Source organism: Grampus griseus, assembly GCF_964374135.1.
Source record: "Grampus griseus genome assembly, chromosome: 10".
In the NCBI taxonomy this organism is placed as follows: Eukaryota; Metazoa; Chordata; class Mammalia; order Artiodactyla; family Delphinidae; genus Grampus; species Grampus griseus.
The window spans coordinates 10,623,655-10,695,743 of record NC_139004.1 but is presented as its reverse complement, the minus strand read 5'-3'; the positions used below and the strand labels follow the sequence as shown (position 1 = coordinate 10,695,743).

At 44.6% G+C, this 72,089-nt stretch overlaps 1 protein-coding gene and 1 pseudogene across 2 annotated transcripts; one reads left to right on the top strand and one right to left on the bottom strand.

Moving 5' to 3' along the window:
• The first annotated feature begins 29,501 nt into the window (after window positions 1–29,501).
• LOC309829093 (RNA-binding protein 7-like) lies at window positions 29,502–30,317 on the top strand (annotated as a pseudogene). Its single transcript has one exon. The product of its transcript is annotated as an RNA-binding protein 7-like (transcript).
• Window positions 30,318–35,088: 4,771 nt separating this feature from the next.
• On the bottom strand, window positions 35,089–52,922 carry CD83 (CD83 molecule). The gene is made up of 5 exons (XM_082664364.1): window positions 52,810–52,922; window positions 52,602–52,717; window positions 40,241–40,451; window positions 38,011–38,117; window positions 35,089–36,628 (listed from the first exon to the last, which is right to left on the bottom strand). The coding sequence occupies exons 1-5, from the start codon at window positions 52,844–52,846 to the stop codon at window positions 36,500–36,502; spliced, it is 600 nt and encodes a 199-aa protein (XP_082520490.1). The 5' UTR covers window positions 52,847–52,922; the 3' UTR covers window positions 35,089–36,499.
• Window positions 52,923–72,089: the final 19,167 nt, after the last annotated feature.

Here is a 72,089-nt window from a genome sequence, read left to right as displayed (position 1 = left end):
TTAATCTGAACGTGAAGCTGTGTTGGGCAGAAGAGAGGGGGAAGAGGAAGTGAGGAGACAGTGTGGAACTAAGCTTATCCCAACAGACATAAGGATGAGGGGTTTCTGGAATTAGTCTATGTTTTTAGACCTTGTATCATTCACAAAGTAACAGAAACTCCAACAAGTATTGGCTTTTAAAAAAAGAAGAGGCAAGGGGAGTTTGTTTTTCTCACACAGGAAGTCTGGAGACAGGCAGTCCAAAGCTGGTGTAGCAGCTCAATCATGTTCTTTCTATCGTTCCCCTTTGCCATCTCCAACTTACAGCCTCACAGTCACAATATGGCTGCTGAGACTCCGGGCATCACATTTGGGTTTAAGAGAGAAAGAGTAAGGAAGTGGTGGTGCCAGGGCATCAGTTTCTCTTTCCTAGAAACCCCCTAGTAGATGGACTTGGGCTTCTCTATGGTCCCAAACTGCTTCATATGACCATTTTCACGTGGACTAAACAAGGTAGGAATTATGAGTCTGCTTGGTGAGTTCTAAGGAGTTCCTGAAATGAAAGAAGTTCTTCTGACTCTGACAGAGCAAGGGGAGATTCAGGGAGCAGACACTGGGGGCAGCCAGGACCCTGCTGGGTTCTACTGTAACTGCCTCATCCCCCCATCAAGCGCATTAGCCCTGCAGAAATAGAATAAACTTAAAAGTTCCCATGCCTTGCCCAACTCTACAGCTTTCTAGTAGATGGAGAACATCATCTTTCAGAGAAGTCAGCGAGGAAGAAACATTTTCTCCAGGAAGTGAAGCCAGCCATCTTGCCCTGCAGACTTGTTGTTCTTTTCTGTCTGGCGTGAGGTCACTGGGGCTCCACTGCCAGGAGGGACTAGGAAGCAAAGGGCAGGCATCCTCCTCCAGAGAGCACTCCTGGAATGCCACTGACGAGGACACTGGCATTCACTTCAGTGAGCCCAGGACGGGTCTGTGCCATCCAAGACTGGTGGCGGGAGATGGAAAGCTGAGTGTTCTGTCCCCTGGGGAGCTGGACCCTGTCTCCAAGCCAAGGGAACATCCTATGCTAGCATCCTGTGGGCTCCTTTGGTCTGTGAAAGGGCAGCGTTTGCCTTGGGAGGTGATCACTGTACCTCAGGGCCCCTGAAGACCACTGATATTGTCAGCAGGGATGAAGGTGGCCATGAGTTTCCTTTTGCCTTTGGAAGACACCTGCTGTGCCTTCTCACGGGTGAGAAAGAAAAAGAGAAATATTTCTCTCCAGTCCTAGATCTTCGATATTTAATCACCTCCTAGGCTCCAGGGAGTGTTCTGGCCCTGCGGTGGATGGAAAGGTAATTTAATCCTCTACTGCAAAATGGGGCAGCTCATGCCAGAGAACTTGCTGGAAGCTGCCACACCATGAAAGCAGAAGAGCAGGTGCTCCAGACTTCCGGAATGCGTGGGAGTTAGGGCTTCACTCTCATGCCCAACTCTTCCACAGGGCAGCTGCTCTTGGGTGTGGGTTTTTTCTTTTAATAAATTTATTTGTTTGTTTACTTATTTATTTTTGGCTGTGTTGGGTCTTTGTTGCCGCGTGCGGGCTTTCTCTAGTTGCGGCGAGCAGGGACTACTCTTTGTTGCAGTGCGTGGGCTTCTCATTGCGGTGGCTTCTCTTGTTGCAGAGCACAGGCTCTAGGCACGCGGGCTTCAGTAGTTGTGGCACGCGGCTCAGTCGTTGTGGCTCACGGGCTTAGTTGTTCCGTGGCACGTGGGATCTTCCCAGACCAGGGTTTGAACCCGTGTCCCCTGCACTGGCAGGCAGATTCTCAACCACTGCACCACCAGGGGAGTCCCCTGGGTATGGTTTTGAACTCACAACTTCTGGCTACCTGATCATTATGTGTAGCACCCATTGGCAGAAATAATCCGTGTTGAGAAACTGATTGTCAATAACAACGAGGATATATTCAATGCTGATTCTGTGCCGGGCACTTACTTTGCTTCACATTTTGTATGCATTAAGTACTTGTTTTTCTTCATCAGCATCCTATAGGGAGGTACTATTTTAACCTCCGTTTTAAGAATGAGAAAACTGAAGTCTGAAGAGGCAAAGTAACTGGCTCTCGTTACAGAGCTATGAAGTGACAGAAACCATGTACGCGTCCAAGTTCTCAGAGCACAAGCTTTTGTGCTTCATTGCCACGGGTACTGCCTCCCCCGAGGACGCTGTACACATACCATCACCCACCTGGAGCGTAAGACGCTGAGCCTGAGGGCCAGCAACACCCACCATTCAGCTGCCTATGTTTATTAATATAAGTACAACGTCCTTTTCAAATAAAAGTACAGAAAGAATACTTTTGCTTAGCATTTCCTGAAGCCAACAGAAAGGCTCAATTAAAAAGAACAATGAAATGCACTGTGTGAATTTACATCCGATGGAATCTGAACAATTTGCAGTAGATGACCAGAGTGGGCACGTGGATAATCCAAAGCGTCACACACAATCCTTGCCTCATGTAAGGTGTTCTGCTCTGGAATGTCTCCTTAATCACGTCTTTTACTAACAAGTCCAAGTCTTTGTTTAAATCCTTCTACTAAGTGCTTCCAAACACTGACTCAATAGCAACTGGTTTCTCCAGGAATCTTCACTTCTCTCCAACACGCTTTTCCAAGTGTCACCGTCAACATCTGACAGCTCCGTCTCTGGGCATCCTGAGTTCTCTGGGCTGGCCCTTCTTTCTCTGGGCTGGCCCTTCTTTCTCTGGGCCGTGTTCCTTAGGACATTGTGGCAATGCAGGGCACCGTGGGTGTGGAAGCTTCTCTGTTAGAACTGGAGCTGTAGGGATCCTCCATTGGGAAGATCTGTGAATGCCATTGCCATGACACTTCCTGGGTAGCACCACTGAATGTCCCTTTGACAGCCATAGCTGACACACTGACTATTTAATCATTGAACGCATTGTCATGTGGGCCTCAAGGGCATCTTGGCCAGAGCTCTCCTTGGACCTCTGCCTGGGTGTCTCAGACCAACTCAGATGAATACAGACACACCCCACCCTTCCCTTCTGTGGCCCAGGAGTGTTATCAACCAACGGGCAATTAATAGAGACTTTGTCTGTCTGGCAGACTGAGTCTGTCTCTGTCTACAGTTTCTGAAATTCATCCCTTAAAGTAGATTTCCTGCTTCAGCCACAGCACCTTTGCAGTCGCATTTCTGTTGGTCTTGCTGTCTCTGTTCCGATTGATACTGTGCACGTCCAAGCAAGGTTCAATTCGAAGATGGTGCTGCCTGCACTGGGTCAGTGTCCAAATGCTAATCCCCCACTGAAGATCGACTGCTTCTGTAGAGAAGGGATGTGTATAGACCTCCATGGCTTCAGGTGAACAAAAAGGTGTCCTCTTTGGCTAAGTGCTGCCTGTAAGCTTCACTCTCCTCCATTGCCCAGTATTCATCCTCTGTGATGGTTTCCTACATCTTTCTTTAGGGATGGTGGACTCTAGCCCTCTGCTACCGTGCTACTTAACCACGCCCCCAGAGGGAGGATCCAGACCCCGAGGTCTAGGGTAGCAGTTTCCCGTGGCTGCGACAAAAAATTACCACAAACTCAGTGGCTTAAAACAACATAAATTTATTATTTTATATTTCTATAAGTCTCAATTCTAAAAGGGGTTGGCAGAGCTCCCTTCTGGAGGCTCTAGGGGCAAATCTGTTTTGCCTTTTCTAGCTTCCAAAAGCCACCTGCATTCCTTGACTCCTGGCCGATTTCCTCCACCTTCAAAGCAAGCAGGACAGCATCTTCAAATATCTCTTTCTCTCTCTCTCACCCTGGCACTCATGCCTCCCTCTAATAAGGACCACTGTGATTACATTGGACCCACCAGGATAACCCAGGGTAATCTCCCCAAGGTATGATCCTTAATTACATCTGCGAAGTCCTTTTGACATGGAAGGAAACATATTCACAGGTTCCAGGATTAGGATGTGGACATTTTTTGGCAGGGGGAGGAGGGCATTATTCTGCCTGCTGCGCTAGGAAAGAAGGCAAGATGATGAAACAAAAAAGAAACACCTAGTAGAAAGGGATAGATTAATTAACAGCAGAGTCTTAGGCCATCAAGACTTTTCATGGACTTGAAAAATCAACTTATGCCCTCATTTGCAGAAGAGGAAACAGAGGCCCAGAGAAGGGAAATGCTTACCACATACATACAGCTGTTTCATGGTCTGATGGGGCCTGGAATCCAGTATTTGACTCCCAGTTCAGTGCTCTCCACAAAAGAGTTGAGCCTTTCTAGCCGGTTTCTTCCATTCCACATTTTCTCCTCCCTCTTTTTAAAAGACATGTGTTGCCAGATGTAGCCTCTAGATTTTCTGGCTGCTTCCAGGGCAGCAGGCTTCTCTTGAAGCCAAGTGCCCCTTCCTGCAGGCCTTTCTGCCACGTGCTCTATAACGTGTACTGTGCAGTCACATTCTTTGAAGATCCTTTTCTTTCATCTCGGCTCAAAATAGCACCTGCCGTAGGGTTAGCCTCAGAAACTTCAGAGTGAGGACCCAAAGGAATGGGTAAATTTATCACTTGGTAAAATGACCTACATTCTGCTTAATTGTTTTTGGCCTGACCATTACCCCAGGCATCAGAGTCAAAAGGAAGAAAAGAGATGGCTAGATCTCTGTGTATATAGCTTTGATGGCTCTGGTTGATCTTGAAAATTAATAATTGTCAGGAAGAAATTTAAAGATAAAAGATTCTTAGCATAGAGCTAATTTGACAAAAGACCCACTTCTGCTGATGTTTCAGGAAGAAGAGATTATCAAAATGATGACTTGTGCATTTCTCAGAGGTAGATCATCTGATCTGGTTCCACTTCTCTTTTATTACATTCTGTTGGATCAGGTTTTATTTTATTATGAAAAGACTAAATTGGATGCCGTATATTTTTTTTATCATGAGCATTTTTATATGAGCAGAAGGCATCAGTTTCTAATGTACAAAATGCTTCATATTATTGGATGTAATTGAAAAACCAAAGGTTTTTGTGAAAGCTAAAAGGAAGATGTTGTCAAAAGCTAAAATTTAAGATGTTTCTGAGGTCACCGTCAAATACATATTATCTTCCTAATTTTTTAACACTTCGGTTGTAAATTCTCTTGGCGAGCTTCAAAAACACACTCACCTCCCTCTGATTTGATCATTCAGTACATCTGGTAGCTGCCGAGTTTCATTTCCTAATGTTTCCAATGGAGATGTACATGGCATGGCTTGTTTAATATAATGTGTTGCTTATACTCCAACATTCATGGTATTATCTGCCTAAATGTGTAAAGAGGGGCTAGGTGGATAACTGTGTTTTGTTTTGTTTTTTTAATGTTTAAGTCGACGTGGAAGCTATTTGGTAAAGCAATTTCCCTATCCCAGTTACAGGGACCAAAGAAATGAAACTTTGCTAATCTGACCACACCACGATTTACCCACAGACAGTCCGGGTCCCCCGAAATGAAGTGAAATTTCATTCGTTTCAGAGTAAACGTGTCCAAAACTGAACTCCTCATCATTCCCCTAAATTTGATTCTTCTCCCACCGCTTCCCAGCTCAGCAGTTGACACCACCATCTTCCTCATTGTGTGATCCCCATAGCCAATCACCAACCCGTCAGTTTTGTTTGTTTGTTTGTTTTGCGGTACACGGGCCTCTCACAGCTGTGGCCTCTCCCGTTGCGGAGCACAGGCTCCCGACGCGCAGGCTCAGCGGTCACGGCTCACGGGCCCAGCCTTTCCGCGGCATGTGGGATCTTCCCGGACTGGAGCACGAACCTGCATCCCCTGCATTGGCAGGCAGACTCTCAACCACTGCACCACCAGGGAAGCCCAGCACCTGTTCTTTTAAAAGCAGTTTAAAATTTCTCTCTTCCTAGGTCTGAAACTGTCTGCCCTAGGAAACAGAGGAGAGCACATCCTGCATCACATGGTAGTTTTTGCAAGATGAGTCTTAGAATGGTGTGGCCAATAGGCCAAGACTCAATGTCTATCCGCAGTGTGGTCCATAGGTCTGGGCTGGTCCATGAGCTAACTGTCACCCATCTGCAATAAGTGTGGAAGGTGAGATCAAGCACTTAGAAACTTTTATGTGCAATTTGACATTGCCACAGCATCCAAGTACCTGATTTTGTATTTTATAAAAGTATCAGTCCATGGTATATTGGAAATAAAAAGCATTGGCCCTTCACCACAAATAGTGAGAGAAACCCCAGTTGAGTTCTTAGCTGGATCAAATGCAGAGTGGCTCAGTCTGTCTACAGAACAGACGGTGAACTTGAGGATTGTCCACATCACGTGTCTTTCTAGAAACTCTATAAGCCTAAGGGGATGATTCCTGATGGGTGGGAATCATAAGCCCTCATATATGTTACAACAGAAAAAATATCTGTTTATGGAATAATGGACATTACCCTGAAGGGATGCAGAATGGTGCGGTTTCAGAACCAATTTATCTCCCATCTTTGCAGCACACAAATGTAGCTGCTTTGCAAGGAAAGACCTCATTCACTGGTATAAAAAGGCAGCTGTGCCAGAGAAGGGAGTAATAGGGGCAGCCTGTACCGAGTCAGAATATACCTCATTGACACTAAAGCTGATTGACAAGCATGCAGACTTCTGAGTCCAGAGGAGAACGAAATGGAAACAAGATAGACAAATGGTACCAGGAGGTGTGAGAAACTGTAGGTGTGACACAGATGTGTGATCTCTGTGCAAGAGAAGAGTGGGGTCTTTCGAGGCTGCCAGTTGTCAACGCAGTTGACATAAATTTGCTCATGTTAATGGAAATGTACTGGTGTGATTTACCAAAGCCATTTACAGCTGTTGAGTTAGAGTGAAATAGAAAGCAACTGTGGGAAGAAAAACACGAGGTTTTGCACTTGCATGTGTGAATGAATGCATATATATTTTTTTAATATAAATTTATTTAGTTATTTATTTTTGGCTGCGTTGGGTCTTTGTCTTTGCATATATATATTTTTAATATAAATTTATTTATTTTTGGCTGCATTGGGTCTTTATCTTTGCATGCGGGCTTTCTCTAGTTGCAGTGAGCGGGAGCTTCTCTTCGTTGCAGTGCATGGGCTTCTCATTGCCGTGGCTTCTCTTGTTGCGGAGCATGGGCTCTAGGCGCGCGGGCTCAGTAGTTATGGTGCATAGGCTTAGTTGCTCCGCAGCATGTGGGATTTTCCTGGACCAGGTTCGAACCCGTGTCCCCTGCACTGGCAGGCAGATTCTTAACCACTGCGCCACCAGGGAAGTCCTGAATGCGTATTTTAAAACTGCTATCTACATAGAGTTTTCCCCTTAGCGTGGCAATTTTTCTCTTTAAGTTATTCTTTCAGATCTTACAAAACTACAGTGAATTCTGTGGTTCTAGCAAGCCTTCTCAGGCTCTCTGCTTTCTCCATTTTGAGGCTGTAGGTCTTGTGCTAACAGGCTTTTATTTCTTACAAATCCACTGTTTAGGAAATTATGTTCTTTGTCCTTCCTCTTAATGTTGGAATTAGACATTCTCATCTGTGTTGAGATATTCCGGAATGTCAAAACATTGCTCTCAGCCATGAAACAGCAATGCCAAGGGTGTGGAAAGTTTCTACAGAAAGTGGGTCAAATGTAAAGAACGTCAAAAGCCAACCTCGAAGTGTATGAGGTGAAGCTCACGACGTCTCTGTGCAAAGTCAGCCAAAGTTGGACGGTGGGAGGAAAACGCCTTGGGAGCTGGCATATCTCCTGGCGTGGGGAAGGCAACTGGATGGCCTTCTACTCGGGAGCTTCTCCAAGGAGCTGGGCAGCAGAGGCCGGCTGTCTCTGAAGGCTGTGTGTGGCAGTCCAGACCTAAGGACAAGGGCTATCAGAAGGGTTCTGAAAAAGAGAAAAGAGGGAATTTGAACAAGAAGAGAAGGTGGAGGAGAAGGAATGCATTGTGGAGAACTCTTTAAAGTATAAAGATAAGTTGTGTTTTATATAAAGATGAAGTGTGTATCCTGGGCTGGCATCTTACATGAAATTAAGGTAGGCCAGAGAAAGCGTGAGGAAAAGAGCGCTGGTAACTAAAGACTTCCCCTGCTTACGAGGCTAAGGGTTTTTTTCTGCCCGGGATCCAGGAGTGGAATGGCTATGATGCCATAGAAAACAGTGTCTCATGGGGGCTTCCCTGGTGGTGCAGTTGTTGAGAATCTGCCTGCAAATGCGGGGGACGCGGGTTCTTGCCCTGGTCTGGGAGGATCCCACATGCCGCGGAGCAACTAGGCCCGTGAGCCACAACTACTGAGCCTGCGCGTCTGGAGCCTGTGCTCCGCAACAAGAGAGGTCGCGATAGTGAGAGGCCTGCGCACCGTGATGAAGAGTGGCCCCTGCTCGCCACAACTGGAGAAAGCCCTCGCACAGAAACGAAGACCCAACACAGACAAAAATAAATAGATAAATAAATTTAATTTTTAAAAAAAGAAAAAGAAAACTGTCTTCACCAGTGTTTTGCCCACCCGAGATTATCCAGGCTGCAGGTTTCCCTTGCAGCCTTTGGCTGACCCTCTCACTGTCTATAAACATCACTGCCAAAGATGAGTGTGGAAAATAGGAGGCCATGGGGAAGGGACACAGAGCGGCAATTTTTCGTAGCGTCTTGTACAGACAGAGTTGAAGCGTCTCTGTGACTGAGGTGGGTGTAACTCTTGCTTCCCCAGGTCACACCCACCTCCCCTCACATCAAGTCTGTAGTTTCACAATGACAATGATTTTTAACTCTGGAGTCCTGTGTAGATCGGCCACTGGGATTCTTTGGCCTCAGGCTCCTCTCTTTCTTTCTTTTTTTTCTGGGCCCTAACCAGCTCGTCCACTCATGGCAAAGATTCTCTGAAGTTTTCTGCCAATTTTTGTCATGACCTCTGAGACAACTCTGCTCCTTCCTTAGGGTCCACTCCCTGCTCCAGGTCCTTCCTTCATGTGGCCTTTTAGTCTTGCCCTTGGTGGATGTTTACTCAGCTGGACCCTCTGAGTCTTGTCATTATTCTTCAGGCCAAGGCATGTGGTCACTCCTTTAGACACTTCAGAGTCACACTTTATGAAAAGCCATTCCTACTGGCGTATTCTCCATTTATTCTAGAAGCACTTATTAAGCACCCACTGTGTGTCAGGACTTTAGCCAGGGATCAAGCTCTGGTTTCTTCCCTGCGTCATGTTTTTCAGTTTATTAATATGCTAACGCTCTAATGCCATAACCTAAACAGAGCTTAAGCCCTTGTGGCTCCAATGAAAGCAGAAAAACCATAAAGGTGAGGTTACCAGTTTATTAATTTGCTAGGGCTGCCATAACAAAATACCACAGACTAGGTGCTTTAAACAACAGAAATTAATTTTCTCACAGTTCTGGAGGCTTGAAGTCCAAGTCCAAAGTGCTGACAGGGTTGGTTTCTCCTGAGGTCTGTCTCCTTGGCTTATAGACAACAACTTTCTTGCTGTGTCCTCACATGGTCTTTTTTCTGTGCACAGCATCCCTGGGGTCTTTTCGTCTTTTTATGAGGGCACCAGTCGTATTGGATCAGGGAGCCACTCTTATGACCTCATTTAATTACTTTTAATTACCCTCTTAAAGGCCCTATCTCCAAACAAAGCCATACTGGGGGTTAGGGCTTCAACGCATGAATTTGAGGAGGGACCCAATTGAGTCCATAACACAAGTAAAAATTCTTTACCCTGCAAGTTGTAGAAACTCAATTCAAACTCAACTCTCCTGTGAAGTTGTCCCGGAAGGGAGTGTCCACCGTTCATTCAGGAGCTCAACAGGGACCCAGGTCCAATAGCAACCATTGAAATTATGTTCATTTATCTGCATAGATCCAAAGACAATTATTTTCAAGTCCACAAACTGTTTTAAGATACTACAGTCTATTCTGCCCAAGTCAATTAATATCTGTGAGAAATACCAACAGAGAACATTAAACCAGGCTATATTATTGCAGGAAGTGCAAGGATGTTTCCATTTTCATCATCACCAGAAATGACATCACTTTCTTAGTTAACTTATTTGGAATACAGTTAATGAAGAGGCACCCGGCATTTTCAACCCCTTGAGTTAGAAGCTTTTAAGTTTGTTAAAATGAATCAGAAACTAGAATGCTTCCACCTTGTTTTCTGCATCTCAGGGCACTTAGGCCCACACTGGAAGAGAATTTTGAAAATTCAGATGTTCAAGAAAATATAAGTAATCAGTCCTCTTAGAATCAGCTTGTCCCTGCCAACGGTATAATTACTCATAGCAAAGGCTGACACTGCAAGGGACCCCAGAAAAGGCAGCTTCTGCTCCTTGTTACTGTGTAGTGTTTTTGTTCTTGTTTTGGTTTTTTGCTTCCCTATTATTTCCTTGATTGATCACAGCCTCTAACAGTTCTCTCTCCTCTTCTCTCTAGAATTTTCCATCGTTCTTTTTCCAAGCTTCAGGCCTCTCTCCTTCCCTCCCTCACGCAACGGTCTTTGCATCTAGTTCTTGCCTCCAGCAGAGAATCCTCCTTCCTCTCCTTCATGAACTCACCCACCCTTCCCCATGGAGACATTGAGAGACAGATTCCTTCCAGAGACCCTGGGTTGATGTTTTAAACTTGCCTTTGAGAAGTCACTTCTTTCCACGTGTAGCCACTTCAGGCAAGAAGCAACAGCACCGTTTCTAGTCTAGATCTGGGGTCTCAAGCAGAAAGCTTTCCAGCAAATAGAGCAGGAGCCCTGGGCATTCTCTTTGAAGAAAGCAGAATTCTTTTATCTCAGAGCAGCGTCCAATTTCACGAGCACACCGAAGGTTTGATTGAAGCAGTTCAAACCTTGGCCAGTGCCTTTCATAACTGTGTCTTCCCTCACAAGGGCTGCACTTTTGGGATGGATCAGATTAACCAAAAAAAAAAAAAAAAGTAGACAAGGTGCACGCTGGTATCCTATGCTGCTCAGTTTTATGTTTCTGAACCACGAGATTGGTTTTTGTTGATGTCGGGTCTTTGTGGGCCTGGATGCTGAGACACTTCCTACCCACAGGGGCAGAATTCCTGGAGTCCCACTGTAGAATTAAATTAACTCTGCTGTTCATAAAAGCCAACAGCCCAATTCATCCTCGAACCCCAAAACTTCTGCAGGACCTAAGATGTGGACTTGTGCAACAAGAGTCAGGACTTGGTAGGCAAGAGCTACGTGATCAGACAAATTAAAGTTTCTCCAACAATGATTGTTAGGCTATTCTGACAAGGAGGCTTTTAATCAATTCTGACAGTTAAAGAAACTCAGCAATCCTAGAGTCATCCTCCTCAGAAAGAAGCACTGTGAACTGAGTGGGATACTTGGCCATATTGCCATCAACAGAGTGAGGGATATTTTTTTTTTAAAGTAAACAAGAATGACTTTGTACAATTTGCATATCAAGCAAATACATAATAACCTAGCCGTGGAACTGTGTTTGGTGTGAGGCAAATGCATAGCGGCTTCTAAACAGAGGTTTCCAATAATTCCTCAAGACCAGACGTGACCTGATGAACAAATATGGCAAATAATCCCAATACTACAGCGGATCACAGAGCAAGGGGCCAGAAGCAATCCACTAGAAGTTATGTTCAGCCCAGCCCGCCACCCAAGGAGTAGGATATCTTTAGGACTGAGCTCTTTTAGGGACTTGCAAGGTTCACTCATGGCTGTCTTCCTGTGGATTGGGTATGATATAAACACAGACTTTTTTTTGCTAGGGAGAAAAGGGTTTGGGGAACAGCCTCCTAAATTCTTGCCAACTAGAAAGGATGAAGAATTCCTGCATGTACTGACCAGAATGGCAGCAGAAAGCATCAGGAGGAAAAATAACTCTAAGAAGATAGAATCAAAAAGAATGTTAAGATGCTCGTGAATGGAAAACACATGACATGAGGAAGAAATGCCCCCAGCTCCTAGCACGGTGTCTGGTACAAAATACTTACTCCAGGTATATTACCAAAGAAGCAAAAATTGAAACGAATGAATGGAAAAAGTTTAATCCACTGAATATATCAGGAATAGCCTCTTTCCATAGAAGGCAAATCTGGAGCTTCAAAAGGAGGCATGATAAACATTTCATATGTTTTGTACACTATCGCGTTACCATTATCTAAAATGGTGCCTGGCGCACAATGTGTTCTCCCAAAACAGCCGATGAATAAATGGGTACCGAAATCCACGCATATGGAGGGAAAAGATCAAGTGTGTGAGTGGAGACTCTGGGCATATGCTACAGGCTGCCTTGACTGATGGAGGATGTTACTGATGACTTCCTAAGATGCCCCTACGAGTGACGGATTTAACCTCTCCAGACATGTGCTGAAGACTGAGTACACCAAATGCATGGCTTCTTTAACTTACCTTGCTAATAATTTCATTTTTCAGAAAGCAGTGGAAGTTGTGTCCCTTAGAATTGTGTCCCTGACCAAAAGAGAACAAGTCAAGATTGAGTGTGAAAGAGATAAGAGCCTTAAGAAAAAGTGGCCATATCATCAAAATTTTAAGGGTATTGGTAGCCATTCACTTTAGATATACACTCCTAAAAATGCAGACACGGTGATTCAAAATGTCATATGGACAAATAAACAAGATTTATCTGGAAACCTATAAATAAAAAGAGCCATGAATGAGGAATATGTATACTAGATATTAGAACATATTCGAAAACATTAGCAACTGAAAAATACAATACTGTGTCGGAATAGACAGACAAACCAATGGAACAAAATAGGGACTCTAGAAATAAACAGAAACACGCCTATGGATGACATCTCAAACGAGTGAGGAGAAAGTGGATCCTTTGATCAGTGGTGTTGGATCAACACAGAAGCCATCCTGAAAAAAATAGAGTTGGATCCATACTTTACACCCGACACCTGGATAAATTCCAAACGTAAAAGATTAAGACCCTAAAGCAGTAGAAGAGAGCATAAGGAAATTATTTAGTAACTTTAGAATGGGAAAGACTTTTCCAACTGGGAAATAACGTTCAGAAGCCATAAAAAAAGACAATAAATTCTACCATGGAAAAATAAAATACAAGTTCTCCATGCAATAAATAGTACAAACAAAGTCAATAAGACAAACAATAAACAAACATTGACTTCATCTATTACGGACAAAGGCTTAACTTCCCTAATGTGTATGTTCAGATTAATGTCTTAAAAGATCATCAACTCATTCAAAAATGGGCAAATGAAAAAAAATGTTTTTAAATGGACAAAGGATAGAAAAGTAGGTAAAGAATAGAACAGTAAATATAAAAAGGCTCTTAAACATACAAAATATGTTCAACATCACTCATTTTAAAAATATAAATTAAAACTGCACTGAGATACTATTTTTTTTTTTTTTTGGGCCACTCAGATTGGCAAAGATCCAAAAGTCCAATAACATACTGGGTTGGTGAAGTTTGAAATAAAGGGAAAAAATTTATCACTGAAGTGGGAATAAATTGGAGGGCTATGAAGGTCAACATGGCAATATCTATTAAAATGACAACTGTGCCTACATTTTGACCCAGCAATTCCATTCCCAGGCCTTTATCCTACAGTTTATACCCACATATATGCAAAGTAATACGTGTACAAGATTATTTGTTGCAACATTGTTAAGAGCAAAAGATAGGAAACTACTGAAATGTCCATTAAAAAGGGACCCAGGCAAGGCAATATTATTCAACAGTAAAAAAGAATAAAAGATCTCCAAAATGTACCGATAGGTAAAAAAAATCAAAGTATGAGACAATGTATAAAAATGAGGGGAAAGAATATATATTTGTTTTTTGTTTTTGCCGTACGCAGGCCTCTCACTGCTGTGGCCTCTTCCGTTGCGGAGCACAGGCTCCGGACACGCAGGCTCAGTGGTCATGGCTCACGGGCCCAGCCACTCCACGGCATGTGGGATCTTCCTGGACCGGGACACGAACCCGTGTCCCCTGCATCGGCAGGCAGACTCTCAACCACTGCGCCACCAGGAAAGCCCCAAGAATATATATTTATATATTTTTTCAAGTACACAAAAATCTCTGGATGGATACCCAAGGAGTTGGGTCACTAAACCCAGTTTATATTCAAGGGGAGAGGAATTTGACTCTATCTTTTGATGGGAGAAGTGGCAAAGAATTTGCAGACATATTTAAAAACCACACTAAGTCTTTCTAATCCTAGAATTCTGAATCATGTGAATGAACTACTTATTCAAATATTAACTCAATCAATCTTTTTTTTAAAGACAGTGACTACCTATGGGTTTCCAGGTTACAGCAGCTTGTTTCCATGAAAAGAAAAGAAAAAGTCAACTTTCTTCAGAATTGTTTTTTGCAACATAGGCTTCATTTCAGCCTTGCAAAAGGTCCTAGGAGAGATTCTTTCTGGTTTCTGGTGGGGGTCCTAGCCAAACCAGGGCGAAAGAGAGAGAAAAAGTATGTTACGTCTTTGCAGCTAGCTGTGTGATAGTTGTTATGGCTCTCTTTATATTCCTTTGTTATTTCTAATATTTCCTCAATGAGCAGAAATTACTTTTGTAACCAGAAAAAAATGTTATTCAAAAATCTATATGTCCTTTAAAATTCACATATTAGTTAAAATTCACATATTTCAGACACTCTGCTTTCCAATGAAGGCCAGTTGCTAGAACAATACTGCATCTGGTGACGGAGTGCTAAGCTGAAGGACGCTCCTTGGAAAGTCCAAACGAGAACCATACCAATATGGTCTCCATTTTGAAAAAGGGAGCTAGGGTGAATGAGTACAAATGTTTTTTTTGAGGAGAGAAAGGAGAGGAGAGAAAGCTGAAGTGAGCGTGGCTGGAGAGGCTGCAGGTGGCAGAAAGGAGCCACGAAGAGACCATCAAAGCAGGACCACTGGGCTTCCCTGGTAGCGCAGTGGTTGAGAGTCCGCCTGCCGATGCAGGGGACACGGGTTTGTGCCCCGGTCCGGGAAGATCCCACATGCCACGGAGCAGCTGGACCCGTGAGCCATGGTCGCTGAGCCTGCACGTCCGGAGCCTGTGCTCCGCAACAGGAGAGGCCACAACAGTGAGAGGCCCGTGTACTGCAAAAAAAAAAAAAAAAGGAGGAACACTGGGAGCCTTAGATAGTAAGCACTGGTTGTATTCAGTGTGTTAGAGATCTTTAAGTAGAATTTAATGATGTTTGGCCATGGAGTGTATGATGTACAATTCTTCTCAATTTCCTTATGAAAGTGTTCATAATTTGGTGTAATTTGTATATATATTTTTTCAGACCTCCAGAAGGAATTTAGCCAAAGAGGAGCCTATGAAAAATCTTCAGCTAGAGAAGGGCATCCCCAGCAGAGTCTGGGGACGGGAAATGGGATGGTCTGGGCTGGAAGTGTAAGGAGGTCAGCTGGCTGGAGCACGAAGTGAGGTGCAGGGAGGCGTAAGAGATGAGGCTAGAAGGACAAGAAGCAGGAGACACCGTGGAGGCGCCTCGGTCCTGTAGGGCATGTGAAATTTATCTCGGAGATTATGCAGAACGATTGAAGAGCTTTAGGTGGGAGTGTCTTAGAAGTGTATCTTAGATCTTGTGGCTGCAGCTGGAGGACAGGTTGGAGTGGTCAAGATTAGAAACAGGGAGACAGATTAGAGTTTTATTTTACAACAAACCTCCTCCAGGTGATGGATGAGGATGGCAGAATAAGGATCATGGTGGTAGGGTGACAGAAACACACAGGTATGAGAACTCTTCAGAGGACAGAATCAGCAAGATACAGTGACTGACGCGATTGAGGCCAGGAGAGAGAAGGGTATCAGAGATGTTCCTTAGGCTTCTTTGAATGGATGTCGTTGACCAAAAATAGAAAAACGAGGAATTTTATATGCCTTGTTTTTCTTTTTGTTTTCTGTTCCTTTTCAGTGGTAGGAAAACTATGAGTTGGGTTTTGAACCTATTGCATTTGCAATATCTATGGGACAACCAAGTAATGATGTCCAGTAGGTGATTGGATACCTGAGTATACAGTTCGGGGAGCAATCTGGGCTGGAGGCATAGAAAACATTAGGAAACAAGTGAGAGAGGAGGGCTGGATTGGGCCTGGGGTATCAGCACAGTAAGGAAGGTGAAGCATGAAGCCCTTGGAAAGGGATGTCTGGAGATAGAGATGCGACTCTAGGGTTTATAGCTTGCATGACTGGGTGGATGATAACCTGATTGTTTAAGTAAAGCACTTTTAGTTGCAGAAGCAGAGACTCACTCAACTAATCTCAAGAAAATTGGAGTTTATTGGAAAAGTCAGGTGGACTGGAAATCAGACCTGGAGACCTCAGGAAGTGAGGCAGGTCTGGGGGGGGTGGTCTCTGTCTCTCTCCACCCCTATTTTTTATTGCACATCCTCTTCAATGCCTCAATACCTACCGGATTTATTACCTTTTTTTCTAGAATTAACTAGTCCAAGACTGAAAAGGCCTATAAACATCTTGAAACTGTAAGCAAAATGCTGTATATACGTTAATTTATATATTTCACAGGGGAGAGAGTCCATAGCTTTCCTAAAGTTCTCAGAATGATCTAAGATACAAAAGAAGCTTCCAATCCTTGTCATCACCTCTCTCTCCAGAGAGAGGCAAGTTTTGGCTTTCCTCAGCCCCAACTCAACCTCAGGCTATTTTTCTTCACTGCTAGATTTATTGAAAGTATAAAATTCCTTTCATTTTCCTTAGGTCAGATTTTACAATTAGAGAATATGATTGGTCCAGCTTTTTGCATGAGGCCAAAGGTGACAGGATTGCTGCACTTGAGTCAGGATGAGCCAGCAAGGGGCAATGACCACAGGGTAGAAAGCAAGGCTGCTTAGGTAGGAGGTTAAGTAAAGGAGTTTTCCTTAGAAGTGATGTGGTCTAGACAGGAAGGATGCTAAGGGCATGGTCTGGGCAGCATGACCACTAGCCATTAAAGGGGAATAGACTCTGTATCTGGCATATTGACTTAGGTGATCAATAGCAAACTGATTAAAATTACCCAGAAAGATTGGATTAATGGATTGATACATTAAGCTGGAAAGGGATCACCAACAGAATTCTAGAGAAATTGTTCCTCACCTTATCTTTCAACACTTTTTGTCAATAAAAACATAGCAAACATGAATATCAAATTCCAGAAAGCTGAGGATAACATATAACATATTGGAAAACAGACCTCAGTCTCAAAAAGATCTTGGCAAGCTGGAAAAATAGGCCAAATCAAAGACAATTCGATATGGTAGGAATGAATATAAAATATTATATTTAGAATTATTAAAATCAAATACACAACTACAACATCTGGAAGAAGGGGCCTTACTACATGTTCACATATAGCTTCAAATAACCTCAAACCAAACTGAGCCACCGTATAAATTGATTCTTTTAAAAGAAAAAAAAAAAGAAAGAAAGAAAGAACGACTTTGTATTAATAAAGGTTTAAATGCCCAGGTCCAAGGGTGGTGGTGGTCTGTTCCTTATTGGTCAGGTGGGATCAACATCTAGGGTCTGCTTGCTAAGACACATTTTTACTTTAAATTTGTATTAAGACTTTACCTCTTTAGAACACTTATAGGCTCTCAGCAAAATTGAGGGAAGGTACAGATATTTCCCATAAACCTGCATGTACACAGCCCCTGTTACCAACATCGCCCACCACAGTGGTCCATGTGTTACAACCCATGATCCCCCGTCGACACATCATAAGTACCCGAAGTCCGCAGTTTAATTAAGCCTTCCTCTTGGTGGTGTACTGTCTATGGGTTTCCGAGGCCACAGTCTGAAAGGTACAGAAAATACAACATACTCCGCCCCTGAGGATGGCCTGCTTGGCTTTCACTTGGATTTCCTCCCAAAGTATTTTCTCTTATATTACTCACCCAGGCTCTATTCACACTGGTCCACAGGCAAATGACCCCCTTCCTCCTGCACCGGCCCAGTTCTAACATCTGACCTCCAGTTACCGTGGGGAGCTCAGTGACCCCTGGACAGTCCCGCCGTACTCCATACTTTGAAACAGACTCTTAAAAGTTCCAGTGCGGGGCTTCCCTGGTGGCGCAGTGGTTGACAGTCCGTCTGCCGACGCAGGGGACACGGGTTCAAGCCCTGGTCCGGGAAGATCCCACATGCCGCGGAGCGGCTGGGCCCATGAGCCATGGCCGCTGAGCCTGCGCGTCCAGAGCCTGTGCTCCGCAACGGGAGAGGCCACAGCAGTGAGAGGCCCGCGTACTGCAAAAAAAAGAGAAAAAAAAGTTCCAGTGCGCATCCATGACGGTTGACCATTTAGTCTTCATGGTGTCAACAGCAGCAGGAACGGAGGCTCAGAGTCAAGTCTTAAAGGAAGTGACGAGCGCTGTCAGCGTTCACACTCCACAGAAGGACCCTAAGGGCACATCCAGCCCCTGTCCTTTTCCACTTCCTCTATGAGCTATGCCAACATCAAGTTCCAGAGATCAATTTTTGAATAGTCTATTTTGTTTCCTTAGAATTCCCCCTTTTCATCACTCAAGCTGTCAGCCCGCACCTCCTCTATCCACCAGGCCCCCATATCTCACCCTCTGGTCTTCCCTGTTCCCACCCCTCTTCCCCCCTCACAAAGAGTCAACTCGTAACTCATTCTGGCATCAGCCCTCATTCGAGTCTATGATACTTTGAGATACAGATAAGTTTTGGTTACAGTTTGGAAAGGACCGGGGTTTGTGGCCTCGATGGTATGGCTGGCCAGACAAGCTTGTCACATAAATCTGTGTAATCCACACGTCATCAGTGATATCAACTTGCTTCCAAACCCAGCTGTGAATGTCCAAAGATTGCTACATTTCTTTCCACATGGGATGAAATCTAGTCACGTCAGAAGTTGGGTAAACTATGCGTGTGGGAGCCATGTAACCAAAAAACAAAACAAAACCAGACAAAATCCTCCAGGGTCAGCAGCTTGTCAAGAGGGGACTCAGACATAAGAAGAAATGACAGCAGTGTCCACTCGGAACTTCCAGGTGTAGACCGTGCAGGGGAGGCAGAGGCAGAAGTGAGGCCAAGTCACTTGGGGGGCAGCACTTAGATGGAACCAGCGCAGCCTCAGGGGGCACCAAGATGGAAAAGCCCAAGTGTGACAGCCAAATGCCCATGCCAGGTACGCGAGACCCTGCGGAGTGCCCACCCTCCCCCCAATGGTAAGGAGATGAGGCAGGAGCGTCTGGTCTGAAGCAGAACCAGTCCCAGGGCTCTATGGGGCCCATGGGACAGGACGCTGGTCTCCACGGGCAGCATGTCTAAACCCTGCAAAGGTACTATGCCTCTCCTCCAGCCTACCAGCAAAGCCAAGTGTACATTTTCAGGCTAGCTAACGATCTATCAGAATGCCAAACCAAACTTCATTTTCTGTTTGAAAGATTTTTCCATTTCTGGCCCCAATGAAAGAGTTGGCAATTGCACCCAGAATTCTTCTCACACATGGTCATAACAATTAACCAAAGGCAACCGTACGCCTTGGGGTATCAGAGCCCCCATGCAACGTGCAAATGCGTCCCAAGGCAGGCCGAGGAGTCAGCGGAGGGGCACATCTGCTCCTTTTCCCTTCCAGAATCATGGCAGCCCTACACCCTGGTCCACGCTTGCCAGGAAAGCAGTGCCCGGGTGACGGGCTGTTGCCAGCAGTGACCGCACGTGACTCCCAGGGCAGCAATCCAGGGCCATCCCCTGCACACCCTGCAACAGTTACATACGTTGAGTCCTAATGCATCTCAGACTTCTGTGGCTTGTGGGTACTTAAATCAAAATCACGGCCCACTCTTGGAAAGCACAATGAAAACTTGGTCCTTTTTAAGGGCTCTATTTAATTGGTCCAATAACATCTATTCCTGAACCTTACACCGTCACCCGCCAAGTCACAGAGGGGACACAGGTTACTCCCTCTGCCTGGGGTGATGTCACTCACGTCTCTCTAGGCCCTTCGGTTCCTCCTGAGCATGAAACCCTGGTTGCTTCCTTTCACAAACTCTCTTATCCAACGTACTATCCACAATATCATTGTCAAGTAATCAAAAACTCTACTAAGATGAGGAATCATTAAAAAAAAAAAAAAAAGTACTGCACAAGCTTTAACTTAAAAACAAATGTATGTTAATTTGCCAGATTCTCCTGGAGCCGATGTGTCTGATTTCCCTCCAACCACAGTCAGCTAGGAAAGAAAGAGGAATCCAACATGCCCACAAATCTGAATTCCTTGACGAATCCTAAGATAGTCCTGTCTCAGAAGTCACCTGAGAGATTAGCTCATTCAACTCCTTTAATGGAATTGAAAGTGAGATAACATATTTTTATCATTTTACAGATAAGTAAAATGAAGTCAGACCAAGGATGTTAGCCAATCTGAGAAAGCCATACCTTAAGTGCCTCCGAAAAGGGATATCAACGATAAATAACGATCTGCTCTCTAGAACCCTAGAAAGATTCCCGCAGTGGAGGCTCTGAGTGTCCTTGAAGATGCGAGGAAGACAGGAAAGTGAAAACAAGAGGACTGATTGTTTCCAGTCGTGAAAGAGGCAAGATCTCCCAGGCTACTTCATTAGCTGGTCCAGCCAGGCAATTGGTCCCCATCCCCAACTACTAGGAGGTACAGGGGTCTTATGTGGGAGTGAAATGTACATGAGAGGCTCTGGAATCAAGACCATCAGGTATGTGGGAGGACAGGGGGCTGGTACCCTACTGACATCAGGGCTCTAAGTGAAAGTCCACATGCAGGACCCTAAGACCGCACTGCCACCTGGCCTCTCATTCCGAGAAGGTTGGCAGCCATACAGTTACCCTAAGACAGGAAGCTGGAGCGTGACAAGAGGGAGGGTGTGTGCAAAGGCCCAGGGGTTGAGCCAGGGTTGCAAGTGTTCGGGTGGGAAGAACAGTGAGCCATGAGCCCAGGGAGGTGGGCAGAGGCAAAATAGGAACCTTGAACCTTACCTTCTAGGCTAGGAGGGGTTGTTGCAGAGGGTTCTAAACAATAAAATGACATGATCACATCAACATTCTAACAGGATCCTTCTGGCAGCAGGATGGGATCTAAACGGTTAAGGAGGTAAAGCTGGGCCTGTGTGTTTGGGTATAGGCACTGATGTCGACTCCTGAAAGAGAGCATACAGGAGGAGGAGGGGCAGGTTTGAGATGGGAAAGAACACACTGGAAAAAGTAAAACTGAAAACCAGAGTCAGGCAGCCTCTCGCCGGCCTCTTATTCCACATGGCAAGACTCCAAGCCCACAATGTTGCCCCTTAAACTTGCCAGTTAATAGACCGAGGAAAGACCTGAGATATTGAATGTAAAGGAATACTGCAAGTTGAACGGAGCTGTTGCTATGATATTTTCAACCACTGTTCCACCTCTTGCCAGGAAATGTCATTTAATTTGGGGTTAGATGGATTTGCCAGGAAATACACCAGTGTGCAGTAGAGCTGTGGAATAGAGGTCAATTTTACAATTATGAAATAGCTTGCTTTTCCAGAAGCACCGGGCTGTATCTTTAAAAGGCAGCTACTGAAGTGATACCCACACAGACTGTGGCTACTGGGGATACCAGTGATGATGATGTCGGGGGCCGGGGGGGCGGGGAGAAGGGCTCTGAGTACCCAGCTGAGCAATGAACTGGGCATAAAAATTAAACTTGAGCAGCCTCCAGGAGCCTCGGTGTATCCTCCCGCGGCCTGGACACTTCTCGGGGCATCCATGGTATATACAGACTTGACACTATCCCCAAGAGAGCCAATCCTCCTTTACTCCTGCTTAGCACTCAGGATAACTTTAGCTGGGACCAAGTCAATGACGAAATCCAAATGCCATTCTGGGCTCAGACAGTCACCATGTAGAGGAAGAGATCAGCAACTCATTTTCAATTCGGAGGCTGAATATAAACGCCAGCTAGTATCTTCAGCTATTCTCAAAAACAGCCCTGCCTCTGATTCGGGCCATGTCTGAAGGGGGCTGAGACCAGGGAGAGGCAATGCCCCTGGCTTGCCAAACTTAAAGGGACACCAGGAAAAACTCAGTAATCAAGATAAATAATAACTTCATGCAATAGTTAAAAATTAAAATTAATGTTAAAAAATCCGTGATGAACATCACATCAAAAGTTTTTAAAGTGCCACGTCGAGTCGTATGGGAATCTGAAACAAAGGGAAAAACCAGTGATGTCAACTATTTGTTTATTTAAAATTTTGATATGTTGCTCCCAGTGGATTTTTTGCATTAATTTTGATTTTTTTTAATGTATGACATGAACACATTGTGAGTACTGACTTTTTGGTCACCTCCTTAAAGCTGGCACCAGAGGCAAGCACCTTGCATGCCTTGATCTCAGGCTGGCCATGTGGACAAGAATTTGGAGTTTTACACATTCTCTCTCACAGCTTCAGAAACCTCTCACCCCCAGCCCTGTACAGACACACACACACACACACACACACACACACACACACACACACAATGGCATGGAGAAATTAAAAGCTACTCTTTGGAAATGTAAGCAGACATCCTGTTCATCTGCAGAGGTGACAGAGGACATTTTTAAAGAACTTTTCCCATTTATCTTTTTTTTGCAGTACGCGGGCCTCTCACTGCTGCGGCCTCTCCCGTTGCGGCGCACAGGCTCCGGACGCGCAGGCTCAGCGGCCATGGCTCACGGGCCCAGCCGCTCCGCGGCATGTGGGATCCTCCCGGACCGGGGCACGAACCCGTGTCCCCTGCATCGGCAGGCGGACTCTCAACCACTGCGCCACCAGGGAAGCCCCCATTTATCTTTTTAAGAGTATCACTGTTCACCTGTAAATGCACACCTGAGATGGGCGTTGGTAACAGAGCTGTACCTCGGGTTGTGCTCACACACAGAAAGGAGGAAAATCAGTTTCAATCCCCAAAAGACAGGCTGGCTGGTGCAGGAGGTCATCCAATGCTAGCCCGGCCTGATGGGCTTGGAACAAGATTCTTGTCCTCACTGCTTCGCTGCACATCCAGCGGCGGGCAAGGAAGCCTGGAGACTCTCACTCTCACTGGGGAAGAGAAAGACGTGGCTTGTACAAGCCACAGGATAAATCCTTTAAACGGCGGAGGGGGAGAGGCCAGCACACGCGTGTGCAATGTGGAGAAGCAGACTTACGTTTGCACCTAATGCTCTAGAGAAATTGGCCAAGACTAGCTCAACCGACTGAAAATATTACTGCCGTAATTCTGTCAAGGTCACTTATCAGGCTGGGATTTCTACTTCCCAGGGGCTTGCTGCACAGATCGGCCTTACCAAAGGGCCATAGCGCATGGCTCCGTCTCAGGGGACCCTCCCAGGCCTGGCTGCCATTTTGCTTGTCCCTTGCCCAGCCTGGGGATCTGATTCCAGGCATCCGAGGTCCACAGCAGGTACCGGCTGAGCCTGGAGCCTGTGCCAGTGGTCATGGCAGCCCTGAGCCCTTCCAGATGTCTGCGGACTGGGGCCATGTCTGTCACCTCAGAGATTATTACGAATATGTTATTAGAAACGGCATGAATGGTAACAAGATCCAAGGCACAGAGGGGTGGTTGACCGAAGGCAGCCAGGCTTCTCCTATAGAAGACGTGGGAGGACTGCATCCCTGTCCCTAGGAGCGTACACATTTCTCCCCCATGGGAGGAATAGGGTTTGGTGGAAAGAGCTGGAGCGTAGAAGTCAAATAAATCTGCAGACCCAAGTCCGAATCCTGGCTCCACTCCTGAGCTACGGTATCTGGGGACACTATTTAACCTCTCTGAGGTTCAGTTATCTAATCTATAACGTGGGAAAAGCTAATGGATGGAAAGTGCCTGGCGCAGATCTCAGGCTCCTCATGCATGTCCGGTCCCCGTTCCCAGCAGAGAGGCGCCACATACGATCTCTTTTCTCTCCGTCTCTTAACTGGTGCTTTCTTACGCCCAGAATCTCAAGGCTACCTTCACTCCCTGTCTTCATGTTCGAGGCTCAGACTGGCCCTCTCTTTACCAAGGATTTGGTATCAGGGATAATGGGGCTGGATTTTCAGGAGGAAGAAATAGCCAGATGAACGCATCACCTGCCCAGCGGCCTGATGCTCTAGGCAGGGAGGCAGGGAGGAGAGAGAGAACGAAGCCACATCCCTTCCTCTCCTCTTCTCCTGGGCTCCTATCTAGTCCCGAGGATCTGAGAAAGCAAGCCTAGCCGTCCACAGCCAGTCAGTTGGCTGTGATCCTGAGCTAAGTTGCGGGGAAGGTGGAGACAGAGACGCAGGCTCTGAGGCTGAAGGAGAAGGCTGGACATTTGAAAGGGACAATATGAGCCCGAGGCATGTAACGCTGACACCAGCTGGGGTGATCAGGAGGGAGACCCAGAGCCAAAGCAGAAAACGCAGAAAATTTTTATTTAAACCAGAAATTCAGGACTTATTTGTTGGCTGCGAGAAAGGTGATTCGAAATTATGAATGCCCTCCCAAATCTAAGATATATGACTGCCAGCCTCAGTAGTCCTCCTGGGAGAGATTATTGGGAGACTTTAAATCTGATGGGTCAGGCAGGACCTTTCTGGGATGAAGAGTCTCAGAGAGGAAAAAGAGTCTGCTCCAGCCTCGGATGCCCAGGTGGACAGGGATGCCTCCTGCAGTGACAGCTGAAATGTGTCAAAGAAAAAATGATTTCTGACACTTGCTAGCGACGGTAAGCCTACTACAGTGGGGGGTTGTGGTAGCGGACAGAGACCAGGCTTAACTCTGACTCTAACAAGGACAGTGGGGATTCATAGTGAAGGAGCAGAGTGAGGGTCAGTGGATGGAAAACTCTAAGGAGAGACATCGTGGCTATGGGAATTCTCTTTTTTTTTTTTTTTTGCGGTACGCGGGCCTCTCACTGCTGCAGTCTCTCCCATTGCGGAGCACAGGCTCCGGACGCACAGGCTCAGCGGCCATGGCTCACGGGCCCAGCCGCTCCGCAGCATGTGGGATCCTCCCGGACTGGGACACGAACCCGTGTCCCCTGCATCGGCAGGCAGACCCCCGACCACTGTGCCACCAGGGAAGCCCGGGTATGGGAATTCTTGTGAGAATGACTCGACAGAATTCTTGCTGATACCAGCGTGATATCAAGGGTAGTCAGACACCAAAGGTGGGGAGTTTTCACTAAACTGGCTTTATAGGATTCTTGCTCAAACTGGTTTCTACAAGGACGGAGAAGGAAGCCCAAGGTCATGCCTAGTCCAGTCGAGGGCTCCCAGGAGGTTGATTAAAGTTTGGTCAAAGGAGAGAGTCATTGACAAGTGCCTGGGCCCGGCTAGGGGTTTTGGCTAATGGTAGGGGGGCAAGATATTTCTGAATGCAGCATTGGGAGGTAGAAAGTGCCCCAATTCTAGGAACTGAAAGAAATTGCAATTAGCTAACTTCTTATTTAGGGAGATTTTATTGACGAGAGAGGCCTTTCCCATGTTCATGGGCCCAACAGCCGCAGGAACAGCAACAAAGCAAGTCTCCTGAGACCTAAGCCACAGGTATGGGAAATGCAGTTGCAGAACCAGTCCACCAGGTGGCAGAGTGAGAGCGGCATGGCCAACCCAAGAGGAAAACATGATGGTGGCCAAGCGCAATAGTGGGCCACTCAGGACCCACAGGGTCTGGGTCTGTGTTTATTACCAGCCATATCTGGTGGGGGAACTCAACGTTAAAATATTTATATTTTGATCAAGGCTGTCACTCATGCCTTTGGTTGTGTGGAGCCTGGGGAAATAAGAAGTTACACTCAAAACTTGTTCACATTTGTTAAAAAAAACAAAATACAAAAGAAAAGATGATGATGAACCGTTTGGCAAGGTTGTTTCTTTTTGGGTAAATAGGAGTTGACCCATTTAACTGGGGCTCAAAGATCACTATCAAAGAAGGTGAGGTTGTTGACTGCTCGGCCCAGCCTGATAGGAACAACTTCTGCTTCCTTTCTTGACACTTCTTGGATCCCAGCCTGAGGAAAGGACTCCGCTGACAGCTGGAGCCGCCTCCAGGGGTTTCCCAGCTCCAGTTCCCTGGATGTGGGCCCTGCTCAGAGAGCACAGGCAGACAAGGAAGCAGCTCCACTGCCCACAGCAGTGTACTGTGGGTACTCTGTCACCCCCCAGCTCTGAGGGACCCTAGCCAAGGAGGAAAGGAGAATCTTGGGGGCAGGGCCACCCTGAGGCTACAGGGAGAAGGAAGCAACTTCTCCTCAAACCACAGTCCAATGTCAGACTCCGTTAAGCAGGATCTTTCAACTGGGTCATCTCCCCCAGCCTCTCCCTCTGCCCCGTCTCCAGCTTGCCTATCCCACCTTATCCACTCTCCACGGGAAGGAAAGCTATTTATTGAGCAGAAGCAAACGCTACTGATAATACTGTACATACTATAGAGCAGGCTTTGAAACAGATATTAACTCATTTAATTCTGACAACAAACGTTTGAGAATATCATTACACCCACTTAGCGGATGAGTAAATTAAGGCACTGAGAGGTCAAGTGACTTCTTTAATACCGTAGAGATAGTAAATGACAGAGCCTGGATTTCCATTCACATCTGTCTGACTCCAAAGCCTGACATGATTGTATTGTTTTATATGTGTTGCCCATCCCAGGACTGTTTGTATTTTTTAAAGGGAGCCTGCAAAGGGCAAGACGAAAGACGAATACAACAGATGATCTCTTGCCCCAAATGTCTGCAGCTTCACCCACGACAGATTAATTTTCCCAGTGTTTGGATCTTATTTTTCCTTTTTCTTATTTGTAGGTTATTTTTGCCTTTTGCTATCCTTGATCGGGCTTCAAATTGCCTTCCTTGTTTTTCTTTCTATGTCATTACAGGGATGAAGAAATGGGATGTGTTAAATGAATTTTCACAATTATAATTCAACATGTTCCAACAGGACTGACACGCCAAAACATCTAAGTGGCTAAGAACCATCAGCGGGTGCCAGGCCAGAGGACTAAGTGATGTCACTGCTCACCCTATCCTCATCTCCATCGTCACAGCCCAATCTCTCCAGAAAACTTTCCTTCGCTTATTACAATGGTGGGATGTGTCTTTAAATAAACGACCATTTTAATGATCCTGCATTTGCAACTTCCAATATTTAGACTATTGTATTAATTTCCTAAGGCTGTTGTAACAAAGCACCTCAAACGGGTGGCTTAAAAGAACAAAATTTATTCTCTCATAATTCTAGAGGCCAAAAGTTTGAAGTCAAGGTGTCAGCAGGGCTGTGCTCCCTGCCAAGGCTCTAGGAAGGACTCCTTCCTTGCCTCTTCTAGCTTTGGTGGTCGCCAGCAATCCTGGTCATTTGGCTTGTACGCACATCACGCCAATCACCGCCTCTATCCTCATGCGCCACGCTTTTCTGTGGCTGCATCCAGATTGCCCTTGTCTCAGAGACACAGCCTTCAGAGTCAGGGCCCACTCTAATCCAGTATGACCTCATCTTAACTTGTTACATCTACAAAGACCCGATTTCCAAATGAAGTCACATGCACGGGTACCGGGGTTAGGATTTCCAGACATCTTTTCAGGGAGAATGAAAGGATGCCATTTGCAGCAACAGGGATGGACCTAGAAATGATCATACTAAGTGAAGTCAGTCAGAAGGAGAAAGACAAACAGCGTATCATATCACTTATACGTGGAATCTAAAATATGACACAAATGAACTTATTTACAAAACAGAAACAGACTCACAGACATAGAGAACAGACTTGTGATTGCCAAGGGAGTGGTGGGGGGGGGGAGGGATGGAGTGGGAGTTTGGGATGAGCAGATGCAAACTAGTATATGTAGGATGGATAAACAACAAGGTCCTACTGTGTAGCACAGGGAACTATATTCAATATCCTGTGATAAACCATAATGGAAAAGAATATGAAAAAGAACATATATATATATAACTGAATCACTTTTGCTGTACAGCAGAAATTAACACAACATTGTAAATCAACTATACTTCAATAAAATTAGTTTTGTTAAAAAAAAGGTATCTTTTCAGGGGGCACAATTCAACCCACACCTACTTTTTCCCAAATGCAAGGCAGATAATAATCGATCATAGGATTTTCTGCTGAGTACCCATCACGGTCCTTCTCCAAGCAGCTGTCCTGACTACATTTCCAAGCAATCAGAGCCAGCATTTCAGGTGGGCCTGACTTGCCCTCATGAGTCCCACTGAAGGGATGCGTCTGTAATAATGGCAATGAGTTTGTCGGGGAGATCGTGCCGGAGCCCCTCAAGCCCGGTGCAGGTGGCTGCCTTATGCAGGAGGTGGGTCCTGCTGAGGGGTCGCCCTGGACAGCCCTGTTGCCAGACCATCTCCTTCTTGGTCAAGCAGGTACCATGAGACGTGACCATAGCCTTAAATTCACAGAGGAAAGGTCCCACTGCTTTTTCTGAGTCCACAATCCACGTGCACTGTAGCATGGCCTGGTTCCAACTTCACTCCAGGCACACATTTCTCCTCCCTCCACCCCCTGCAAATTGGAAACAGTGATACACAGCCATCTCGCAGGGCTGTGGGGCAATTTAATTAATGTTTATAAAGCACTCTGAGGTCTTCAGATGAAAACTGCTGTGTAAGTGCAAAATTATTATTAGTTCTCAGCCCCCTGTCCCTTGACTTCTGACATGGGCTTTTGTTGTTCCTGAATGGGAGCTGTTTATGGTCTGTCCAGCTGGCTCTTTCGGGCACATAGGCAAGTACATACACATTTGCAGAATTTTTTTCCCTTTGAGAAAAGCATTCCAACTCTGTGGGATGTCTTGAAGCTTTTCAAGGTCTGAATGTCTCCCTACTTGTCTCTACTGAGTACTGTAATCTACAAGAGTGGATTGTAAACAGGCTACTTTGGAAAAGAGTTAGAGGGAAAAACGGTCAATTTGAAGAAATGGCCCCTCTTATAATGAAGACTAAAATAATATCTCCTTCTCATGCAGAATCTAAATGAATCACTAAGTGAGCTCTGTCTCCCTTGCCCAGAGGGATTCTGTACGGGTTTATGCATTGAAAGGAGGAAAGAATAGAAGATTTGCTTTCAGTGCCCAAGTTTTGCTTCCTTCCTTCACTCTAACTTCTCAGGAACCATGGAAACCAATACACCCCACCTAGATGATGTTTTTCTGCTAGTCTTTGTTGCCTAACTGTGCACTTGCCTGAGATCCCTTGGGGAGAATGAAATAAAGACGTGGAATCGAAAAAAAAGATATGTCTGCAAGTGAAATGCCTTGTCTCTGAAGGACAGAATGGGGCTCGAGTGTAATTCATCAAGCTCTGGGGCAACAAACAATGTCATAAGGCACCATTTTCCTTTTCTCTAAAACGTATTCATACTCATCCCGTGATACCCACACACAATCCATTAGGATCCCTTCAAGGTATCTTTTGGATTATCTTAACGCTTGGTTAGCAGGGTCTGTTAGTCAACTGCTGGAAGATTTTATTTTTAAAAATCACTAAGGAGCAATTAGTTAACATGTAATCAGTTGGACAAAAGTACAGGACCAATGAAAGATGCAAACGTGCTTTCCCTTTCGTTTTCCGGCCTGGGTAGGGCCCGGCCCAATGGCCATCCCCGCTTTCCTGGGACAAGCGGGACGGTCCATCCCGGCACCCAACAGGCTGGGCCAGTAATAAAAGTGAAAATTCCAAAAGATAAGGATGGTAAACCAAAGCAGTTTGCGTTTGTGAATTTCAAACGTGAAGTTATCTGTTCCTTATGCCATGAATCTGCTTAACGGAATCAAACTTTTTGGAAGGCCCATCAAACTTCAGTTTAGATCAGGAAGCAGCCATGCCTCACAGGAGGTCAGTTTGTCATATTCCCAGCATCATGTTGGAAGTTCAAGCCCTACTTCCACATCTCCTAGCAGGTACGAAAGGACAGTGGATAACATGACTCCATCAACACCGATAATTCAAAGATCTTTTTCTTCAGAAAATTTTCAGAGACAAGCAGTGATGAACAGTGCTTTGAGACAGATGTCCTATGGAGGGAAATTTGGTTCTCCACATCTGGATCAATCAGGATTTTCCCCATCAGCTCAGTCACATAATCATACTTTTAACCAATCTTCAACCTCCCAGTGGGGCCAAGATACACCATTATCACAGCGAAAAGTCGGACAGAATTCTCGTCCTTACGTAGTGGATAGACATAGCCATGAACAGTATTACACTGACCATGGGTCCGACCATCATTACAGAGGAAGCAGAGATGATTTCTTCTATGAAGAGAGAAATCACTTCATGGCTGGAGCCATGACTATGATAACAGAAGAGACAGTGGTAGCGATGGAAATTGGCACTCATCTCAACACTAAGAAGTGTTAAAAGGATGTTTTCATAGGGTCATTCTAGGCCCTTTTGTTAAGTTGTTTCTGGGAATGTTTTCTTAAAAAAACTCTATAGAACAGCTTTACAAGTTGCCACATTTCTTTATAAAATTTTTAAAACCTAATTGCAGTCCAATACAGAAATGAGAAAAATTGTGGTTCTAGTTTTATTACATAAATAACATTTCACCTCAGAGTTTTAAGAAGAGGAAAGGGTTTTATGCTAAAGAAAGTGCCACAATTCCTAATCATTTTAGACAATTGAGGAAGGGATGTATTTTACGGATTACTTGTATTATGAAGCAAATATTTTAATTATCTTATCTTTTTGTATTGCAAGAAATTTCTTGTTAGGGAACCAGATTTTTGGTGTATATAATGGAAAACATTCAAGTTGATAGTCTGAAATAACTCAGTATTTTTTTAATAAATGAGAAAATGTAAATTCAGTAATTCAATTTACTAACGTTTGAGAAAACCTTTTGGTCAAGTTTGGGGATTAATCATATTATTTAACTCCTTAGAGAACTTAAGTGTAAGTTCTATGACATGATCTTGAGTTTTACGGTAAGTAAGCATACAAGTATACATCTGCACACGCTATTTCATTATAAAATTTTAGAATTCGCTCATTAAATCATGTTCGATGTATGACTGAAGTCACTCAGGAAGTTAAATATCTCTAAATGTATTTTTTTTACAGTAAAAATACAGTGTTAATGTAAATCTTTTTCTGGAAGAACAAAAATGTAAATGCATAGTGAGATAAAAATAGTAAAATATTTTACTGAAAGTATTCTTTTTTTGGGAAAAAAGGTTCACGAAACCTTTAGGTGCTGCCTCCATCCTCAAATTTCTAAAATTTTAACATTTTCAAAGTCCAAGGACACATTTTATTATGGAGATTGTACAGGTTTCTTTTTTGTTTTTGTTTGAACATTTGAAAGAATTTAGTCTAAAACACTTTGATTTAAACATTTTAAAGTCTTGGGGCTTCCCTGGTGGCACAGTGGTTAAGAATCCACCTGCCAGTGCAGGGGACACAGGTTCGAGCCCTGGTCCGGGAAGATCCCACATGCCGCGGAGCAACTAGTCCCGTGAGCCACAACTACTGAGCCTGCGCGTCTAGAGCCTGTGCTCCGCAACAAGAGAGGCCGCGAGAGCGAGAGGCCCACGCACCGCGATGAAGAGTGGCCCCCGTTTGCCACAACTAGAGAAAGCCCTCGCACAGAAACAAAGACCCAACACAGCAAAAATAAATAAATTAATTAATAAACTCCTACCCCCAACATCTTCTAAAAAAAAAAAAATTTAAAATCTTGTTTAACAAAACTTTTATGTATCAATATGCCGTTTCCCTTTCATTGTAGAACTTGTTTATAAAAATTCATTCCTTGAAAAATTTGGATCCTTTTCAATATTAACTACAACATTTGTACTATGTTGCTTTTTAATATATTGAAAACAAAACAAAAATGAACAAAAAAGATGCAAACGTTTGCTATATCACTGTAAACACAGGAAAACGAAACCAAAAGAGCACAGATGTTTCCTCAGTCAGCCAATCGCTGATCAAATGTGATATCAAGTTATCTACAGGAAAAACAAGGAATATTCTGCTGGGACAGGGAAGTTGAGGCAGGACTGGGAGTAAGGATGTATAAAACCAGGTTTAATCATGTAACGTCTATGACTGTCCTCTTATAATTATTCAGAGCCCTCTCAGCTATTGTGACAGCTGTGACACATGGGAACCTTTTCTGTGGTCTAAGATGATTATGTTCTGTAAGTTATGTAGGGGTCAAGATGGAAGGGGTTGTTTCTTTCTTTCCATTCCATTATTTAAAGAAAGGAAAGGAGAACTAAGTAAAAACAAAATCAGATACATAGATAGATGATACATAGATAGATAGATAGATAGATATGGAGATAAGGGGAGAGAGATATCAGCTAGGATCATAAGAAAACCCAAGACTGAAAATTGAGAAGACAACATGTAGAAACCAGCTTGTTTCCATCCCTCCTTTTCTCTTCCATTGATGCTCTGCTTCTTTGGGCTTCCATCAGCCTCTTGGATGGCCTTCCTGCTTCCTGTCTCCTCCAGCTCTTTCATTTCATCCTTCACTTTATTTTCCTGGTTATTGTCCTAGAAATGGATCTAATTCTATGGCTCCGCAACTCAGAATCCTTCCATACTGCCCCGCTGTGCAAATTCTCTACAGTAACTTGTCCATCTTCCATCATCGCCTCCTTCCTGCTTGGTCGGGGCTGTGGGTGCCCTACGCCTACAGAAACTCTCATACAATCCTCTGTTCAAGTGCGCTCTCTACCGTTTTACCTTAGAGATCGTGCCTCTGCCGTTCCCACCACCCCTGACCATTACTACCACTCAAAATCCTGCTTATCTCTCAAGTCCAAGTTCAAATGGAATTAGTTCTATAAATCCTTCTAAGGTGCTCCTAGATGAATGGGAACACTAGTCCTTTTTCTGTGTTCCCACTATCTTTGAATAATTCCCTAATGCTAAGTAAAACAAGTAGCTGTGCATATGGCTCTGAGCTCATTTCTCCTTCCACTAGATTATAAGCTCCTTGAAAGGAAGGACCGTACCTTGCTTTTTTTGAGTATTACACAGAGTGCCAGAGTGAATGCTCAGCAAATAACCTTAGGCTTAATTTCATCCATTCAACCCACACACAGAGATTACAAAAAGGCAGGTGGTAGAATTTTAATTTCTTATGCAATTTAAAGTTGAAAATTAGAAAAGAAACCCATCTGGTCTTGAAGAGATAACAAATAGCAATAATAGTCTGTGATCAAAGAACTGATTAATTGTATCTTCCCAACCAGTTAGATCAAATCTGGGTCTCAGGCAATCAGCTGAAAAACGATGAGAGACACTCGTTGTTGAATTAATCAAATAGCTCCTAAGATTTTTAGGCCTTTGGGTATTTCACATAGGAAAGATGGAGAATTAAACGATTTACCAGGTAATGCAGCCAAATAAAGCTGCCAGTGAGGAAAGAGTCTGGGAACCAGACTGAATTTTTCTGAGACTCCCAATCCTACTGTGCTGTGGGGTTGAACATGAGTCTCAAGGACTCTCTGTGTCCAGAGGCTGCTGTGCGATCTCTTCTCCTGCAACCCCAGCAAACTATCAGGCTCTGTTGGGTTCTGTGAGGCTCAGTATTTTCTATGATGAAATCTGCTAAGAATTACTATGAAAACAAAACCCACAGGCCTTCTTTTGGGAGAACGTGGAGCTAATATTCATGTCCCTGTTTGTGTCTTGGGACATCCCAAGGTGAAATTATTATAACCGTAGATCTAATTCCATAGACAAAGCAGAGCTCTGAAAACAAAGCTCTCCCTGCCAACAGAGACAAAGAATAAATATGGTCCATAATCATCTACCTCCTCTGAAATACCTTGAAAGGCTTCAATGACGGCAGTGGAAAAGCAGCTCACTGTCCTTGATGAATTCTGCCCTTCCCACCCTGACCCTTCTCTCTCTCTCTCACCTGTTTCTCTTACACACACACACACACACACACACACACACACACACACGCACATGCACACACACACACCTTTTCTTATACCAAAGACTAAGTATGAATGTTGAGTCTACCTGATTTCAAATTTCCATCATTTTTTTCAGTTTAAATCAATCCAAACTGATGAAGGGCACCCCCCTCCCTGGCCTCTCAGGTACTATAATTCTAATGACCATGAAGCACTTGGTTTCATCTTGTATTAATCCTCTGAAAGCAACATGACTCTCCCACCAAGTCAATTCTGTTTTTAACAAAAGCACTTTGTCAAATATTCACTGTCCTTGCCACTTTCTCTGCTGCCTTTTTCTCTTTTTTTGTTCTCAGGTTAATCTTGTTCTAATGTTACTATTTGCCAGATACTGGGCTAGGCTCTTAGACATATTATCTCATTTAATCCTCACACAAGCCTAAGAAGCAGATACTATTTTTATTCTTATTCTGAAGTACCGCCAGCTGCGGCTTAGAGAGGTGAATCCCCTGTCCAAGGTGGTAAAACTTCTAAGTGGTGAAGCTGGGCGTCAAACCAGCTAAAAAGTCTTGAGTTCTTCGTTACCGTGCCAATGGTCTCGCCAGCATTTTTGGTAAAGCATTTGAGGATGGAGTTGATTCCACTGAAAGGGAATCTATAGCTTTTACAGACATATTACGGGCATTCATCTTCACAAAGAGTCATTTTCCAAAGTGGATTCACCTATAATGCTTTTATAACTATTACAACCACCAACCACTTGCACTAGATTGTTCTTACCATTGGGGGAGGGGAGGTAATGGAACTATTTGAGAATTTTGAGTGAAACCCCGTGAATCCCAGGTACAGAGTCCCTGACTCTACACATCCTTCTGAAGTAGAAACCGTCCTCCTTTCCATCCCTCCCACCTATGGTCACGCATGTGGTCAAGCTGATCAGGTACTGCCTGGTGGCAAGGCAACTCGAGGATGGATTTGGGAGCATCTTTGGGAAGAAGGGGACGCCGTTTCACAGACGTCTACCTGCCATAAATGCCCCCCCACACACACTCAGAGGAAGGACTCAGCCATGCTTTCAATTCTCGAATTTCATCTTGGGTCTGGTTCTCAAACTAGTTCACAGACATACCAGCACTCATCTCAACGTCTTACGAGTAGTTTTAAATATAAAAGAGGAAAACACTCCCTCTTCACATGCATACATTTAATATCATGAAAGCTCTGACAAAGAGGCAAAAACACCAAACTTGGCATCCCTTTTACTCCCTAATATTAGCATGGGCAATATTCTCTTCGGAAAATAAGTAGGGAAAGGGCCAAGTCTGATAAGAGAAACCCGACAATTGCCAGAATGTCAATGGGACATCTGAGAACTCCCTTCTCCCCGTGGCCTGGTGGCCCCTGAGTGTCCGCATCTTGGAGTACTTTTGGCCGGTGCTTCAAGAACAGACCACTGAACTGGCCTCACTTCCCCAAAGGAATTCATACAGAAGACTATGGGAAAGTGTCCTTTGTAGCCTTCTTTGTTTGGAACGATGGAAAACATAAAAAATGAAAAGCATTTTCTCATGCCCAGAACACCACTGCAGTAATAAGGATAACGACCTAAAGGAGTTTGGAATTTTGATAGTGCTTTATACTCTTTCAAAGAATTTTCACATACATTTTTTTCAATCAACTCATACATCAACCTTCTGGTTTACAACTGAGAAAGTAGAAACCATAAGGATCTTGTCCAAGATCAGACAGCTAAGTAGTGGGACAACTGGGGCCAGCATCCAGTTTGCACAATTGGTCCAGCATTTTCATCAGGTCCCTAAATAGCTCTCCCTCCTATTGTCACAGTTTCCCACTTCTTCTCACCCTCCATATACAGGTTGCTTGTCAGTTAACAACGATATCTAACTGAAGATACAGATTTCAAAAGGAGAAGCAGCACAAATCCTTCTTTGACAAGTATACACAGATATAAAAATAATTGTGACATTCTTCTCTATTGCTTCTTTATGGATGCCTTTCCCATATAAAAAGGCCCTGTTGGGGACAGTTCATCGACCTGTTATTTCTGCGTACACATCATACTCCTTGGTAATAGCAGGGCCTTCATGCCGGGAAACTATTTGCTAAATATTTCCCTCTGTCTCTCAGCTTACCCTGTCACTTTCTCCCAGACATAAAACATCTGGGCTTAGACAAGAAAACACAGCAAATTCAGAGATGTTTTCCAGATGTGGAAGAGGACAGCTGCCCTCAAGGGTCTACACAGGGCCAACTCCAGGCATTCATATATCCCAAGGTCCTTTTCCAACTGCATCTCACCATAGCTTTTCTAAGACTGAAAAAAAAAAACAAACCTGTCCAAGAGGTTGACCAGATAGCTGAATAAAACGCTAAGAAGGTCATAAAGAAGCAGCACTGAAAAGCACCCTGTAGGCGGCCCCGTGCTTTGCGGTCATGTCACAATTTTCAAGGCCCCGCTCACAAAAAGTGGGGTGGGATCCACTTTTGGATGTTTCAGTCAAGCGAAGGGCTTCACAGGAAGGATGGTGTGTTCAGTGTGGGGCCCAGGCTTCTCCTGTTCGGTGTGATGTGGATGCACACCACGGAGCCTTCAACCTTGGAAAAACAGTCTGCAGAAACCCTGCTCACACCAGTTCTGTCTTGTGAAGAGTCACTGGCTCCAAATGCTTATCTGGGGAGGTAACTGGGAGAAAAGCATGTTCCACGGCAGGTTTAAGAAAGTCTGGAAAAATACTCTGCTGTCGTGCAAACTTCTGAAAAATAAAATCAAAGAGATACGTTGAGAAGTGAATAATTGGAAAAATGCTTCAGCTGTCACCTGGATTTAAACTCCATTCATTAGGAGCTGACTGGACAGCTCATGTGGGAGCCCTCGTGATGCGGGCTACGTCGCTCACTCTACAGTGGGCTTGTGCTATTTCGCCGGTATCTCCAAACCTCAACCAGGAGTTACAGACTGGGGCCATTTCCAGACCCTAACACTAGGATTTCCTGCATGGAAAATCAGTGCCCAAAGAAACAGGCACTTGCCAACAAAAAACTAGAGTCACTCATTTTAAAAATTTACTGCCAGGTAACGCTAATTATCTTCTTATATGCAAATAACTCTAAAGACCAAGCTGTAAGTTCCCTGGGGGAAGGACATAGTTCTTATGCGTTTTTACATGCCCCCCAGTGCCTAGCATAATGCCTTATACACAGTAGGCGCTCAGTGGAGTCTTCTGATGGACTGACGTTTAAAATAGCAACCAGAGAGATGAGTGTTCGGCCAGCGTCAAGCAAGTGAACAGATGGGGCCAATGAGTGACTAGAACCAGCGCTGGAATAGCTCCTGGGTGACTGATGTCCTGGTCCCCAAATGGCCAGCACTTCCTGATATGCTGAGACATATGGGACAGATCACTTCCTAGTGGGTCAGGCCCAGAGCTGGCCCTGCTCCCCTACGACCACTGTCAACCCAGGTGACCAGCCACGCACAAACAGGCTTGGGGGGCAGGGAGGAGTCTAAGCTGGAGTCTGCAACCAGTAGGTCAAGGGCATGTCAAGGATGCCCAAGTACTGGCCAGCAGTCCTCTACCCCAGGCCACACCCTGTGTACCTCTGGCTTCTCAGGATTCATTCTTAAAAAGTGATATCTAAAATAGCAACCAGAAGTACCAAAAAAAAAAAAAAAAAAAAAGTGGTGGAAGTACCAAACTATAAGAGGGAATCTCTAAGAGAAAAGAGCTCAAGGGCCAACCAAGGAGATGGATCCAACACCAGGGTGGCCGGGCTTGCTCACCTGCCTACAGAAAGAACAGCAGTCGCCCGGATGGTGGATGGGCAGGGTCCAACTCTCTCCCACCGTATCTACAAGGCCCGCTGGTCCCTTAGGAGGATCCTTTGGCATTTCACAAACTTCCACCGCTATCTTACTTCATTTTCTCTTCACAAGCATCTGTGTGGAGCCGCCAGACGGAAAACAAGCTGGGAGCTTCCCAGAGAGATTCTCACAGTCTGGGGGCCTCTGTAAGGCCAGGGTTCTGTGAATAGGTCTCTTGCCATTATGAAATGACTCACACTGTCTACAAAACGCATTCGATTGGTAACCCAGGTGATCTTTTAATAATGAGAGATGTTTAAGAAAGATACTTACGCAAGTGAAAATGATGAGTGTCACGTAGAAAATGACCAGAGCCAACAGCAGGACAACCTCAGCTCTGTATTTCTTAAAAGTCTCTTCTTTGCGTCCCTTAGAGCATCCTTTAAAAAGAAACACGTAAAATATGAAGCCGTTGAACAGGGTCTTCTACCAGGATGCAAAAGCTAAGAATGCTTTGTTCTGGCTTACTAAAGTCCTACTGGTCTCCCCTTCTTACCCTCACGTCTGTACCATGGGAAGGACATCGGAAATGACGGTGGTGGCCACAGCCGGCGCTCACACTCACCCTGTGCCTGGCTCCATGCAAAGGGGCTGACATCCAGCATCTCACTGAACCTTCAGGGGCAGGTCGGAGTACCCCAGTTTACAGAAGAAGGAGCCAAGGCTCAGAGAGACTGAGGGATTAAGGCAGGTGGCAGAGCTGCCCTGCTATTACGGAACATGTCGATGTGCCTTTGTAGACCTGTTAAAACCCCTCCACCAAGGCTGACAGCCAACGGGGGCTACAGACCAGCTCCCTGGGGGCTGCTAGAGGCTGTGGCCTCAGCCCCGGGAAGGGGGCAAGTGCAGGAGGAGGGAGGCCTTCAGCCCAGAAGGGGACAAGGCCGGGACAGCTTCTCCCCACTCAAGCACGACATCCAATGTGCAGCAAGCTTGCTCAGGGAGCTGGCTTGAGGACTGGGGCAGGAGAAGATGGAGTGAGGGTGACAGGAGGGGCTTCCGCCCTCAGGGCCACGATGGGCCTCCAGACAGCTGTCGACCCCTGAAACTGGATTCAGGATTTTATGCAATGGTCTGGGGATGGATTCTCACAGAGGCCTGGGACCCCAGAAGAGAAGGGCTGAGAGCCACTGATGGTTCTAACATTTAACGAGCATTCAGTACGCCCACCTCAGGCACCAGACTGAGCATTTCAGCGCAACATCTCATTCAACCTTCACCACAAGCCTGTTTTGTAGATAATATCAATATTATATTATCCCCATTTTAAAGATGAGAAAACCAAGGCTCAGAGGTTTCCCCAAGGTAAGATGCTAATGAGCAGCTGAGCTAATATTTGAACCAAATCCAAGTGGCTCTAGTCTGACCACTCAACTTGTAGGCAGCACTGCCTTCGCAGAGGACGGAAAAGCAAGCCAGCTTTTCCCTATTCCTTTCCTCTCTGCTCCCCGCAGGACACGCCTGCCCTCTCTGCCCTTCCTGCCAGGCTGCTCCCATTTCTCATTCATGCGAACAATACTCACTGAGGGAGCGTACCACGGCAGGTACGGCAGATGCCATGAAGACAAACGAAGCAGCGTAAAGGGCTAGAGGTTGAGAAGGGTATAGGGGGTGTGTGTGTGTTCGTATGTCTGTGTGTGTTTGTGTGTGTGTGTGTATAAGACAGTGAACCAAATCCAAACGCTGACCCCTAAGCAGTGATTGCGTTCTTGCGAGTGTGGGAACATTATCTCGAGTCAGATTCCTTTCCGCTTCTCCGTGGCAGGAGAAAGTAGCCGTTGTACAAAGTCAGGGCCTCTGTAACAACATGTTCGTCATTTCAAGCCTCAGCCACTAACAAGAGTTGGGCCAAAGTCAAACGCAAGGCGTATTTTAAGCTACATAAAGAAAAGTTATGGAAAAAAGTCCAAGGAGATAATCCTTGTCTTTATACTTGATTCCTGGTCTTACTGCATAGAGCAAAAATGTGCCTTCTGTCACGGGAACGCTATTTTCTTGCTGTACCCTTTTTCTTTGGCTTGAGTTGAGATATTGGGACATTCAATTGCTGTAAAGTGGGAGAGGAATGCTGTTCTCATGTGAAAAAGGTGGGAACATGAAGCAGCTCCCTTAGGCCAGGTTAGAAAGCCCCCAATGAGTAGAATATTACACAGTTATCTGATCTATTCGGGAGACTACCCAGTTTCTCTGTCTTCCAAAAATTAGACTTGGAAACTTCCTATTGGCTCCGAAGGACTCTTACATGAGTAAGAGTTGTTTGACTTAGTCGCCTGACTACCTTTGGCATCCACCCCAGTCAGGCTGGGGTAGGTCTGTCCTTATTAAAAAGAAAGTAGAGAAAGTTATGACATCCTTGCAGTAGGATTTAGCTTTCAGCACAGATATTATCCAAAGCTTCTGAATTACAGGGTAAACTTGGATTGAGGGGATCAAGTTTAGGACCTACATACAGAAAGTGCCCTGCATACTGTAAGGAGAAAACAGATGCCGCAGATCACCTCACCTGTCACTTTCAAGATCATGGTGCCACTGAGGTTTCTCTGCCCTTCTGGATCCACCAGAGTGCACCTGTAGGTCCCCGAGTTGCAGCTGGTAGTGTTTTGGATCCTCAGGGAATACAGCCTTTCCCTGGGGGCCTCTGAAGAGGCCCTCTGCTGATAGTACTGCAGGTCTTCCTGGGGCACCTCCATCCTCTCTGCACTGCCATTTGTGAGCTGTAAGAAAGAATCATATACAGACTCAGAGACATAGAGGACAGACTTGTGGTTCCCAAGGGGGAGGTGGGTGGGTGAGGGATGGATTGGGAGTTCGTGATGAGCAGATGCAAACTAGTATATATAGGATGGATAAACAACAAGGTCCTACTATATAGAGCAGGGAACTATATTTAATATCCTGTGATAAACCATAATGGAAAAAATATGAAAAAGAATATATATATATGTATAACTGAATCACTTTTGCTGTACAGTAGAAATTAACACAACATCGTAAATCAACTATACTTCAATAAAATAAATTTAAAAAACAAGAATCAAACCACGTCATGCTCTACTGCCAGAACCTATAAGCACTGGGCCTCCACGTCAAGGTTATACCTCTTGTTTTCATAAACTCCATCCTCAGCTAATTGTTTTAAAACAAGATACTGTGTGTGTGTGTGATGCCTGGGGGAGGAGGAGAGAATCTAGGAGAATTCTTTAAGGCTCCATCTTTTTTAGAATAAGATCAGGACTGCATTTTACGATTCTCTGTATCCCTACGTGAAGGAGAGAGTGTCCCTATGGACGATAACCGTGTGTCACTGACGACTGTGTAATGACGCGTATGAATCACACTGAATCACACTCTCTTGCTGGTTGTTCTCTATTCAATGTTCTCTTGTTTTCGTCAGATACCAACTCACCCACTGACTGATTCTTATTTTTGTAGCCCGGCCTTTTATTTGGAAACGTTTCTAAATCTGTTAAGGTCATTGCCAAACAACTCAACAGAAAACACAGAGATGCAGATGAGCAATGCCTCTCATGAAGTCACCCTGTTCTTCAGAGACTGCGTACCTGTGGGGTCATCTGTGACGCTGCAGGATGTACCACGCTCACGCCTCCGCTAAGGCAGGAAGACAGCTGACAGCAGCGCCACGTGGAGATTTTATGTGTCAGGTCACTTGGTAGTAATATCAAGATATACATGGAAGGGCAATTACGGCTTAAATCATTGTACCCAGGATGGACCAGCCCAGCTGGGGTAGATGGCAAATTTAGCCAAACTAACTGGCTGGTTTTCTTTCCCTGAACAGTCTTTGCAATTAAACTGGTGGGGTCTTTCCATCATCTCCTACTTCCACGATTAAGCACACATCACGTTCACCATCAATTCCCTTCTTCCCCAGATATATTTTTAATTTGTCTAGTTAACTTGCTCATTGATCCTCCACTGAAATGTTTTAAAGCTTCTAAAACTCATTTACATAAACAGTAAAGCCAATCACCGTTTTCAGTGTGCAAGGGCAGCCCCGAGCCCTTTGCTGGGTGGCTGGGGAACAGCAGGGAGCCTGGGATTCAGTGGCATTCCTTCCCTGTCCCCAGCGTAGTGGCCGCACCAAAGGGACCCCTTAGGAAAAGACACCGCAGTCAGACACTGCTGCTGTCTTTGCCTGCACCTGCCGCTGTTTAATCTCCTGTACTGGGAGCACCCTACAACTCCTCTCCCACTTTTCAAAAGGCAATCAGCACAGGGAAATAAATAACCAAGGAATGGGGGGAACACCCAGTGAGGCAGAGGCAGCCCAGGACAGAAGACATACATGCACATACACACACACCCCCTCCTTGGTTTCTGCTTCATGTATTAAGTCGGGGAATGCACCTTGAGGTCCACGGAAAGCTCAGATTCCAGCTTCCACGGCTCGGGCTCCTATGGGCATTCCTGTGGAGTGGCCTGCAGAGACATCTGGTGGCTGATTTATCGCTCCTGCAAGAAACCCTGCTTCATTCACTCCTAGCACTGGGCTGAGACTAATAGCTTTTCTCAGGCGAGGTCTACGAACGTAAATCCCATTTCCTGACAGTCCTTGTGCTGAAAGGTTCCTTCCAAAATAATCAAGACTGGGGCATTTAGTGTTCAAAAACAGAGCAAGAAAACAAGCAAACAAAAAAAGGAGGTGTGGTCAAGGAACCTCAGGCGTCCAACTGATTTTAGAACACGTCTGAGTTAGACCAGTTTTCCCCTTTTCCAGTCTGATTAAACCAAAAATTGCAGCCTTATCACGTGACTGCACCTCTCCCCTCCTCTGCTGCCTGGCAGAAGTGCTCCCTCTGACCAGAGCGTTTGATGGGTCAGGTGCCCAGGACCATCCCGGGCCAACCGCTTCCAAGACTCCCTCCCCCACCTCCCCCTCCAAGGCCACTTTGAACTAATTAACTCAGCTTAATCTCTGCAGTCCCCACGATGCTGTCTCAATCTGCTTTTCTTTTCTAAATTAACCTCCAAATGTGTTCAACTCAGATGTCATTCCAATGGATTTCACTGGAATTGAGTTTTGTAGAAATTCCTGCATCCCAAAAGATGGAAACTTGTCTGCAACAATCATTCTGGGATTTTCTACCTCAGATTTTCTCCTTAGGGCGGTCTTCTCTCCTATCCAGTGACCCCTCCCTCAACTCAAAAAGACCTATCTGAAAGTCAAGATCAAAACAAAACAAAACAAAACAAAAAACAAAACACTGAGAACCCCTCTGGAGCTGGTGGAAATATAAACTATTGTGTTTTATTTATATAAAGATGGCCCCTTTATCACGCTGGCTGCTGGGAACTGCTGAAGCAAGTACGTGGCGGTGATCAGAACTGACTGGCAGGGGCCTTCTGCCTATTTGCAGAAGAGAATTCATTTTAAAAATCAGCAGTAACAACAAAAAGTAGTTTATGTGATGGTCAGATTTCCACGGGTCTCTGAAAAAAACCTCCAGAGAGGTTATTTTACAATGGCAAAGCCAAGGCAGGGTGAAATCATAAGAATGAAAGTAAGAGGTAGGGGAAAGTCAAAACGAAGAACCCCAAAGCAGCCTGCAGAATTCTGATTTACTGAACCGCCACAGCCATCAGCGGGATCGTGGCAAAATATCTCAGCTCTCACGGGGTCATCTTCCAATGGCCCCTTCCTGAAAGACCCAGAGAACTGAGAGAAGTACTGGCTTAACCTGGGACCTCTGGCCAAAGTGATGAACAGCTCTCTGTGCCCGATAACTACCTGTAACAAAAGGAACCTTCTGTAACTTCACACAGTGCGCATGGAAATAGTTCAGAACCTTCCTTCTAGCTTCAAGCTGCAGGTATGTACATAGCCCATTCCCCCTTCCTCCTGCCTACAGCCGCAAAAATAGTTGTAGTTTCCATGTTAACGTCACACGCTCAAGGTGCGAGTGCAGCGCTCGCAGTACCAAGAGACTTTATGCAAAAGTTCAACTCATTGTCTTCAGCACCGCGGCCAAGCAGCCATCAGCCTGCAGTATCGGGGGAGTGAGCCGTGGCCCAAGCAGCACTGTTCAAGAACCGAAGGAATGTCAGGGGGAGGAACATGGAATAACAGCAAATGGGCCATCCTCAACTTCGCCTGGTTTTATGAATTCTCATAAACATTTGAGCTGGCTCAAAATAAACCACTGGCAAGAATGACTCTCAACATTCCAAATCTAAAAGTGTTTCATTGCCTCTCTGCAAAAGCATTTTAGGAAATAGTCATTTATAACAAAAGGAACCTGCAGATTGATTCACGGCCGAGTGTAACTCACAGGAACTATTTGACGCACACTTTGCGACGCTCATATTGCAGAGGGCTACACCACAGCACACTGTGGGCAAATTAATTCCTCAAAACACGCATCCAAATTATGTTTTGAAAGTCCACATTCCATGCATTAACTCTTATGCTGACAAATTTTATCTTTCTGGTTGAATTAGAAAAGGCAAAATATAAGACATCTCATTTTCAGTAAAGCCTACGGACTTTTGTCTCAAGGCCTCCAATTTGACTAAATAATTTAAATACCATATTCCTTCTCTAAGATGGAGATCTGACCTTAAGGAAACCACAAGCCCTAAATTAAGATAAATTCTCTTTAATTTGCCGAATACTAAACCAAGCAAATACAAGTAGTAATTTTAAATGCATGTGAATTGTTTTTTTTAATGGTGGATAAATTTGAACTAGAAAGAAATCAAATAAATATCTAAATATGGCTGAAATTGAACCTATATTTTAGTCAAATCCCTACTGTGAAAAGGGATTTTTTTAGAAGTTTACATAATTTTATCCACATATATGCTAACTTCCTAGATTACCATCTTTGGATATAAGAAGACAACAGCTCCATTCCTATTGCAAAGAATTTTGATTCCACAGCCTTGAAATCCAAATTTATCATGCGTGAGATCTGTTAGGAATGTGATAAGAAAGTAAAAGAAAAGGGAAGAGATTTTTTTGAGGAGAAAAATGTGTGCATATATGTATGCATATAAATATTTAATCTAACAATTTAATTAAACATATTTAAAGGAATGGATGTTAGTATTTAAAGGTGGTATGAAATTAATCTGATATATTCCAATCACATCGAACATCTTTTTTTTATTGCATTTCCCATGCACTAACATTCATGTACCTTGGTTTCCAACTCAAAGTGCCAATATAATCCCCCTTCATCATAAAAACTGCTCTTCATAACATGCAAAATAGTTTGGCTCAGAGGTTGATGTCATAATGGGGGTAGAATGTATAAGCATTAACATCGTATTTTTCTAAGTGTAGTTTTATTGGAAAAATGATTTTCCACTTTGAAGTTTACTAGGTCTAACAGACAGAGCTGGATTTATGGCTGTTAACAAAGTTATGAGTATGACAGAGGCAACGTAATTAAGAGCACAGGCTTTGGTGTTGGACAGACGTGGAAACAAACCCCAGCCCCACCATGGCTAGCTCTGCTCTTGGCGAAGGGCCTGGAGCTCTCAGGCTTCGTTTGCTCCCCTGAGATGGGGGAGGGTAACTACACCTCCCAAAGTTGGTGTGAATATACCTATGATGGGGTAGGTGGGTACCGTAGCATAGTGTCAATCACACAGAAAGCGCTAAAAATGTTACCACTAAGTTCCAAACAGTTCCCTGCATGTAGGAAATATTCAAGAAGTATTTATTTAATGAATGAGTGAATTTTAGACACAATGAGGAAGACACAAGGGCACTAGCTCTGGAATCAGAAGACCTGGAGTCAAGCATCAGGTAGCTGGGTGGCTTTACCTCTGACTTGGATTTGCTCGTCTGTAACTACCTTACTTCCCTCATGGGGTTATTTTAAGCATCAAATGAGAAAACACGTAATAGTGCTTCATAATCGGTAATGTTGGTAACAGGAATTGTTGTTGTATCCAGTAGCTTTCTACTCCGCCCACCCATTCAGTCATTCCTTCCAGCTGATACTTCCAGTCTCCTCTGGCAAAGCTGTTCTAGAAGTCCCAATCTCTGCTCTAGGGAGAAAGTTTTTCTGCCCACAAGGTCTCCAAAATAACCACAACATTCGGAATTTCTAAGCCACCATCATAACGTGGAAAATACCCTTTGGAACTGGGCTTTGAAGGCAACGTTGGGCCACTCACTGTTCATGCCAATCGTCCTTCTTCCATTAGTTTCTTGGGGGTCCTGCTGGACCGGGAGGGGCAGCCTTACGGGCTCTGAGTTCACGTCCTTCGGAGGGCACTACACCTGGTTCTAGAAAAGGCACACTTGACTCTGGCCTGACCTCCGTGACCAGAGGGAATGGTTCTGATGGATCCGTGACCCAATCAAAGCCACTTAAGTATAATCTGACATTGTTGAGATGGAAGAGACACAGTCTTTTGCTTTGCACTTGATCTCGGGAGGACAGACAAGTCTCCAGTTACCGGCTACTATCTCACTGCCACGTGGAGGCTGATAATAAAACCAACACGAAGGAAGGAAAAGTTGAGAGACAGAAAGTCACCAAACCCTGAGGATATTCACGAACCTCCAAATTTAGCCTTACTGCAAACTGAGTGGCTTGAGACAACAGAAACTTATTCTCTTACAGTTCTGGAGGCCAAAGGTCGGATATCAAGGTGCTGGCAGGGCCGTGCTCTCTCTAGGGGAGAATCTGTTTCATGCCTTGCTCCTGGCTTCTGGTGTTGCTGGAGACTGGCATTCCTTGGCCTGTAGACACATCACTTCAGTCTCTGCCTTCACCTTCACGTGCTGTTCTCCCTGTGCATCTGTCTCTGTGTTTCTGTTTTCTTATAAGGACCCCCGTCATTGGATTCAGGGCCACCCTAATCAAGTATGGCCTCACTTTAACTTGGTTACATCTGCAAAGATCCTATTTCCAAATAAGGTCGCACTCACAAATACCAGGGGTTAGAACTGAGACATAACTTTTTTGTGGGACACTATTTAACCCACGACATCAGGCATAACTGAAGTAGGAACTATATTTTGATTTTTAAAAATTATTTATTTCAACCACATGAGCCAATATATTCCCTTTTCTTTAAGCTAGTTTTGATTGGATTACAAGCCTTCACAACAGAAAGATTCCTAATTGATAGGAGCACCTTGCCCCACTCCAGAAATAAATGTGGCACACGCGGGGCTGTCTCCACGTGGCTCCAACCTCAAGGCCAGTCCTGCTTTGTCACTCAGGCTCACATGCCTCCCACTGCTCGGTGAAAGAGACACCAGGGTGTGACTGGACTCAGGTCCTTTGTTCTCCAGAACTGACCCAGTGAGTCAGGTCCTAGGTGAACATGAATTGTCTACGGCAATGAGCATCTATCTTTTCCCATAGGTTTTCCCCATCTGGACCAATAATCCTAGACAACTACCAGTTCTTCTGGAATCTATCTTCTCTTGGACAATTGGGACAAGAACGTGCAGTAGACTAGCTGGTGCTTCACAAGAAGAGCAAGTGATAGTCACAAGCCTTGGGCTCTTACTTCTATACCTACCTAACTACATGACACACACAGAAATTTTACCCAAGTACACCCCAGTGCAAAAACAAAAATTAAAAATATGCTTCAGGTGTAAAGAGTCTTAGGGAAGTACTTTAGTTCGGCTCTGGTTTGAGCTAGCACTGTTGGTAGAAAATCTGAGGTTATCCCAAGAGTAGCCAGGAAGGACTTATGGAAACAGTTTCAGGTGGAGGAATCCTCTTTTTAGGTAATGTATCTCTTTTTAGTCCTGCCCTTCATAAAACCTTCCCTGATGTCACTGAGACCTTCTTCTAACTTCCTCTTCTTTGTGTAGTGACATAACCAAGTACAGAACTAACATACTCGGTCCTCATGTGACTCGGGTTCCCCCTTTTATTTATGGAAAACAAGTGTTGGCAGTTTTTTCTAACTCTCAGCTGCCCTTTTCCTCCCTACCCTCTTCCAAGCTGAAAGATTTTTAGCAACTTTGCTGTGTCTCATCATCGTCCAAAAATCTCAGCGCTCCATCATTCTCCTCTGGTTGGGACTTCTTCTAGAGACTGGCCCACTCCTCCCTAGAACCATGTGGACAACAGGACTGGTGACCAAGAGAGAAGGGGAGGTAACCCCCAGGAATGTGCTGCAGGCTCACTGAGTTAACCCGACGGCAGCTTCACTGCAGTGAAAGACTAAAGCTTCCCTCTGAGATTCATCTTCCGGGATGAATTATAGTCTGTCTTTCACCACAAGAAATACGCTTTTCCTCTGACATAGTTTTCACGATGTTATCCTCTTTGCTTAAAAACTTTCAAAGGCTCCTTGCTGCCGAAAGGACCAAGTTCAAGCCCTTATAATTCAGCAGTCGGGGGTGTTCACAGTCTGTTCCCAGCCTGCTTGCTGGCAGTACCTCTCAGTCCTCTGTGGTATGATTCTCCCTTCCAGATCATTAGTTTCCCCTCAGTCCCCCCAAATGCGTGTGGATTCACGTGTGCACGCCCTTGACAGTCCTCTGGCACAAGGTCCATCCTGGTCTTAGGATGGCTATTGCCAGGCGCAGGGCTTGGCACACGTTTGGGACATAGAAATATTTACGAACTGAGGAAAATGTAAATACGGGAGACATCTGAAAATTCACTTTTTGCCTTTCATAGTCTGATCTAAAGGTTATTCAATCAGGTCAAGTAGTATAGGTGCCAATGGGGATGGTATGATTTTTCTTTGATGCTCACACAGGCACTGTTTTCGCATTTCAATGTTTCGGCGCTTCTGTATTTAATGTAGAAATGTTTCCTTTTTCTCCTAAAACATCTCAAATCTATCTTAAAACACACGTCACTCTAGAATCAGGTGAGTGCAGGGAGCGGCATGCATTGTCTCCTTCGTGGGTCCATCAGGGTTGGTGGCTGTACAGATGCCATCTGCCCGGGCCATTCATCAACCCTAGCCCATCCGAAGGCTCCTCCTTAGCACTTCCTCGCTTGGGGGCTCATTGTCACACAAGATGCTAGAGACAAAAAAACAGGACTCCACTGAATAGGAGATTAGCAACATACATGGAGGACAGCTCATAACAGATCAAGGACAGGCAATGTCCGTGCAGCGACTGTCCTGGAACTTTAGAAGTAGCTTCATGCGAGCCCAAGAATCTGCTCTCCTTTAGTCCCCAGGAGAGCCCATGACCTGCCATAGCTGCATCTCTCCTAAATATTGTAAAGTTCAAGTCTGATCTATTCTCTGAAATCGTGGTCTCACTTCCCCCTTCTCCCTTCCTTTGGAAATCATCTAGAAAGGGCACTTGTCTCGTGACGCACCTCTGTCCTCACCCCCGTGGTGTCACTCAGAGATGACACTATATATCCTCTTTCATTATGCCTCACCCTAGGGTGCTGGGGCTCCCGGCACAATACGAGACGGTGCTACGTCGCCCTCGTAAGTAACCACTCATTACGAGCAGTGGCGAACTTCAACCACGCCTGAACACTCCATTCATCCAGTGTCATCCTCCCCTTCCAGACCTAGTGCAGCCTCATTAAAGAGAGTGTGAACCCGCTCCGCATGCAGCACAGACGGAGCTCTTTAAGGGATGTCCTTACTCCTGGCAGACACGGGACTGGGCTATGACCCTCTTGAGCTAGAATCTAACCCAAGGTCACAGCCACGCTCTTCTACTTCGGTAGAAGAGTGATAGACCAATGTCTCTTTGCCCCAGAACAGCTCAAAATACCTCCCTCAACAACCACAGTCTATTCCCAATCCTAAGAGCTAAGCTGCATGGATATATACCGCATTAACTCTTCTATTTCTTCCCAATCATTCACTCTGCCTTCAAAGGTACAATACGGGAAGGGATGAGAGGAGGCCCCGTTCTTGGATCCCAGTTGGGAAGACATCAGTCCACAGGAAAGAAGAGTTGGGCTAACAGGAATTGGGCTATCTCTGCCTACTCCTGGCTCTACCTTTGACCCCTGGGCATGTCTATATTACACCCCCCGCCCAGTCCCCTGTCATTGTACCTTTGAAACAGAGAGAATAAAATGGACACTGTTCCCAACTCACCCTAATGTTGCAAACACTAAATGGATGCCGTCTGCTCCGAGCCTTTTGGTAAAAGGCACATGATAAGAAACACATGGTTTACATGGGTCCTTTTGTTAATCGTAAGTAATCAGTGCCAACTGGACAGTGGCAGGATGCTCTGTGGTGCCGGAGAACTGAGTGGTAAATGGATTTTTAAATTGTGAGTCGTTATAACTGTAATTGTGATATGCAGAAGGCCTGCAAGAATGCGATTCAATCTGGCGGACGGCGAAACCCCACACTCCAAGGGACTCTCTGCTTACTTGATCCGCAAGCAGCCTACAACTGTGCAAAGTGGTTTTACAAACCACCCTACTGATGATCCAGCTAGGCTGGCTGTGGTCACCAGGCGTAAATTCCTCACTTCATAGCTACCTCTCTGCATCACTGAAACATTTTACAAGAAAGTCGTGGGAGGAAATGACAAGATAATCTTCTGTAAAATGCAGAATTTCAGCATTTCACCACTGGCCTTATTTCCAGTACACTCTAACCATTTTTGTTGTGCAAGCACAATCGATGCAAAAGTATAATTACTGGGCTGGAAAATAACAAACATCTACAGAATACGCTGAGATCTGTTCAAAAGTACTTGAAAAATAAAGCATATCACTTTCAAGGTATCTGATTAGTTTTCTGGCATAGCATAGCTCTCCTATCCACCATGACTCAATCACAGTTTCCTCCTTAAAAAAAATAACTAGGGTATGAGTTTTCAATGACCCTACTCCACGGACCAACAGAAAAAAAGAGAATGCCAAGAGACTATTGTCTTTTTCTCTTAACAGAGCTTTGAGAGACCTTCAGGGTCTTTAAAGCTTGCAAGAACTGTGTTCAACAAACAAGCACATACATTATAGAGTTACATCATCAGCTGACAGCCAAGGAAAAGTCAAAGGTTAATCACTCTGGTTTACTGCATCATTCCAAATGACCTCCTGCAAGATTTAACTTGACAACTGTTTGAACTTTACAGTCTGAAATTTCATCTGCTTGTTTCATGAGTACTTTGTAATTACTCCCCTGGGGATATTAATATTGTTTTCCCTTTTTAATTGCTCTCTGAAAGGGATAGTGGTTTCATGTTTTTCCCCTCCTTTTAGATAACCAAGTCCCTGCCTGGCTAGCCCAAAGACACTTTCATTTTCTTTAAGTAATTAACGGAGAAAACAGAAATAACAAGATAGACCTCTAAGAACCTAGGCTGTGGAGCCAGACTGCTTGGTTCAAATCCCACCTCCAGCGATTAGTCCGCTGTGTAACGGTGAGCAGATTATTTCACTCCCTAAGGCTCTGTTTCCTCATCTGTAAAGCAGGAACAGTAACAGTATTGATCTCTTAAGTCCATTGGAAGGATTGGAACAGCTGATGTACATAGATATTTACCTCAGAGCTTGGCAGATGGTGAGTACTCAAATAATATTGGTTTTACAATATTTTTATTTACATACTATTGTTTTTACAAGGGAACAATTTTGGAATTGCTGTGTTCTCTGATCCCACAGTGAATAAGGTGGAAATGAAGTAGGAATAATAACAAACCTACTTTCATACACAATGCAGCGTCCCGAGGCCCCAGCACCGTTTCCACTGTGCATAATCATAAAGGGTCTGCCTGAATTCACTGAGCATCTTCAAAATTAGCAGGGCAAACACTGGGTGCCGTGCAGGATACACAAAAGCAGTGGCGCAGCACTGTCCCCAGGGAACTGACAATCTGGTTAGGAGACACACACACACACACACACACACACACAAAGAGGTTAACGGTCCTATGCTGCCTTGTTAAATGGCTAGATACTTGTGCAGGTTCTTACAGCATCTTTTACGGTGGGCAGAAGAAAACCCAGCATTTTGTGGAAAGCTACAAACGCACAGAGATTTCCTGCAAGGTAAGATGACAAATCAGTGAGCTCCGCAGAGTAAGGCTGGGATATCACAGTCATGGCGCTTCAGCCAGAGGTGCCACTGTGGCAGTAACCTCATTAAAGGCAGGGAGCATCGGCAGCAAAAAAAAAAAAAAAAAAAAAAAAAAAACCAGTGACAGCAAACAGTGGCTGCTTGGGTTTCCAGTGCCACCGGAACCACAATCTTAGAATCTGCAAAGGTTCCAGTTCAGAGGAAACCTTAAAAAAGCCTCAGTCTGACTCAATTCTCTTACAGTAGAGACAGTGACACTGTTCTTACACGCGGGGAAGCCTCTGTGCACCATCACAGACACCCTCCTTGCTGGACCTCTCAGGACGGCCAGAGGGAGGAGACCAAGGGTACCCCAGAACGGGGATGACAGATAACTACCACCTAAGAAACAAGCCTATCACTTCTCTCTGGCACTCCTTCCTCTCAAGTTGCCCCCTTCCCGCCTCCCCAAATGTATGAGCGCCACCGTCACAAAACACCAGAAATCAGAAATCCGGGAGACCTTCCTCCCGTCCAATGCCAAATCTGCACTAGCTGCTTTCTCCCTGGCCTGCTGTCCATAACCACAGGTGGCCTCTGGAATTAATCCAAATTAATTGGAGGGACGTCTGCCCTCCACAACGTCTTATTTGGATCATTCATCTCAGGGCCACCTTTAGAGGCAAGAAGATTGAGGTCCCCGGCGGAACTAAATCTAAGTCGGCCTGTACCTGGATGCGGCTGGGCTTGGAGCGGTGATGGGAGAGGCGTGTGGGAAGACCGTGTACCGAGTTCAGCTATGGGAGATGCCCCCGAACCCGAGCCATAGTGGGTCGCCAGCCCAAGGAAGGTGGTTGCCCAGTCTGCAATTAAACCACCCAACCCTAACTCGCCTGCCGCGCCGCGCTTACCTTGGCCCAGAAAACCGCGTAGCGGACCTGCGGGTCCCAGGGGGCAGTGCAGGGCAAGTCCACATCCTCCGAACAGGCCACCTTCACCTCCCGCGCCGCGGGCACCAGGCTGCAGGCTACAAGAGGGAGAGAGAGCGGCGTGAGCAAGCGAGAAAAGGGGGTGTCCCGGGGAGGCGGGCGGGGGGCGCCGGGCGTCCGCGGGACCTACCGCAGCTCAGAAGCAGGAGCTGAAGGCCGCGCGACATCGCTGGGGACTGCCGGCGTGGGGCCCCGGAGCTGCCTCTTGTACCCGCACGCACCGGGACTGCCCCGGGCGGCAGTCCCGGGGGATCCCCGCGGGCGGCGGAAGCGGCGGCGCGCCTCCCCCGCCTCCGCCACCCGGGGCGCCCCGGGCCCGCCCCCGCTGCCCCGGCCCCGCCCCCGCGCTCGGCCCCGCCCCCGCGCCCCAAGCCCGCGTCGCTGCTGCTGCTGCTGCTGCAGCTGCTGCCGCCGCCCAGCCGCGGCAACAGCAATCTCCGAGGAAAGCACCGCGCCCGCGGCTTGGCGAACCGCGCGCGCACGCCAGACACCTTCCCGCTGACCCTCCAAACAGAGCCGGGAGCCAGGCCAGCCGAGGCTGTTAGGTCTTTTGCACGGAAGCGAAACAAGGTTCCGAGAGGAGGAGCAGCTCTCCCGATCGCCCAGCTGCCAGTGGTGACATCACAGTGAACCCAAGGACTCGCCTTTCTCCAGGTTCTGTGATCATCAGACTAGGTTTCCCAAGGAACCCGGCTAATCCGTCATACTTGGCCCCCGGCCTTCTGGCGTTGTCCGTCCATATCATGCAGCCTGTTTAAATTATTTCAACAAAGAAGAACATCTCCTATTAAAACGAAGGTCTCACACACACACACACACACAGAAAATGTATGAAAAAGATTGTTTTTAATCCAGAAGAAAATAAAATTGCCTCTAACCATCCCGAAGTAACCTCTGGTAACATTCTGGTGTCTTTGCTTCAGTGCATAGACACTGCACGTGCTGTTTTGTAATCTACTTCATATTAGCTTAATATTCTGCAAGAGCTTCCACATCATTAAAAAGAATCAAGAGCATCGTTTTGATGGCTACATAATATTCCGTCCTACAGTTGTACCATAAATTAGAACATATTAGTGTTGGACATGTTTATTCTAGGGTTAGTAGTCTAGATAATGTTAGTATTAGTTATTTCTTTTACTATTATTAAATTACAAACAACGCTGTCATTGTTATGATGAACTTCTGTGTAGATAAAGTTTTGCTCTAATATAGCGTCTTTTCTTAGAATAAATACCTAGAGGACATTGTACCAGGTCAAAGGGGATTTACGATTTTATTAACTGTTGGCAAAATAACCTCCACAGAGGTGTCCTCAAACTACATTCCCACCTGCAGTGCATGAACATGCCTCTCTCCCAACACTCTTGGCAACGCAAGCTGTCATGGAACTTTTCCACCTTTGTCCATTCAAGGGGTTAGAAAGAATTGCATCACATGACATTTTCATTTGCCCTGGGAGGTGGCTGTACCAATTGACAGTCACACTAGCTCTGTGCCAGTGCGCTTTCCCCATAACCCCCACTAAAACTGATGTTTTAATTAAGAAATTTTTAAAGATACAAAAATAGGTACAGAAAATAAACATATGTGTATGCGATAGATTCTTAATTAAACATCTGTCCCTTGCTAGATCCCATACCTGCATTTAAGCTTTCTTTCAATTTTTCAGTGTTTTAAACAATGTTGCACAGAGCTGGGGATGCTCAGGTCTTCTGACCCAGCAATCCCACCGCTTTATTAAATATTGACATCTTGTTCTCCAAAAGGCGTGTGCCATTTATACTCTCCTCAGCAGGGCTTGGCATCACCAGATTCTTTTTCATGTGTGCCAATGTAATGAATATGAAATGTTAGTTCCCCTTTGTTTAATTTACATGACATTGATCACTGGGGGGAGGAAAATCATTTCTTATGTTTTGAGGCCATTGGGTGTCCTCATATCATTTGGCCTTTTCCACTGGAGCTGTTTATAAATTCTGGGCCAAATCCTTTCTTGGTAAAGTGCGTGCCAAAGAGCTTCTCCAAGTCTCAGTTTTGTATTTTTCACTTTATGATCCCTTTAATGTACAAAAGGATTTTAAAAAATATTTTCATGTAGCTAAATTTATTGATTTTTTTCATTCATGGTTTGTGCTTCTGGTGTTGTGGTTAAGAAATCTTTTCCTACCCTGAGATCATAAAAACATTCTCTTTTATTTTCTTCCAAAACTTTTAAAGTCATGCTTTCTCATATGTAGGTCTTTAATCCACTTAAATATGGTTTGATATAGGGATCTAACTTATTTTTTCCATGTGGATAAGCAGTTGTTCCAATGCTGCTTGCTTAAAGTCCTTATTTCCCCACTGATTTGAAATAGCATCTCTGTTATATACAAATTTTCATGTGTGTGGGGGCCTGTTTCTGGACTGTATTCTGTCTTTTCCTGTGCTAATATCGCTTTCTTATTGCTTAGTCACACTAGAGTTAAGTCTTACTATGGTGATGGAGTGAGGGAGCCCTCATATGTTGATCTAACTCTTCTAGATTGGCCTGGCATTCTTGGTTCTTTGCTCTGCCTTATACACATTAGAATCAACTTGTGAATCTCAAAAAAAACTAGCTTGAATTTTAATAGGAAGACATTCATAAATTGCAGAAAATTAACATCTTTAGAAATCAGTTCTACAGGTCCATCGATATTGAGTATCTTTCCATTTATTTAGGTCTTCGGGAATTTTTAAAATTTCATACATAAAAGTTTTCTACACCTTTTGGTAGATGTATTCCTATGTACCTTTCTATCTGGGGTTGCTATTTTCACATGTATAGTTTTCTAAACTAAGTTTTTCTAGTTGCTTGTTGCCAGTGAATAAAAATTTACTTTTGTATAGCCAGCAATCTTGCCGAACTTTCTTATAATGTTAACAATTTGTTCTTAGACTCTCCATTAAGACAGTTTTATAGTCGTGAATTATTTAAAGGGTTTTTTTCCTCCAAAATTCCAAATACGTGGCTGGTTTGAATTGGTCTAGCAGTTGAGTATGACCAGAATGTGGTCTGTGTGATTCTTTGCTGCTTATCGAGAAATGCTTTGTGACCTAACATGTGGTTTTTTAGTAAATGTGTCATGTGTTCTTGGAAAGAATGTCCGTTTGCCACAGGGGTGTCTGATCAACCTTGCTCATTGTGTTACTTAAGTCATAGCCCTACTAACTTTTTGTCACCTTAAACTGTCAGTTAATGAAAGAGATGTGTCCCAAAATCCCCGTGACTATGATATTGCCCATGTATCTGAAATTTTATTAATTTTTTGCCTCATATAACTTGATGCTATGTTTTAGGTGCCTGCAAGTTATAATTATCTCTTCCCAGTGAATTGTTCCTTTTAATCTTTATTTAGTGACCATTTTTCCCTGAATATTTCTTTTTTGCTTCAAAGACAGTCTTGTCTACTCTTATTATAACCACATCACTTTCTTTGGGTTAGTATTTTGCTAGTAACTTTCTATACTCTTACATTCAACATTTCTTTGTCCTTAAGTTCTATGTCTTTTTAAAGCATGCAGTTAGATTTTTCTAATCCAATACAACTGACTTTTGAGAGTTTAATTTTACTTTTTTCCTGAGTTCTGCTATATTTGAATTTATTTCAGTCATCTTGTTTCATGCTTCATACTTAATTGGACTTTTCTCTGCTTCTTTATTTTCTCTCTTGCTTCTATCTTATATTGACCACACTTTTATATTCCATAGTGTTCTCTACTGGTTGAAAAGTTATACATAGAATTTCTCATCTTAAGTGATTACCTCTACATAACTTTTAATAAGCATAGTCGATCTAATAAAGTCTAAAAAATCAATGTTGCCAACCTTCTCCCCAAAATGCCTGAATGCCTGACCTCTGCACATCCCCTGCCCACCTTACATACTATTGCGACCTATACCTTCACGCCACCTTGCGTTTCTACTCCCCAATTAGTCTTTTTTATGTATTAAGTATCTGTTCAAATCTATCTAATATCAGACATCTCACTGCTTCTTTATAGGGTCAGTTTCTTCTGAAGTATATTCTTGAGTAATTCTTTCAGCAAAAATCTGTTAGTAGTAAATGCTGTTCATTTTTATTTGCCTGAAAATGTTTATTTTGCCCATATTCTTAAATAATAATTTAGTTATAAATAGATGGCTGTTTTATCTTAGCACCTTGACTATATGATTCTGTTCTGTTTTTGCTGTTGCAAAGTTCTGGACAAACTGATACTCATTATTTTGTAGGCAACTTGTCTTTTATCTATAAGTGCTTCTAAGATCTTGCATTTCTACTTGGTGTTGTTTCAGTTATACTGTGCTGTGTCTAGTAGAGAATTTCGTATTATTTAACCTGCTGAGGTTCGTAGCTTTCATTAGTTCTGGAAAATCTCCTTTATTGTCTTGGAATATTGCCTGACCTTCATTCTCTCTGCTGTTTCCCTCTAGAACACCTAATAGATGTGTGTTGGACCCTCCCACCCACACTCCATGTCAGTAAGCCCTTCTTCCAAGTGTTGTCTCCCTTCATTTCGCTGTGCAGGCTTCCAAGTAGTCCTCAGACCTGTCTTTCCAGTCACTATTATTTATTCAGTGATATATATCTTCAGTTTAACATATCAAGTTTTAAATTATAATTTTAAAAAGATTTCTGAAGTTATATTGGATTTCTTATTTAACTCAGTCTGGTTTTCTTTGAAGGTGTCTTATACTTTTTTTTTTTTTGGTAGGTCCTTGTCTTTTATCTATTTTATATATAGTAGTGTGTATCTGTTAATCCCAAACTCCTAATTTATCCCTCCCCCCCTTTCCCCTTTGGTAACCATAAGTTTGTTTTCTATGTCTGTGAGTCTCTTTCTGTTTTGTAGGTAAGTTCATTTGTATCATTTTTTTAGATTCCACATATAAGCAATATCATATGATATTTGTCTTTCTCTGACTTACTTCACTTAGAATGATAATCTCTAGGTCCCTCCATGATGCTGCAAATGGCATTTTTTCATTCTTTTTTATAGCTGAGTAATATTCCATTGTGTGTGTGTGTGTGTGTGTGTGTGTGTGTGTGTGTGTGTGTGTGTATATATATACACCACATCTTCTTTATCCATTCATCTGTTGATGGACACATAGGTTGCTTCCATGGCTTGGCTATTGTAAATAGTGCTGCAGTGAACATTGGGGTGCATGTATCTTTTCAAATTCGAGTTTTCATCTTTTATGGATACATGCCCAGAAGTGGGGATTTCTAGGTCATATGGTAGTTCTATTTTTAGTTTTTGAAGGAACCTCCATACTGTTCTCCATAGTGGCTGCACCAAAAGTGTCCTATTCTTTTATTGTGTTCTTCATTAATCCTTTGATGACTTTTTATCATTTTAAATGTGTTTCTTTTATAATCTACCCAATGATTATATTATCTGAAGTTCTTGGAGTTTTACTATTGATTTTTGCTTTGTTTGTTAACTCTTTTTTATCGATTTTTTTTCATGTATTTTGTAATTTTTCATTGTAAGTTAATCTTTAATAGGGGCTTCACATAGGGGGATCCTAGAGGGTCTGGGAGGAGGGTGTAGCCTCCTAGAGAGATTTTATGTTTGTTTCAGCCAGGTGCCCCAAAGGTATTAGCAGCCTGGGTTAGCATTTTATATTAATCTCTTAGTGGGATGTATCCTAGACCACTCTGGTAATTTAAATTTAAATACCATATCTTTGTGAGGGCACCTCTATGATTATAAATTAATAAATTAAGGGTAGGCTTTTGTTTTTTTTAAAAAAAAGCTTCTTTGTCATCTCGCTGGGTGAGTGGGCAATTGTTTGTAGTTCATCCTTACATTGGGGTGGGAGTGGGCTTCAGTTCCCACTTTCTCCTCTCCTGGGGCCCAGGCTTCCTCTTCTATGCCTGCTGGTTATTAAAACCTAAGCCCCTTGATTCCCCAGCCAATTCTGAAGCCCAAACAACTGCTTTTCCCCACCTGCACCCCCTCTGCTCTCCCACCCCACCCCTGCCCCTACCAAGAAGTCCCAGCATCAGCTCGTGCAGGCTCATAGCCCTTTCTTCATTTTTTTTTTTTTTTTTTTTTTTTTGCAGTACGCGGGCCTCTCACTGCTGTGGCCTCTCCCGTTGCGGAGCACAGGCTCCGGACGCGCAGGCTCAGCGGCCATGGCTCACGGGCCCAGCTGCTCCGCGGCATGTGGGATCTTCCCGGACCGGGGCACGAACCCATGTCCCCTGCATCAGCAGGCGGACTCTCAAACGCTGCACCACCAGGGAAGCCCTCTTTCTTCATTTTTTACCCTCCAGATTGCCCTTACTCTCTTGCAGGTACAGCTAGATATTGGTCAGAATTTATTCATTATTTCTAGAAATTTGCAAAAGGTGTGGTTTTTTTTTTTGTATTACACAGAAAACCATGTTGCTGAAAATATAACTCCCCAATCTGTTATTTAACAGCCTAAAAATGTGACTTCACAGCAACTCCCGCTTAACCGCCAGAATTCCCACATTATTTTTCATCCTTAATGTATTCCTCCTCACTTCCTAAAAAGTCCTTCATACTGAGGTAGGAACATATTTCTGAGAAGTCCACTCCTTATGAAGCATTGTCGGGTTATACAGGCCACATTACAATAAAAAATTAGAGGATCTCAGAGTGTACTGGAAGTGGCAGTGATTATGGGAAGAAACAGCTCCAAGCCCTACCGTGGGGGTCCTCCTTGAACAGGAGGACGGAGTTTACAGATGGCTCGATCTTCAATTTCACTTGAGAGAGAAAAGTAACATGAACACGAAGAAGTGCATATGATCTTTCTGAAACCAGTAGCTGTCACCTTTGCGTGTTTCTGCTCCATTACTTGAAGAAAAGAAGAACCCTACATCATTAGAAAACATTCTCACTGCCAATGGCAGGCATGCATTCACCTTGGGCAAAAAAACAAAAATAGCCAGTGCCCTCACCACTTCTGCGGACCCTCAAACCCTCCCTTCGCACGACTACTTACACCAGGACCGTGGCTTGTTATTCTATTTCTCTCAGAGGTCTTGCCAGTAGAGCAGGTCATCACGTTTGGAATTCGGACATTGGAGAACCTGGGCAGAGTTTGGAAGCCAGGAGCGGAGAAAGCTGAAGAACGACGTTATCTTAGTTCTCTTCACCTCCCCCCTCCCAGGGCAGGGCTCTGGGGGATGGGCATGGAAAGGAGGACGTTTTAGTTCACTATTAAACATTTACTAAGCAGCAGGTACGTTGTGCAAAGATTGTTCTGAAGAAGTTTATGTGGGCCGACACTCTTTTTTCAAGTGGACCTTGCTTTGTCTCTCAATTCTACACAATTTCTCTGGGAAGGTCTGAGGCTGGGGGCGAGGGGTGTGGAGTACAGAGCTTGAGGGTGGTTCTACAAAGAGGGAACGCACAGTGAGGATAGGAATCAGGGAAGGTGGAGATTGGATCAGGAGAGCAAGGAAATGAGAGCGAAGCATGGCCTTTGAGGGAAAGTCCTACAGGAGGGGCCAGTGAACACATTTTTGGTGTTGGAAGTCGTCAGACACTTATCAAATGCTGAGCACGTCACAAATATGCAAAAGATGTTTGTGATTGACTAGGAATAGCTCATCTGGTGACTGCTAGTTGACAGGGGGCAAAATCCATGGTTACTGCTCCCGGCACCCTTCTCTCTACCCAGACTCTCGCCTCTTGTGCTGACTGACCTGATGGATGAGGAAGTCCTATAAAAAGAAAAGGGTGGGTTTCCCCTTTGCCCCAAGGGTGCCTTCTGAAGCCCTCCTTTCAAGAGAAGGGTTTTTGAACGAAAAAAATGCTCTTGAACTAATCCTTCCAATGAATCTACCACAGTTGAGCCCAGTCAAGGGTCAAGGTTTGTGGCCAAGCACCTCGTGGTCTACAAACAGCCCTGTGTGGAGAGCTCTTATCAGCTGGCCATGGGGTCATGGGGCCTCACTCCCACAGCCCTGCCCTCAAGCTGATGGGACCTTCAGATACCCACTCCACCACTCCAGCTTCTCCCAGGGGCTTTGAGAACCAAAGAGAGGCTGAGAGGGAAACCCAAAGTGTGGATATGTAAATTATGTTTTTAAATAAAATTCCCCCATTAGGTTTTTCCCTTTGGACTACTTCTTAGTCACCCTGTACTTTCCAGTGATGTGCTCATCTGTTCACTTAATGAACAAAATAAATAGAAAGACCTCTTGCTTCCGTATTTTTCTGGCTGGCTTGCTTTTCTCCTCTAAGAAACTAGAAGCATTTAGAGATGCCATTCACAACAGGTACAAGTTGCAGAAAAACAAAACACAGAGAAATTGGCCTCAGACTTGATTTGAGGTGCTTTGGAGGAAAGCCTTCTCCCACACCAGGTTCCTCCAGGCACCAGACTCCTCCAAGGCCATGTGAAGAAGACCTGCCATCCGATGAATTCCTTGTGTTACAGTAACATCTACGCTGAAGTGACCTGTTCACATGCGCCTTCCTGTGTCTTTGGACTTGCTCTCTGTCCTTCTAGAACCTTCTTGCCGAATCACGGCCTGGCTTCCTCCCTCATTTGATTCAAGTCTGTTCAGACATCACCTTTCCAGAACAGTCTCTTTTAACTACTTCGTATAAAAGAGTAAACCTCTGCCACCTCCTTTACCCCATTTTATTTTTCTCCATAGTACTTCTCATGATCTGAAATTATCTCACATATTAGTTTGCTTTTTATATTTTGTTTCCTCCACTAGAATTTAGAGTTGTATCTTTTTTAAAAATTGCAGTATAAATGTTATATAATGTATATGTTGCAAAATGATCACCATAATAAGTCCAGTTAACATCTATCACCATATATAATTACAAAAATTTTTTTTCTTGTGATGAGTCCTTATGAGATCTAATCTCTTAGTAACTTTCAAATATGCAATATGGTGTAATTAACTATAGTCCCCATGCTGTACATTACAGCCCCATGACTTATTTACGTTATAATTGGAAATAGGTACCTTTTGACCACCTCCACCCATTTTGTTTACCCCTCACTCCCTGCCTCTGGCAACCACTAACCTGTTCTCCATATCCACAAGTTTTTTGTTTTTTAGATGCCACATATGAGTGAGCTCATATGGTGTTTGTCTTTCCCTGTCTGACTTATTTCACTTAGCATAATACCAACAAGGTCCATCCATGTTGTCATAATAAGGTTTCCTTCTTTTTTATGGTTGAATAATATTCCAGTATATATATATATATATATATATATATATATATATATATATATATATATATATATATATATATATATATCACTTTTTAAAATCCATTCATACATTGATGGTCATTTAGGTTGATGCCATGTCTTGGCTATTGTAAATAATGTCACAATAAACACGGGGGTGCACATATCTTTTCAAGTTAGTGTTTCCTTTTCTCTGGATGAACATCCACAAGTGAAATTGTTGAATCACATGGTAGTTCTAGGTTTTGTTTTGCGGAAACTCCATACTGTTTTCCATAGTGGCTGCACCAATTTACATTCCCACCAGCAGTGCACAGAGGCTCCCTTTTCTCCACATCCTCGCCAACTTTTGTTATTTCTTGCCTTTTTGATAATAGCCATTTTAACAGGTGTGAGGCGATATCTCATTGTGGTTTTGATTCACATTTTCCTGATGATTAGTGACGCTGAGCACCTTTTCGTGTACCAGTTGGCCATCTGTATGTCTTCTCTGGAAAAATATTTATTCAGATCCTCTGCCCAATTTTTTTTTTTTTTTCTTTTTGCGGTACACGGGCCTCTCACTGCTGTGGCCTCTCCCGCTGCGGAGCACAGGCTCCGGACGCACAGGCTCAGCAGCCATGGCTCACGGGCCCAGCTGCTCCGCAGCATGTGGGATCTTCCCAGACCGGGGCAAGAACCTGTGTCCCCTGCATCGGCAGGCGGACTCTCAACCACTGCGCCACCAGGGAAGCCCTGCCCATTTTTTAATTGAACTTTTTATTTTGCTATTGAGTCGTAAGAGTTCTTTATGTATTTTGGGTATTTACCCCTTACCAGATATATGATTTGCAAATACTTTCTCTCATTTAGTAGGTTGCCTTTTCATTTTTTTGACAGTTTCCTTCTCTGTGCGGATGCTTTTTAGTTTTATGTAGTCCCACTTGTTTATTTTTGCTTTTGTCACCTCTGCTTTTGGTGTCAAATACAAAAAAATCATCAGAGAGACCAATGCCAAAGAGCTGAGCATGTATGCTTTCTTCTAGGATTTTTATGATCTCAGTTCTTACATTCAAGTCTTTAGTCCATTTTGAATTGATTTTTGTGTATGGTGTAAGATAGGGGTGCATTTTCATTCTTTTGCATGTGGCTATCCAGTTTTCCCAACACCATTTATTAAGGAGACTGTCCTTTCTTCACTATATTTTTGACTCCTTTGTCATAATTGATGGTGTATTTCTGAGCTCTCAGTTCTGCTAATTATGTATCTGTTTTTATGCCAATGCCTTACTGTTTTGATTACCATAGCTTTTAATACAGTTTGAAACCATGGAGGTGATGCCTCTAGCTTTGTTCTTCTTTCTCAGAATTGCTTTGGCTATTCAGGGTTCCATTTGTTTTTTTATGGAGGCTTCATCACATAAGCATGATTAATTAAATCATTGGCCATTGGTGATTGAATTCGATTTCCAGCCCCTCTCCCCTTCCTGGAGATTAGGGGAGTGGGGAAGGTAGATGGGACTGAAAGTTCCAATCTTCTGATTACATGGTTGCCATCACTGGAGGCTTGGAAGGTCTAAAGCAGAGACTGCAAACGGGTACCTACAGGGCCATGAAGGTAACATGAATGCATAAAAAGAGCCAGTTGCCTGACACTAAATTTGACCTATGTGAGAATGGAGGCAATAGGGAGTAGTGAGGTCCATGGCAAACTGAACAGCAACAGCCCACCTAAAAGGAGCAGCCACTACTCAGCTCAGCCAACAGTTGCTAATGTGAAAATGTTAACCCAGCATTGTCAAATCTTTCTGGGATTTTTCTGCAGAGAAGCTGAGAATTTAGCTATTTATATGAAATCTCTTGAATGTTGCAAACCATTGCTTTTTGTTCAAAACACTATGCAGGACAAAACAAACACATCCATGGCTGTCATTTATGTCATAGGATACAACATTTGGTGGTAGCAGTCTTGTCTGGGACCTTACAGAGAGGATCCTTGATGGCCTGGGTCAGTGCCAGGTGACTGGTTGCCTCACATGAAGCTAGATGGTGGATTTCAGTTGAGAGAGAAAAAAATCATGCTAAGAGGAGAGAAGATTGAGCAAGTGGTTGCCAAGGACAAAGTTCTCCATCACCACTTGGCTGCAGGCCATTCCCATCACAGCTTATTAAGGAGTCATTTAAGTGTCACAAAATGATTCATTCACATTTTTCTTCTTTGGGGTATAACACCCATAATAACCAAGCAAAGTGGAAAACATCTGTCTTAGCCACTTACATGTATAACTCTCTGGATGATGCTTGAGAACGTCTCAGGGACTCCCAAATGCACCAACAGCAGCACAAACAGACATGGTCTTGGCCTTGGGCGAGGGAGAAAGACAGGAGATGCTCACAAGCTCACCCTCCTCCGGGCACCACCCCAAACACTGACCTACTATCATGCTGTATGTTTGCAGGATTCTGCTCTTCAGAACAGAGAACAGGAGGTGAGCTTTCTGTCTGGTGTGACTAAAAGCTACGAACATGAGCACCTTCTCTGTTTTCCAAAATGGAATTCAGCTGGAGACACAGTAGAGCTGTCAGGAAGTCCTAGGACTGCCTTTCAGGTGTTTATTCTCTAGTATCGGGTCCTGGGGTTGACATCCCTCAGCTATACATACGCAAGAATCATTATCCCAGAGATGAGTCATTTGTAAGAGGATGGTATTTGTTTAACACCAGATGTTGCTTGCTTTCCCTCATTTCCTTGCTGTTCGTAGCCCTGGGGATGCTGCACAAATGATGGTTTTGAGGAAGGCCAGGAAAAGTCTCCCCAACCCGAACAGGTCTGTGAGCAGCTGCCGGAGGAAGAGCCGAGATGGCAGAGCGTCCATCTCTCATGGTAAATGCAGCAATGGTGCTTCCTGCACAAAAGCATCTGAGCTTCTTTAAGGGTTTCATTTTCTAGAACCGATATCAACAGTGCCACGGAAAGCACATTCCACTAGGACCAGAAGGAGAAAAGAAAGTAACACTTACTGAGCGGTACTCACCACACACGCACATCACACTGCTTAATCCTTATGATAATTCCGATGGGTGATACTCAGATTTCTATTTCTCTACCTCAGGGAATTGAGGCCCAGATAGGCCTGACCCAAGAGACCAGTGTTAATTAATCATGTGTCTTGGACTTTGCAGATTTTGAATGCTCTGTTCCACAGACCCTGGCTGGGGCTTCAGAATCTGTGCCCACTCTGTTGTTCCGCCAGGAAGAGCCCAGTGACCCCGCACTTTGGTGCCCTACCAAACTTATTCCACAAATACCCTCTAGGCCACACAAGTGAGCATCAAGCCGAAAGGGAAGAGAGGATTCAAATTTGCTTGTGGTCACTCACATAACAGAGAGGCAAACAAGCTGAAGAAAGTTCCTGAAAAACACATACACAGTAGCTTACACGAGAGCAAAATACCATGACGTCACTGAGTTAAAGGCTAACTTTCACATGTCTCCCAGCTAACAGAATAGACCTTACCGAAAGGGTTAAACATGAGAGCACAGTCAACTGTCTACTATTCAAAAGGCAGGCTTGAGTGGGGACTTGAGTCCAAAAAGTATACCTAAAAAGGGAGTTTGCCAACCAGGAAAAAGAGGGGTGAGATGTTTGGGGAGCAGAAGCCAACATCTCAGTGGCATCTGAAGTGTAGTAAGTTGGTCCAAATTGGAAGAGGCAGACAGTGTGTGTGTGTGTGTGTGTGTGTGTGTGTGTGTGTGTGTGTTCAGGGTTGGTGGGTCAGGAAGGTAGATGATCGGCATCAGGGGATGTGACAACGTTTGCCCGGGTTTTGGACAGGGAAGTCGAGCTGGGAAACAAGGCCAGACTCTTGACCTGAGGACTCTGGGCATCTGGGTGGGAGTCAGGCAAGACCAAGACCCCCAAGCTGAGCACAGATTCCCATCCGGGGCCTTCAGACTTGTTCCCTGAGCTTCCATAGTCGTGAGCCTGGAGCTGGGTGTTGTAGACAGAAACATAACCCTCTAAAAGCTGTGAGAGCTGTGGGATTTGGAGAGCCTTTATTTGTCAAAGAGCATCTCCACTGATCTGCGTGTCTTAACAAACTTTCGCATTTGGGGTTCATGTTCTCTGGGTGATGAGGCTCCACAGCTGCTGCTGGCAACTGAGTGAGAAAAATTACAATTTGGGGTTTGTGGATTTGAGGATATGCCTAAGTGGGAGTGGGTATATGTGCGCATGTCTGTGTGTTTCTCCAGGATTGAGGTGCCTCTTTTGGATGGAAGTTCAGGGCTGGGAACCCCCAAGCACCGCTTCTTTCTGAGCAAAGGAAGCCGCAGGAATGGGTGAGGGTGGAGGTGTCTGGAACTTCCCCACCCTACCCCCTCCCCCTCTCCTACCCCAATTCAGGCCCCATCTGTCAATCTTGGAACCCAGTCCCATTGGCAAATTACAGCCTGAGAGTAAGAGCTGATAGGACCTGGCCCCTCGTCCACACAGGACCTCCTGAGACACAGCTAGGAAACAGAGATGGGGTTTTTCTCACCTGTTCTCTCCAGTCCTCGTGAGCACAAGCCAGTGGGCTCCAAGTCCAGCACTTTTCTTCTACATTTACGCCAACTTACCAATTACTATACGTGACTGAAAATAACCTACATCCGAATCTTATTTCTAACATCTTAACTGGTCCTGGACCATAATCTTTCATTCTCAACAAAGACCCAGGTCTGACATTCCACATGTCCCATTTGTCACCTCACCCATGGACCCATCCATCCAAGTCCATTCATTATTCCTGCTCCCCTAAAGGTTAACTTCTCACATTATCTATTTTTCCCTCATGAAGACCTAGAGCCCTTCCTGTCAACAGGCCTCAGGCACAGTCAGCCTCAAGTGCATGGCCAAAGCCACACTGGGGTCACCCAGTCAACCAGGGCTCATTACAGCTTTGGTCTTCTGAAGGTGACCCAGGTCCAGTTCACCTGGCTGGGACACATCATTTTCCAGGATCTAACTTCAGATTTGGGGATTCTCAGAAAGTCTGGATGGAACAGAATGCTTGAAGGAGGAGGATAGTTTTCAACACTTAGGAGCTCTTTTAGAAAGAGCTATGGCTTTGGTTTTGTAGCCAGGGTGGGCTGTCCAGAGTAATTGACCCTTTGAGGGTTTAAGCTCACCCCCTCGTGTTCCTGCATGACAACAAGTAGCTCTCCATTCACCTGGCCTGCACTGCCCAGGAGTCCCAGGATCCTTCCTGTGGTGCCACTCGAGCCAGCCCTGCAAAAATTGTCCCTACGATCTCTCCTGGCTCTCTACGATCTCTCTCAAGGCTCTCAAATTGTCTTTGAGTTTTAAGGAATGCCAGGCTCTACAAACTTAAAGAGAAATCTCTTAGTAAAGCCTCTTAGATTTAGCCTTCACAGCTTAATCCAACCCTGGAAAGTTGCCAGGGGAACAGACTGAAAAGGAGCATTAGGGGACCCCTAGGGGTGGTGGAGACCTGAACTTCCTGTGCTGAAATTCTGTGAGTCCTTGAGGAATGATTAACTGAGAACCCACCCGCTCCCCACTCTCATTTGCAGGCGCCTCCTACCTCCCAGCCACTGCCCTTTGCTCATGAAGATTTTAGGATGAGGTTCACTGTTTCTCTGTCGCTACCATCTCAACCACAAAGACAACCTGCCCACATTCTGGCCCTTCAGTCTTTTTATATCTTTGTTGACATCTTTCTTCTATCCCATTTTATCCATCCACCCCCAGGAACATCATCTCCCCTTCCAAAGACTCCAACATTTCTTAAACCCCTTCAGGATCTTTAACCCATTGTCACTATCTTCTTCACATCCACCCCCCTCGCCCACTGTCCTTATTTCCCCTCCTTACTCAACTTGGATCCCTAGCCCATCATTCTGCTCACTTGCATCCATGCTGCCTTCACTACTTAATCCCTGTTTCCATTTGTCATGCTTGTTTGGCTAAATCCCAACTCTGTTTAAACTCAACTCCTTGCCTACTCAGCTCCCAAGCTCAAACCATTGCGTGAGGCTAGAGGAAAACACATAACTATGCAGATGGGTCTTGCTTTCTATTTATTACCACAAACCTCAAGTGGGCCCTCAGCACTGTCTGAGTGATTACCCTTCTTCTCCCCTTTCCCCACTCTCAGCTGATGACCTTGGTTCTTATTTCACTGGAAAACAAAGTCAGAAGAGAATTCTCACCAACAAGTCTACTGACTTCTGAATCTGTATTCACTGGCTCCTTCCAGAATTCTCCACATGTCCTTATTCAAGGACATCACAATTTTCCCCTCTCTCTCCTGACTCATCTCTCTACTTGGTCATTTCCCTCAGCCTACAAATATTCTATAATAACTCCTGTCTTTTGAAAACAATCTTCTGTGAAAGAGGAATGGTCCTATAAGGTATTAATACACACTACGAAGCCTCTATAATCCAAACAGTGTGGTATCAACACCTAAAAAGACAGATCAATGGAATAAAATGAGAAGTCAAGAAATAGGCCCAAATACTTGAAGAAATCTAGGTTATGATAAGGAGATATCCCAAAATCACTGGGGCTGACTCATTTGGGGCTAACTGGTTAGTCATTAAAAAAATTAATTTAGTTCTATTTCTTACATGATATATAAGAATAATTGCCAAATGAATCAAAGATCTAGATGCAAAATGAAATTGCACAAGTACTAAAAGAAAACATGGATGAACTTTTAGATAACAGGGGTAGGAAAATATATTTTTTAATATGACTAAAACTCTACATGCTACAAAGGAGAAACTGATAAATTTGACTACAAAAAAAAGCTTTAGCATAGTCAAAACACAAATGAAAACTGACAGAAAAATATTTGTAGCATAGATCATGAAGAACCAATATCTAATATTTTAAAAATTAAGAAAGACCAAAAATCCAATAGAAAAGTGAGCAAAAGACATGAACAGACAATCCATTAAAAGAAATATAAAATTCAAACATATGAAAATATGATCAACTTCACTCATAATAAAATATGCAAATTAAACCCACATTGAATAACATTTTTACCCATGATGTTGGAAAAAAAAAAAAATCAAAAGTTTAACAATACCTCTGTTGGTGAGACTAAAGAAACAGGCACTCAGGAACACTGCTGGTGGGAATGTGGTATGGGACCACCTCTATGGAGGGGAACTTGGCAATACCTAACAAACCTATGCATGCATTTACCCTTCCACCCAGCGATTCCTCTTCTGGAAATTTACTCCAAATATATACCTCTAGCAATATAAAAATACAGATACCCAGAACCTACTGTATAAAACAGGGAACTATATTCAATGTCTTATAATAACCTATAATGGAAAAGAATCTGAAAAAGAATATATATATACATATATTTATATGTATATATTGTAAGTCAACTATACTTCAATAAAAAGAAAATACAGATACCCAAGATTATTTATTGTAGCATTACTTATAATTTCAAAATATTGGAAACGCCCTAAAAGCCCAGGCACAGGAGATTGGTTGAATAAAATATGGTACACACAAACAATGAGGTAATGAGATATTTAAAAATAAGAGGAAGAGCTCTGTGAGTGGAAATAGAATGATTTCCAGGAGATACCGTGAAGTGAAAAGACTAAGTACAAAAGAGCATATATCATCTGCTATCTTTTATGTAAGACATAAGGGAAATAATAAGATTTGTATATATCTGCTTCTCTTTACAAAACAAAACACAGGAGGAACAATCCAAAAAGTAATGTAGTTGGTTTCCTACAAGGTGCGTGGGGGGATGGGGTGAACTACAGCCTGGGGGGATGCTTTTCTGAGCCTTCCTTTCTGTATAGTTTTGACTTTAGGTAGCATTTCGGTGTTTTACATATCAAAAAATAAAATGAAATCAATAATGAAGTTGAATACCCAGGACCCCTTTGCCCCTCCGGCCATACCCTGACTTCCTCCCAGACTGCCCAGCCCATGGGTCTTTCAGGGGGGTGGGTATGCGCCACAGTTCTGCATATTGTATTTCTCTGGCCATAGGGACTGGCCCAGGGTTGGGCACCCAACTCAAACTGAGACAGTGACCCGCCACAAGCCTTCAGTTGCTGCTGTTTAGAGAGAGGTCACCTTCCTCTTTTTCACTGCACTTGAGTCCAGGAAGTTGAAGACCTGGAGTGACCCGCAGCCACCTTGAAAGGAAGCCAAAACGGAGGAGAGCAGAGCTGAGAGACCTAAGAGACCAATTTACAGAAATGGTGTTCAAAACCCTACTATTTTTACTTAAGGACATCAACAATCATTTCAAGTCTTTGCCTTTGCCGGCTTGAGGTGGGTTTTCTGTCACATGCGTTCAGGGTCTCTACAGATACCCTAGTAGAAGCCTCTCATTTTGCAGATGTGGACTCAAAGGCCTGATGAGGTGAAGAGGGAGTCCAAGATCACGCTGGGAGATGAGAGCAGAGGCAGCGCTAACACTCAGACCGTCTGGGTCCAAGTTCAGGCTAGAATCAGTGTGGTAGTGGCCTTCCCCCCAGGCTCACCTGAGGGAGAAAGAGGACAGAAGAGTACGTCCAAGGTAGCAGGGACGCTGGAGGAGGAGAGCTGGGCATCCCGCTCCCACGGCCTAAGTTGCCCCAAGCTGCCTCTGACCGCCCATGCAGGACCACCCCACCCCTGCGGGGACACAGGAGATGCTCCAGGGCCACCATGGAGGCCCCAAGGCTCCCGCTGTGCTGGGAGGAGCTTCGCGGCAGAGCGCTAAGACCCGTCAGCCCAGACAGACCTCTGGGACCTGGCGGACGCAGTGTTGATGAGGGCTGGATGCGGGCTCTGTGTCCCAGGCACAGCACGTCGGGTTGCGTGTGGAAGACACTCAGCAGCTGGGAAACCACTCACCGTGGACTTGCCGTTGAAAGATGCGGGTTCAGACCCTGGCTCTTCCACTCACCTGTGGGCCTTCTGCACGGGAAGGGCAGATAAGAATGTCGCCCCAAGGAATCAAGGAGCTGCCTCTCATGAGGGGCCTGGGTGAGCCGGTCCTCCCACCAGCAGCCCACAGGCGGTGTTAGTCAGCCAGAGTTTTAAACATAAGCCAGCGGTGTTGAAAATCGGGATATTTCGTATAAAAATCCAGATTTGTGCTTTCTCTTGAAAATAAAGGAGCCAGTGTTCTCTTGGGCACACTGACCAGAACTGTGATATACGTGCCCCTTTGTCCAGTCATGAGAGGCTAATCTGCCCTACGGTTCCCCATCACCCACTCCACCTCCCGTTGAAGCTGAACTGGGGGTGGGTGCCAGTGGCCACTCAGCATCTCACACTGCTATTTGTCTTGTGGCCGAGATCTACTGCTCTGCACCGTGTGTCCTCCAAAGCCAGGAAGAAAAGGATTAGCAGAGAAGCCCACGTCGCTCTCACCCACTTCCCATGCCGCCCACCAGCTCCACTCCTGATGTGATCTGCTTGGCGCTGGCAGGGGTCTGAGTCCACAAGCACAATTGTAAATGCAAATGGCTACCATAAGGTTCATAGATGAAAGAGAGGGAAGGGAATTAGGACTCGAGTTCAAGTTCTGTTGGCTGAGATACAAAATCTAGGATATCCTCCCAGATAAGGGGATTGGCATGTGGACTAGTGGTGAACTTGGGGGATGTCGGTGTAGGAACAGGGTCAAGGACAGAGACAAGCAAGTTCAGAGGCAAGAAGTCCAGCCTCGGGCTTCCCTGGTGGCGCAGTGGTTGAGAGTCCGCCTGCCGATGCAGGGGACACGGGTTCGTGCCCCGGTCCAGGAGGATCCCACATGCCGCGGAGCGGCTGGGCCCGTGAGCCATGGCCGCTGAGCCTGCGCATCCTGAGCCTGTGATCCGCAACGGGAGAGGCCACAACAGTGAGAGGCCCGCGTACCGCAAAAAAAAAAAAAAAGAAGTCCAACCTCTGGGTACCTGCAGAGGAAGTAGTGACGCTGATGGCCTAAGTCCAGAGCAGGGCCTGGTCTCCTGGTGTTGTGAACAGGTACAGCTGGCTGGGGAACAGGAAACCAGGCGGAACTTTACAAAGGCTGGTGACATTTTCGTGGGTTCTCATGTGGAACCCATGAGAGGCAGGTTTGGCCTCTTCTGGGGAAGTTCCCCTGAATCTAGTTTTATGCTTTGGCAGAGGAAATAAAAGTTCTCAGTAAATGTGGGGAGGGGTCTG

What these genes read in the sequence shown, in the direction of transcription:
- CD83 (XM_082664364.1), bottom strand. Translation starts at nt 52,846, where the DNA reads ATGTCGCGCGGCCTTCAGCTCCTGCTTCTGAGCTGCG. An exon ending in CATGATCTTGAAAGTGACAG is followed by an intron (nt 38,118 to 40,240) that starts GTGAGGTGATCT and finishes TTCTTTTTAAAG; the next exon opens with GATGCTCTAAGGGACGCAAA. An exon ending in CACTCATCATTTTCACTTGC is followed by an intron (nt 36,629 to 38,010) that starts GTAAGTATCTTT and finishes TTTATTTTTCAG; the next exon opens with AAGTTTGCACGACAGCAGAG.